Source organism: Patella vulgata, chromosome 1 (genome assembly GCF_932274485.2).
Source record: "Patella vulgata chromosome 1, xgPatVulg1.2, whole genome shotgun sequence".
Classification (NCBI taxonomy): Eukaryota; Metazoa; Mollusca; class Gastropoda; family Patellidae; genus Patella; species Patella vulgata.
Genome location: NC_065879.2, coordinates 720,692 through 792,780, shown reverse-complemented (window position 1 = coordinate 792,780; position 72,089 = coordinate 720,692). Strand labels below are relative to the sequence as shown.

Below are 72,089 nucleotides of genomic sequence, written 5' to 3'. Positions count from 1 at the left end.
CCTACTCCTTGTCACATACAAGCAGGGAATCGAAACCAAACCACTTGACTCATTGACAGACCTTATGATCTAAGTGCACACATTAAGACATTCGGCATCCCAACCACCTCATGTAAACACTAATTTGTTACTGAGTATTATTTATTTAGGAGGGTTGGATGGCCAACAGGGGCCATAATCAATGCTCATCTTCGGACTCCATCAAGATATTCACCTAATAAACACCTACACCAAATGGGGGGTTGAATGGTATTATTATTATTTATTTATTTATTTATTTATTTATTTATTATTTTTATTTATTACAGCTGATGAGAAAGGTCATCTATTTGAGAGAAAGGACGTAGCAAGCCAGAAACCAGTCGTAATAAACAATGGTAAAAAACCTTCTCGTTTATCCCAGATGATTGAAACTATTGGTGACAAGAGAGATAATCCTTTCATGGATTATGCACGATATGATGGAAAGGTGAGTTTATATTCACGTTTATATTTCTGAACAAAACAGACTAGGAACCATGGCGACTAGCGGCGACTAACGTTGGTATGAACCAAACAGACTAGGAAGCATGGTTACACATAATATACCTGTATCATACCTGTGTCAATGATCCCCCATTAACTAGACTTACATATTCCTTCTCAATCAAGGGATCGCAGGGCTAAGTGGGTAAGACACTGGCTCGCTAGCCTGGAGGTCGGGTTTTCGATCCCTGCATTGGCCGAGAAAGTGAATCCCGATTTTCTGGCGTGGTTTCCCCTTGTCAGTGATGCAGGACGAAGGGCCTGACAAGGACAGCTGTCTAGTCGTTCGCATGGGACAAAAAACCGAGGTCCCGTGTACACATAAGCGTGCACGTAAAAGATTCCTTGGCAGTTGGAATTCAATATAAGAGTAGGCCGTAGCGCCGCTGCCCGGGCAAAATTTCTCTCATAGCAAACTGTATGACGTATGCCCGTCTTCATTAGCCCAGATTAGGAGCAGAACAGTAGGACGTTAAACCCCATTTCATTTCATTTCCTTCTCAGTCAGAGGTTGGCCAAATGATTTAATATGTACGCATTAGATCATAAGGTCTGTCGTTGAGTCAAGTGGTTTTGACTCCCTACTTGTACGTGACAAGGAGAGTTGGGTTGTCTGTCCAACCTCGTGGGTTTTCCCCGGGTCCTACGACATCTCTCTTGTCAATTTTCTTTGATTTTCTCCTGCTAAAGACCCCTACATGCAAGTGAATTACTGAAATAAAGTTGAACCAAATAACTGTATGGAAATAAACTAGTTTGTGCCAAGTAGACATTAAACCTCATTTCTCTCATTCTTCGTCATTCCATTACTAAACTGAGGTGGGTGGTTGGATGGCTGAATGGTTAGCGTGTGCGCGCTGTATCATAAAGTCTGTCATTGAGTCAACTGGCGTGGTATCGATTCCCCAGTTGTACGTGACAAGGAATAGGGTCGTCTGCCCAACCTCGTGGGTTTCCTCCCACTGCTAAAGACCCCTAAGTGCAAGCGAATTATTGAAATAAAATTAAACCATATGTTAGTCCCGAAGTTAAGCCCCAAAATAAAAACATGGCAAGTCATAGATGGCATTCAACCATAGACACAGACTAGTCATAGACACATAGAATGACTCAAACTAAATAAAGAAAAACACAGCTATCAACTTACCAGTAGACATCAGTGAATACTCAATTGGGATCACATGGCTTTTCACATTTTCTTAGTGTGCCGTTCAAAATTGCGCGGCACACTGGTTGAGAATCACTGCCATAGGTATTTGATCTTGTACTTTGTTTTTTTCAGTCAAGTGCTGGGGTAGCTACCAAAAGAATAGATATTTATTTAACCATGCTACCACCGAAAGAACGTTCATACCCCATGCCAGTGGTTGTCATAGCAACAGCCAAGGTCTATGATTTGATTGGCTTAATTTGCTGGCAGTACACCAATGAAAACCGTTCACCAAAACTCAAGTAAGAATAACTTTCATTTCTAGTTGAATCGTATCAGAAATGAAAATGAAATGAGGTTTAACGTCCTACTGTTCTGCTCCGACTGGGCTAATGAAGACAGGCATACACCATACAGTGTGCTATGAGGGAAATTTGGTCCGGACAGCGGTACCACGGCATATTCTTATATCGAATTCCAACTGTCAAGGTATTTTTTACGTGCATGCCAATGTGTACACGGGGCCTCGGTTTTTCATCCATTCTGAATGACTAGACAGCTATCCTTGTCAGCGTCTTACCCACTTAGCCACTGTGACCGCCTATCAAAAATGATATATTTAAGTGATAGTTGAAATATGCCATATTAGAGATAGTTTAGGCAAAGAGAGAAAAAATAGAGAGGGAAAGGAACGGGTGAAATGAAATTGGTTTATATATTTTGTAGTTCGTTAACCAGGAGATCTGTGTTTTCATCCTGATGTTGGCCAGGTAGTTTTTATCATAATTTCACCATATCAGCAGTGTAGGATAGAGGACCTTGACCACACTGATCAGTGGTGTAGGATAGAGCACCTTGACCACACTGATCAGTGGTGTAGGATAGAGGACCTTGACCACACTGATCAGTGGTGTAGGATAGAGGACCTTGACCACACTGATCAGTGGTGTAGGATAGAGGACCTTGACCACACTGATCAGTGGTGTAGGATAGAGGACCTTGACCACACTGATCAGCAGTGCAAGAGCCTTGACAAGAAGAGAGAGAAAGAGAAATGGGGATTAACGTCACTCGAAACAAACTAGGTCATTTCGGGACTAACATATGGTTTAATTTTATTTACATAAATTGCGCGTAGGGGTCTTTAGCAGTGGGAGGAAACCGGAGGCCCCGGAGAAAACCCACGAGGTTGGACAGGCGACCCTACTCCTTGTCACGTACAACCGGGGATTCGAAACCACGCAAGTCGACTCAATGACAGACTTTATGATACAGCGCGCGCACACTAACCATTCAGCCAATCAACCCCCCCTAACAAGAAGAGACAATGTCTGGTAGTTAGGAAGTACCAAGTACACATGGACGTAATAGAACATCTGTACCAAATTGACTTCATAGCAGACTGTATGCCCGTCTTCATTAGTCCAGTTCCGTGCAGAATAGTAGGACGTTAAACCCCATTTCATTTCATTTCATTTTCATTTATACTAACCAGGTTAAAGAAGATTGGGGGGGGGGAGGGGGGGATATAGTGTTGGATAAAATCAAGTTCATATTGAATTTAAATACAAGATTTTCACATTCATGGTTTTAAAGTAATGCCTGATATTTTGACCAACATATTTAAATTTATTTGTTTTGTTTTTCCAGTCCCAAGTTTGAGATTTATTCTCTACATATAGCAGAAGATGATGGGGAGGTTGATTCTGATTTCCCGAGTCTGGATAATAGAGAACCAATGTCTAAGTTTGGTTTTAGTAAATTAGCATTGGTTGAGAGATCTCCCGCTAGTATTACACCACGATCTTTAGCTCTAGTTACAATGTACGTAAAAATAGTCCTTCTATATTTCACAGAATTTACGCTTTTTGTAATTCTGGAACAAAATCTAAACAACCATTTGAAGGAAGCAAAGGCCTAATTTTAAAATGTTAAAAAGTCCAAGGAAACTATTACATTCCAAGCGGGTGCTTTTTTATTGGAGATTGGTTTGTAATGAAAAAAATGTTGTATCTGAACATAAAAAAAACTTTAAACATACGTTATGCAAGAGCTAAATCGGCCTATTGCAGGTCTTTCTTTAGGCCTCAAATGTTATATAAACTATTAATTAGACATTTATTAACTTATCCAGACCATAATCAACTCTAGATGGCATCGGATACTCGAGATTTTAACTAGATTAAAACGGTTCGCCATTTATGAATTTAATTTAAAAATGGGAAAGCGAGGCTAAGTCTTGAATATACCAGTGCCTTGGTTACCACAATGCACACATCTTGTCAAAACTACAAACAGTGATAACTTGGCTCAGAATGAAGTAATTTGAATGAAATTTTCAATATTTTCATTTTACATTATCTATTTTTGAGCTATTATAGCAAGAATGGTCAGCTCTATCTAAATCTTGCATAATGTATGTTTAATAGTTTGTGCGTCAGCCGACACAAGTCTATCATTTTGGTCATAATTATTATGAATTTTCTTGTAAGGAAACATTTTCTTTTTTCAGACATATCCCAAATCGTGGTTTTAACAAGTTCCAGGTGGATGACGATAATCTGCCGCTTCGTGAGATGATGGAAAAAGTTTTACGCCGAAGAAAGATTAAATTACGACCTGGTTTAAAATACAACTTAGAAAAACTGAACGATCCGGGTATATCGGTGGATCTCGATGCTACGTTAATGTCTCTCGATACGCTAGAGTTTGTTCTCATCAGGGAAAACAGTAAGTAGATGTAGCTTTAACCCATTGAACATGTGTGGCTTGATTTCCATCCATTCCCACAAGCTTTAATCCTTTGAACATGAATAGCTTGATTGCTGTCCATTCCCACAAGCTTTAACCCTTTGAACACGGGTGGCTTGATTTCCGACCATTCCCACAAACTTTAACCCTTTGAACACGGGTGGCTTGATTTCTGTCCATTCCCACAAACATTAACCCTTTGAACATGAAGTAATGTCGCCTGCCAAACCTATTGGGTTTTCTCTGGGTCCTCCAGTTTCCTCCCATTGACCTCTACGCTCATGAAAATTGTTGAAATAAAGATGTGCCCTAGGTTGGATTTCCACACGTTTCTGCAAGTATAGTCCTAATCCATTCACTTCTCTCCAACAATCTATGTTTTTACGAAGTTTAAGTTTGTAAAAACTTCTCCAAGAGGGGGGTTGGATGGCCGAATGGTTAGCACATGCGTGCTGTATCATACGACCTGTCATTGAGTCAACTGACGTGGTTTTGAATCCCCGGTTGTACGTGACAAGGAGTAGGGTCGCCTGTCCAACCTCGTGGGTTTTCTCCAGGTCCTCCTGTTTCCTCCCACTGCCAAAGACCCCTACGCGCAAGCGAATTATTGAAATAAAATTAAACCATATGTTAGTCCCGAAATGACCTAGTTTGTGTTGAGTGGATGTTAAACTCCATTTCTCTCTCTCTCTCTCTCTCTCTCACTTCTCCAAGATCAATAAATAGAGTGGTCTAGCACACTTGCTTTAGATCATAAGGTCTGTCATTGAGTCAAGTAGCGTGGTTTTGATCCCAACCTTGTATGTAAGAAGGAATAGGGTCGCCTGTGAAGCCTAGTGGGTTTTTTCCCCCGGGTCATCCAGTTTCCTCCTGTTGCTAAAAACCCAAACTGAGAAGCAAGTCATTAAAATAGAATTGTACATTATATTAGTCCGAAAATGACATATTTATGTCTCGGAAGTCAAGAGATCGACAAGAAGAGTCAACTCCCTAAACTATTGCGTTGATTGATTGATTTATTGATTGATTGATTGACAGGTGCCCGAGACGATCAAGATAAATATAAAAACAACATATCATCAGATGTCGCGGAATCATTGACGAGTCATCAATATAAATCATACATGGTTAATCTAGTTCATAAAATACGAACTAATACAGAAGTTTTACTAGGTAAATATACTTCCTTTTATCGTTAATACACTTCCTTATATAGAACACAATAGTTAATATACTTCCTTATATAGAACACAATAGTTAATATACTTCCTTATATAGAACACAATAGTTAATATACTTCCTTATATAGAACACAATAGTTAACATACTTCCTTATATAGAACACAATAGTTAACATACATTCTTATATGATATATACATAGGATGCAATTCCTGTTTATTGCTGAATAAAAGATCCTTTGACAGTTGGAATTCGATATAAGAGTAGGCCATAAACAGGGCTGCCGACAACCAGTATCGCAGCGCAATTTGCGATACATATTTTGTCCATTGCTAATCAAAAATTAAAATCTAACGTTTTTGATTCGCAGTAACTGCGAATCATTAATATGCCTGTCATTTTGGATATTGACACAAAGATTTATCCACATTTCTCAACACTTTCAACGTGTATAAAATATCAAAAAAATGTTATAAACAAAACGGAATTCTCTGTGTGACATTTTCTTCTCGAACTACCCAGATTCAATTCATTATACTATATAATACAGGGACATAACTCTATGAATCGGGACGATTAAACCGGAAATAGGGAATCAAGTAGTACCACTCACGTTGCGAGACATGCCAATTTCGAGTAATTATATCAGTATTCAATTTGAAAAAAAATAAATTCAGTGTATCCCCCACGTATTGTAAATAAAATATAAAAAATAAATACGTGTAAACGTATTGTAAAATGAGAAATCAAAGTAAGAATTCCCGTAAACTATTATTGTTTATATCGCGTGCATCTAGTTAATCGAGATTATTCGTAAAATACCGCGTGCTTCCGATTGAACAAAAATAATAACACACGATAAAAAGCAGACGAAATTGTTTTTTAACGAAGAAAGAAGCCACTGCCAAGAATTTGCTTCAGACATAAGGCCTAACCAAAAGTCTACATTCATTCAGAAATGTTCACAGCTACCTGTAGAAGTTCTAAAATTCTAAAAAATCTTAAGAATGAAATCTAATCATTTGTTATCAATTAAAATTAAAATAATCTTGTTATTTAGGTGTTTTATGTTGAAACTGAAAAACTGCTAATCAATTTTTAAATTTGCTAATCAAATTTGGCAAAATTGGACTTTTTGATTAGCAGTGCTGCTAATCATCTGTGAAAAATTACCGACAGCCCTGGCCATAAAGCCGCTTTGTCCGGGCAAAATTCTCTCATAGCACACTGTATATGCCCGTCTTCATTAGCCCAGTTGGAGCAGAACGGTAGAACGTTAAACACTGTTTTATTTCATTTCTATTTGTTTGGTTTATTACCGTACTGAGTGATGTTTCTACTAGGATTCTCTAGTCTAGATCAAGTCTAAACGTCGCTCAGTAATAAACAGTAGTTGTTGACCTGTATATTTAATAATAATTCTAGATACTAACCTCTAGATTAGGGTAGTCATTGTGATCTCTATATTCAATTACTAAAAGTTATTGAGAAACAAGATATTTTAATAGTTACTAGCAGGATACCCAGCTTTGCTCGGGGGTCATAACTTCGAAACCGGAAGTGGTAGACTAACGCCACCTGGCCTATGTTACTCCCCGGTCCGGGCTACCCCTATACCCAAAATTTCAGACTCGGGGCAGACCTAGTGTAGCTGCCAACCCCGAACAGACAGACAGACAGACAAACAGACAGACAAACGACAGTCACAAATATTAGTATAGAAGATAGTGGTCTTGTAGTGTAAATACTCTCTCTATGGAATTCAAACGGGGAGAATCTGTCGTTGATAGTTTGATTTCTTAATTAATAATAATGATAATAATAATAATAATAATAATAATAATGATTGTCTTATATAGGGCTACATTATGTCCAATGGTTATTTCTAGATGCTGTTTAGCTACATTGTATATTATATAGAAAGTATCTATAGAGTATATTTATAATCACACTACTAGTACAACTTATTAAATAGATTAGTTTTTAAAACAGATTTAAATTCCTACATTAAACAATCAATTTAATTACATTTTAGCCTTAAGGAAATTTTTGTCAGATAATGGTGCTATGGTCGACTTTTATCAATATCAAATTCAAAAGGGTTCTTTTACGAACTTGCCAATGTGTACAAAGGAGCTCAGATTTTCTTCCCCTATAAAAAATATCTTAAAATTTATTTAATTTCACCTGTTTAATGAACATAGTTTTATTTACCGGGTAAAATCTGAAATGCATGTAGTTAATTCTGCCTCTCTAATGTAACAATATTGATACACTGGGCAAACCTCAGCAGATACAAGTGCCCTACATCTAGCCTCGGCTGTATGACAAAGTCCGCCATTGGAACTACTTTCAAGTTCCCGGATTACCAACGGCGTTGCCCATGACGACGCCTTTGAAGAATGTTTTCATACAAATATTTCAAATTCTAAAGCTGTTTTTCTTTCAAGTTTATCCGATTTTTTTCAAACAAGGACCACTTTGCACTAAAAATTCTACCCACGCTTTAAACAAAGCAATTCTAATATGTAAACCGGTGCCGCATCGCAATTGCAAAGACGTAGGTACATATCACTTACCGCCATAAGCCGAGGCTAGATGTAGAGTAATGGAATCTGCCGAGGTTTGCCGAGTGAATATTGATAGAAACCACTGATGGAAGCTAGGTCGTTATTGGTTGAAAAAAACAGAATCGACCAATGATAAAGTAATAGTAACCTGCTATGTTAGTATTAGAGGAAGTATTAATACCAATCTGATTAAAATACTGGGCAATTCGATTGGCTGACCATTAAAATCAATTTGCATATACCCAATTTGCATATTGGTCAGCCAATCGAATTGCAGTATTTCTTAAAATTTCGATTGTATCTTAGTTTAAGTTTTCGTGAATAAGGGCCCAGATCTATGTTTCGTTTCGTTTTTTTATACTTTTGATGGCCTACACTATATGAAGATCTGACCAGTTGTAGTGGAAAGTCGTGTTAGGGGTCATACGAGTGGCTTATGAAACTATGACGTCAGGCACTGTTCCATGCAACTCACACCAAAGACTTGCCATAACAGACCATTACATTGGCTAATTCCTCACATCAACTAGAACACCTGTTATATAACAACTCTTCCAGATCCTACTGTAGTAAAGACAAGTTAAACGATATTTTGGACTATAAAAAACAAAACGAAATAGGATCTGTGTTTTAATTAGATTGTATGAATACTAACCAGGATGTGACTTGTAAGGAGAATGTTTTTAATGATAATACAGGTGAGTTTTTCCCATACCTGTATATTATTTACCTGTTATTTATCACCAGGTGTAAGTGGTGAGAAAGTGGAGATTGATCCTATTAGTAGTAAGGGGTCAACTAGATTATTTCGTCAACGAGCTTTCACATTCGATGCTGATCAAATTGCAGATTGTCATTTACTGGAACAAAAATCAAACGGTGAGTTTAAAAATATAAAAAATTTATGTTTATATCACATAAAACTCAGTTCCTTTTGATATTGATGCATGTTGGACCGTAACATCCTGGATTATGACCCCTTATTGTTCAAAAAATTGCCTTTTTAGCCTGTTCTCTGTCTCAAATGTAAGTCTGCTAATGAAATGAGTATAACATTATAAATGACAGTTAGACATAAATTTCTAAACTAATCTAAATATGATATAGTGAATCAGGCCCATTTTTCTAGAATAAATCAACGCACCCATCGAAAATCGAAGTTCATCAGTCCACATGCAATTATCCAAAAAGCCTTTAGACTTTTCTCGAAGAACAACAAGGCCTTATTGAAGAGAATTACAATAATCCACGCCAGAGACAAACTCGACGATCACCGGCTAACAAGATGTGTGGCAAGAGAATATATCACACGCCGAATGTGGTGAACGATTTGATAGCACCACTTAGCCCAGTCGATGTAGAAAACGGAGACGTTAAACCTTATTTTGTTTCATCTTCTGTGCCATTTTATATTTAATTAGGTTTATATTTTACTTTCAGGTAAATCGGTGTTACGCCTAACTTACATGTTAGATGCCGATTTCAAACATCATGACTTCGAAGCTGAACACAGCGTATCGGCAGAAATCGTACAAAAAATCAATCATATATTAGAACTTCGTCTCAGTTCTGCGCGAAAAGACTTTGTCACTCATCAAGAGAAACGATTATCAATGAGACGTAAGGATTCGTTTAGACACAGCTAGCATTACGAGTTTTCTCATCAAACAATTGTTTTTAAATGTGAATAGATATGTTGTGAAGGTGGTAAATGGAAGTCAAAATCCAGTTTCTTTCAATTTTTATAACTCGACTTTCTTTTTGTTTGAATGATCGATTGATAGGTCGATTGATTGGTCGATCGATTGATAGGGTTGGTGTCACATGGACATTAACTAAAAATTGTTTTTAGTTAGAGATAAGCCAATAATTGATAACGACATCGTTATCTGCTCAACTGAGTATTTACTATTTATACTGTAGCCATTTTAAAAAGGCAAAATGACTGACTGTTTTATATTGATAGTCAATAATTAATGACTGACTGTAGTCAAGTGGCAGACAATATTAAATGAATGACTGTGGTCAAGTGACTGTCATTATTAAATTGGTCAAGCAAGTGACTGTCAATATTAAATGACTGACTGTAGTCAAGTGACTGTCAATATTAAATGACTGACTGTAGTCAAGTGACTGTCAACTATGGTTAAGTGACTGTCAATATTAAACCACAGATTAAACACTCTAAACAATTATTTTCTCTACAATCAAGGTGTGTCTATCTTTTAATTTTTGTTTTGAGTAATAAAAGAAATGATGTCACTACAGAGTATATACAGAGTATATATTGTGAAATATTTTGCATAATGTTTAACTATGCCTGAATAATCTATGAATGATGCATCAATATATTTGTCTGATATGTGAATATTGGTTTTATCTAAGGACATATAATTTAAGTTAGAAAGGTTACATCTGTAAAACAAATCAACACATCAGATTTAAATAAATCAGCACTCGAAAACGTCTACGCAAATTAAAGAGCAATCATAGAAATCAACACTTTAAGTTTAAACGTCTGCGCAAATTAAACAGAGACATCCACGCAAATTAAAGAGGTGATAAAATTTTAGGAAACAATGATGTTGCTAAAGAATAACAAGAATATTTCACTGTTACCTTGGTATCATTTCATTTTGTGTATTTAGCCCCAAGTTCCTTCACATTCATTCAATATCTAATCTTTCTTATTAAATAAATGCGAAAAAAATTAGGGCTAAATATGCAAGATGAATGGGAATAAAGCGTATTTCTCAAGGAATCTAATTTGATAATAACAGATTCGAACAGATTCGGAATTTAATCTGTAAACAAATAATCAGAAATGGTAACGGTTACCAAGGGTTACCAGATATTTGGTTTGTTGTTTTATATAATTAGTTAATTATGATATGTGTACAGTTGATGTTCTGTTGAATTTAGAGGGAGTTGGGTGACCGAATGATTAACGCTTGAGGGCTGTCAGTGAGTTAATGTGGCGTGGTTTTGATTCCCCGCTTGTACGTGACGAGGAGTAGGGTCACCTGTCCAACCTCACAGGTTTTCTCCAGCTCCTCAATTTTCCTCCCATTGCTAAAGACCCCCAAGCGCAAGAGAATAATTGAATTAAAATTGAACATTATATTAGTCCCGAAATGACCTAGTTTGTGTCGATTGTTATTAACTCCCCCACCCTCTCTCTCTCTCTCTCTGTTGAATTTAGTGAATTAGATATGCAATAGCGTTAAATAAAACATCAGTGTAACAAGCCGGATACTGGCTCATGTTTAAATCTGTACAACAGTTTAGGCAATAAACCAATCAAATTTATCTCATATAGCTTAATGGAGCTAAATTGCTAATATTTGGGACCTAGAAATTGACACAAATGGGTCGCAACGCATATAATAATGTAATCTGATTGTATATAAACTGATTTACATTCAGTTGTTTCCGTTTTGACTCTAATTTCAAATCAGTTAGGTCCAGCAAAATACGGCATGAGTCTCGAATAGAAATTTCTAGCGTCTGGTTATTCCAGTCAATTGCGCATGCTCTCCAGATAAGTTATGGCATCGCCGTATGACATGACTCATGAATTGTGGAATATGTCTAGCCTTGCTCTTTCTGGTCACTTGTTACAAATGACAATGAAACGCACTATGGTACACGATATTTATTTTGTCTTAATTATTGGATATCAGAATCCTACTTTTACCCGGTAAGATAAAAACATCAATGTTGATTTGAATTGACAAATAATTCGTGTTTTCAACTTGTAAGACTTTGGATGATATTGAGTTAGAGACTTAGCTACTTTAAGTAAATAATAGTATTAAATTAAATAAGACTAGATTATTATAAGTAAATGATAGGCCAGGTAAATGATAGGTCAGGTAAATGATAGGTCAGGTTCAGGTAAATGATAGGTCAGGTAATTGATACGTCAGGTAAATATCTATCCGGTAAATGATAGGTCAGGTAAATGACAGGTCAGGTAAATAATAGGTCAGGTAAATGATAAGTTAAGTAAATAATAGGTCAGGTAAATAATAGGTCAGGTAAATGATAGGTCAGGTAAATAATAGGTCAGGTAAATAATAGGTCAGGTAAATAGGTCAGGTAAATAATAGGTCAGGTAAATAGGTCAGGTAAATAATAGGTCAGGTAAATGATAGGTCAGGTAAATAAGTTAACTAATTGATAAGTGAAGTAAATGATAAGTTAGGTCAGGTAAACGATAAGTTAACTAAATGATAGTTTAAGTAAGGATATATATAGTAAGGATAGGATGGGTAAGGATATGTTTAGTAAATGATAGTTTAAATACAGATATTCTTAGTAAGGATAGGTTGGGTAAGTATAGAATGGACAAAGATAGGTTCAGCAAATGATAGATTGAGTAAGGATAGGTTGGGTAAGGATTTAAGTAAGGACAGATTAATATGGATAGGCCCAGTTAGAATAGATTCATAATCAGACAATTGTACAACCAATAAATGTCCGACAACTGCCATGGCAACAAGTTAAATGGCTGATGTGCCATGGCAAGAGGTTAAATGTTTTCCAAGCTCATGACATAACTGTGGGAGATCGATGAAGAGAATATTTGATTATATTGCTTCGCTTCCAGCCGAAATCAAACTTCCAATAAATTACTTTAAATAGTCATTTGTTAAAGTTATAAAAGAATTAGTTTCATGACATAATTAATTGTTGTGTTGAAGAAGTCCTGTAAGAGGGAGCCACTGTAGAACGTATCAAATACGACTCAGGGCTAAATCTATTTGTTAAGGCCAGTCCAATTTTTGTCACAGTCGCTGAGATGTAAATAAGGTTAGGGCACGTGATTGTTGGCGAGATTGTAGGTTAGGTTTAAGAATTTGGGGGAGAGGTTAAGTCTCCACATAAGCACTGACCTAGGATGATGAATTTCCTAGCATAGAGGCTAGGTCCAGGGTTAGGGTTAGGATTAGCACTAGCCCTGTTTGCAGCTCGTGACCCCTGACGAAACAATTGAGCTGGCCTTATCATTTAGGACTAACCTACGACCCAGGTTCTAATTTCATCATGGGTGAAGAAATATAATATATATATACATATATTTTTATTATTTCTATGATATATTTGTTATGGTATATTTTGTTATTGTAAAATAATGTTTTATTATAAAAAATAAACAAATTATTATAAACATGTTGATGTATCAGTGTTTTTTTTGTAGAGGGTATGGATGTTAGCGCTTAGGGCACTGCCAGGACATTCTCCCTAGCAGAGTTATCTACCGAAATGAAATGGTAATGAGATGGGGTTTAACCCGTTAAGCGTGACGTTTTTAAAATATTAACTACCCCCTATTGTGTAATTAATTTGACGAAGTGACAAAGAACTACATGTATGTACTATGTTCTAAGAATATACCTCCAAGGCATTATATTATGCCCTACACACAGTGAGTGGCAGTTGTCAAGGACGTTATATAACGACCTACGCACTTAACGGGTTAACGTCCAACTGTTCTGCTACAACTGAGCTAATGAAGACGTGTATACGCCATACAGTGTGCCATGAGGGAAATTTTGCCCGGACAGCGGCATTTAGGCCTACTCATATCGAATTCCAACTGCCAAGGGATCTTTTACGTGCACGCCAATGTGTACACAGGACCTCTGTTTTTTGTCCCATCTGAACGACTAGACGGCTGTCCTTGTCAGGCCCTTCGACAGCCCCTTCGTTCTGTAACTTTGACAAGGTGGAAACCATGTCCGAAAATCCTGATGAACTTTCACAGCCAACACCGGGAGCAAACCGGCAACTGCTGGATATGGAGATGTGCTCGAGACAATGATACAAATCTGTATCACACAGTTATTTCTAAAGCCTTCTTATACCTCTGTATTAGATAACTGACCTTTATAAGTTCAAGTATTTGACATCACATCAAGGCGAGTCCATCATTGGCTCTATATCGCAGGCATTGTTTACATAAGACGTTGTGTTAACCAGTCAAGACAGAATGGTGGTTTTTACTAATTTTCTATACCCAGTTACACTAAATAGGAAATAATATTGTTTTTATCCAGATATACTCCAAACACCTTTTTTTTTCTCTAATACTCCCAAAAAATATGTTTTAGAATCTAATTTGCAGATGAACTCCCCAAAAATTTAATTTGCAGAAGGAAAAAAGTTCATATTGTGAGGTAATTAACCTGGACTGATGTCATCTGTCTTTAATTGTAGTGACCTAGCGAATATTCACTGCTGATCAGTGTGACAATAATACCACAGGTGACACATCCGGGGATTCAACCCAGAAGGAAAACGTAACATCTTACTATATGAACCAGGAACCAACCATGATGTCATAGCGCACCCATCTTGGAATTGTCATGTCACCGTTTTGTGTGAAACGATTCTCTTGTTGTAATGCCTGGGTAAAATTCCTCCCCTCACATGGCATAACTAATAGTGCACTGTGAGACTGGGTTGATGACACTATCAGATCATATTTCAGGTTAGCGTATAAAAATACAGGTATATTCGTCTCTAAATCACTTGGAGTCACGGTGGGTAAGACGCATGGAGGTCGCATGTTCGATCCCTGCATTGGCTGAGAAAGTTTGAGATTTTCTGGTGTGGTTCCCCCTTGTCAGTGGGGCAGGACGAAGGGCCTGACAAAGACAGCTGTCTTGTTGTTCGAATGGGACGGAAAACTGAGGTCCCGTGTAAACATTGGTGTGCACGTAAAAGATCCCTTGGCAGATGGAATTCGATATTAGAGTAGGCCATAGTGCCGTTGCCTGGGCAAAATTTCTCTCATGGCACACTGTATGGCGTATGCCCGTCTTCATTAGCCCAGTATAGGAGCAGAACAGTAGGACGTTAAACCCCCATTTCATCATTATAATGAGCACAGAGTGGGCCTCGGGTTTCACTTCCACTCTCCATGTGTTACCAACTGGCATCATCCTAACAGAGCCTAATAAAGACTTGGTGGGCCCCTCAATCTCATACCCCATTATTTCCATTTATTTTATTTTTTAAAGACAAAACAAAACATGAAATTAATCATTCGGAGTAAGTAATGACTTGGGATAGGTTTTGTATATATAATTGGTAATTATCAATCAACTAATCATTAATCCACAACAATTGGTAAGTATTACTCATTGACACGGTTTGGATTATCAGCGAGTTCATTAAGCAGCCACGTGATTGACACTCAATTTAAAGGTTAATCTAGGCTATATATGATCAGAATTTTAAGATTTTTTTCCGCCAGTTCTCAAAAATAATCGCCAGTACCCCGAAATGTTATCACCAAAATCAAATTTTAATCACCACTTTCATATTTTTATTGCAAATTGCGACTTTGGCGACAGACAACGTGAGCCCTGCCCGCCTTCATTAGCCGTGTTGGAGCAGAAAAGTACTCTTTGTCTAATTCTAACTGCCAAGTGTTATTTTTACCTGTTTTCACAGGTGTACACAGGAACCTGTTTTTACCTGTATTCAAATGTGTACTCAGGAACTTGTTTTTTTTTCATCCATCCGATGGACTAGAACCTGTATCGTGCAACTAACAAGGAGGAAGCATGTTGATGAATCCCGAGGTACATCTCAGCCTACACCAGGATTGAACCAGAGACCTCCGGAATATTGAGCGAGCACCTCATTCACTGAACACTCGTGGGTTTTTATCTATCTGATTAAAACACAGATCTATATTTCATTTCGTTTTTTTATACTTTCAATGACCTACACTACATGAAGATCTGACCGGTTGTAGTGGAAGGTCGCATCAGGTGTCATACAAGCGTCTTTTGGCCCTATGACGTCAGACATTTGATTAACCATTTGACATTTCTAGTAGGATACCCACAGTTCCGTGCATCGCACCCCAAAAACTCGCTGCAACAGACCATATCATTGGCTAAACCCTCACATCAACCAGAACGCAGGTTATATAACAACTCTTTCAGATCCTAGTGTCGTAAAAGACAAGTAAAACGAAATTTTGAACTATAAAAAGCGAAACGAAATAGGATCTGTGTTTTAATCAAATTGGAATTTAATATAACATAAAAGTAAATTTTATTTGTTCTGTGATATCATCCCCTCATTTAACATCTTAGCCCAGTATAGGAGCAGAACAGTAGGACGTTAAACCCCATTTCATTTCATTTTATTTCATATAACATCTTGATATATAATTTGTTTTATTCCACAGAATATTGTTCTCTTTATTAACATACAATTAAAAATAAATAAATTCATATATTTATATTATTTATACATATAACACCATATAATCACACAAATAAATCGACTGGATTCTCGGGCATTCAGGTGGAATTCTGGGAAATTTATTATATAATAAAATAGACTGTAACCCTAGTTTTTGTCGTGCGGGAGCACAGTCTTTTATTTTTAATGTATGTGATGAAATTTCAACAAAAATATATCCAATCTCAGCCATATCTTTTAAACGTGGAAATAAAAATCATATCCATGCCCTGTATTTTTCATGAGTGGGCGCCACTGGGCGGTGACCGAGAACCTATTCATTTTATGAATGATAAATTTACATATTATGCCCTTTACACTATACTACATAATAACTGTTGAATGACGGGGGAGGGGGTAGCTAGTCTACTGGTTAATGTTATATAAATGATGGGGGGGATATAGCAAGTCTACTGGTCTATATTATATAATTGTTTAATGATGGGGAGGGGGGGCGGGGGTATTATATAAGTTTTAAATGACAAATTTTTATCCTTTTACACTATATTGCATAAGTTTAATGAACCTTGGACGGACGGACAGAGCTGATCCCTTCCTATTAATATTAATAAAATCATATGTATATAATAATGGGGTGTTTATTTATGTTGATGTAGTAACAAGAGATTTGTCACAGTCTATCAATAATACTCTATCGCCTATTGCAGGTCTTTCTTTAGGCCTGTAATGTTACCTAAACTATTAATTAGACATTAATTAACTTATCCAGACCATAATCAACTCTCAATGCCATCATTAGCCTGCGATCTTTAGTGGATTTGAATACCTTTTGTGATGGATAATTTAACGTAAGAATGGATAATCAAAACTTTGTTTATTATAGAACTGACGTTAGTAATGACGATCGAGGCTAGCCTAAAATTAATTCATTAATAGTTGGTTTCACAGTGAAGCAATTTGACTGAAATTTTCAGCATTTTTTGTTTTCATTATGTATATTTTAACTATTATAGCAAGAACTGTTAGCTCTTTAAGTAGCGTGGTTTTCAAACCCACACTTGTACATGACAAGGAGTATTCTAGGGTTCCTCTGATTTCTTCCCATTGCTAAAGACCCCTTTTGGGTCTAACATATGGCACAATTTTATTTCAATAATTCGCTTACAGGTAGGGATCTTTAGCAGTGGGGGAGGAAACCGGAGGACCCAGGCAAAACCCAGGTGACCCTACTCCTTGTCACGTACCAGCTGGGAATCGAAACCACTTGACTCATGTTCAAACGGGGAATTAAAACCATGGCGATCACTTAATGACAGACATTGTGATCTAAAGTTCACACGATAAACAATTCAGCCACCAAAATTCATAGGAATCAATAAATGCCAAAAGATCAAATTTATGAGAAGTACAAGTTAATGCTTTAAAAGATATTGCCCGTCTTCATTACCCCAGTCATGACATTAAAAACCCATTTCATTTCATATTGTCCAACCTCGTGGGTTTTCTCCGGGTCCTCCGGTTTCCTCCCACTGCTAAAGACCCCTACGCGCAAGCGAATTATTGAAATAAAATTGAACCATGTGCTAGTCCCGAAATGACCTAGTTTGTGTTGAGTGGACGTTAAACCCCATTTCTCTCTCTCTCTCTCATTTCATATTAAAAGATATTGTACATTGTGAAAATATTCACGGATCTCTGTGTCAACGTAAACCACTACAAAATCTGCTTGAATCGTGAGTTTAACCTTAAAACATTTGTATATGACTAATAGATTCAGAGTTTTATATCATAGTTGTCTTTAATCTACATTGAACATGCCTAATAAAAATCTAAAACTAATTTTTTTTAAAAGGGCTTCACCCACGTAATAATTCTTCTCCTTTAGATTAAAGGGTTTCACCCACGTACAGATCCTTCTCTTTTAGATTAAAGGGGTTCACCCACGTAATGATCCTGCTCCTTTAGATTAAAGGGGTTCATCCACGTAAAGATCTTTCTCCTTTAGATTAAAGGGCTTCACCCACGGAAAGATCTTTAGATTAAAGGGCTTCACCTATGTAAAGATCTTTAGATTAAAGGGCTTTACCCTCGTAAAGATCTTTAGATTAAAGGGCTTCACCCACGTAAAGATCTTTAGATCAAAGGACTTCACCCAAGTAAAGATCTTTAGATTAAAGGGCTTCACCCACGTAAAGATCTTTAGATTTAAGGGCTTCACCTACGTAATGATCTTTAGATTAAAGGGCTTCACCCACGTAAAGATCTTTAGATTAATGGACACACGGATGTATCAATAGATACACTTGGACCACGGAATGATAAGTTGGTACTGCTATATGACAGAACCAGGGTTGATTAACCAACATACATTATAAATATATATTTGATATAGTTGAGTATTGACCTTTCACCTTATAAACTACGACCCTACAAGAATGTTTATATGGGGGTGCTCAACAAGGAATTTGCGACAGTGGCATGCAGAGGGGGTGATGGCCTCCAGTATCTAATTCAACCGGGGAATTAATTCTTTTTTAAATTTGAAACTGTCGCTGTTAAGTTTGTTGTAGAAGCTGCCTTACTTATTTTATTTATTTTATCTGTTTCGGCATATATTTAAAATATTTCTCACATTTCCCAGTACAATGCCCGATACTTGAATCTTGGTGGTATACAGTAAGCTATTAGACTCTATACTTGGTGGTATACAGTAAGCTACTAGTCTCTATACTTGGTGGTATACGGTCAGCTAGACCCTATACTTGAGTCTTGGTGTGGGGGGAGGGGGGCAATAAAATGAAGGAATTGGCCTAGGGCATCACCAATCCTCTACATGCCACTGACCTGGAACATTAAAAAATCGAGTAACACAGAATCAGTGACTGACGTTATCGAATACGTAGAACTTGTTTCAGCTACAGCGATTGGTTGAGATAACACACGCAGAGTTCTCCTGTTCACACAATTGGTCGATAACGACAGAGCGACCTGAATTCCAGAATATTCGATCAATTGAGTACCCCCTATTAATTCTAGTAAGATGGTGGTATTATTTTAGATAATTGTCCTTTTCCTGCGGCTGGTTTTGCTCCGAACCACGACATCTTCCAATCTAATGTCTGCTGGACCAATCTCTGTTCTTCTGTCGAGAAATGTAATAAAACTGAAATGGCTTTCACTAACTGGATCGCCTGAAAAACATCAACGATTGCAAGGTTGAGAAAAAGGGGTTAGGTGATTTTGGGACTAACATATGGTACCATTTGAGTTGAACAATTTGTTTGCCTGTAGGGGTCTTTAGCAGTGGGAGGAAACGGAAGGACACAGGCAAAACCCACAAGGTTGGACAGGTGACCCTACTCCTTGTAATGTACAAGCTGGGAATCGAAACCATGCCATTTGACTCAATGACAAACCTCATGATCAAATGTGCACATGGAACATGTTAATATTCATTCTGGACGATACCATGGTGCTAGATGACAATCTATTGATGTGAAATCAACAACAGAATCTTACTTGGCTATCTGTTATTCAATGACCACCATTTCCATGCACAAACCTTTCACAGATCACTCAAATTTGTTCACTTTTAACCTCAAATTCTCAACCCCTGTAGACATTAATAGACTCACCTCACTTTCTCGACTTAACATAAACTTGAGAACAACATGTTTTAAATATTGTAGATTGACTTCTCGCTCCGGGAACCCTGGGGTTTTATCTTTAACGTAACCTGTGAACGCTCCAACGCGATCAAAATCCTCTTGACTCATTAAAATACCACTAGGAGGCGGCATGTGACTTGGTTGTTGGCATGACGATTTAGAGGCAGACACGGGTGGCATAGGTTTGACTTCTATTTGAGCAGGTTTGTTATTTTTACGGACGGGGAGTGGAGAGTTTCCACGACTACGATCCGAATCATCGTTAGGCAGTGATTGGACCTTTAACTCTCTCTGTAACGTCTGTCGTAAATCTTTTAACGTCTGCTCCTGTTTCTTCAATGCCTGTAAATACAACAAGATTCGCTGATAACCCTGAGACTAACACAATAATAATTAGGTTATTTTAGAACAAGCACAGTAATAATTTTGTGTTATCTTTAGTTTAAAAACACAAACTAGATTATTTTGGGACTAACATCTTAATTCCATCAATCTGTTTGACTGTAGAATAGGGATCTTTATCAGTGGGAAAACCGGGAGAATGCTAAGAAAACCAGAAGGTTAGAAAGTCAATCTGACTTGTTTAATATTAAGTGCTGGAGAAGAGCACTGCGGAGAAGACAAACTACATCACAAGAAATAAACAACAAATAAAGTTAATGGATCTTGTTTCCTGCTGTAACAGTCCCGGGCCTGTAATCATACAGGCTTCACTCAAATTGAAGATGTAACAGAAGTTGAAAGGGTGGTCCTCTATTGAAGGGCGATAGTCTGCAAGTTAACAATAAAGGCGATAATCCAGAAAGAACCTGACCAACTGACAAGATGAAATCCTAATTTCTGTACAATCCATGAAAAATGACCATATCTATAAAGGGGGGGGGGGGCAGGCTGTCTGGGAAGGGCTAAAATCTGTTGACAATTCAAGGATCATGATCTCCGTCACTATCGCACAGTCGTGAACCAACATTCTTCCTAACATCTACAATATTATAGTCAGATTTAAATCTACGCAAACTTACCCTGTTTTTGTCTGTAAGTTGATCTTGAAGGTCAGTTACAACTTTTTCAAGGTCATTAGCTCGCCCAAGGTCAACTGCTGATTGAGATTTGACAGATTCTAAATCTTTCAGCTATAAATACATGTATTTTATCATTAGATTCAGCTATAAATACATGTATTTTATTATTATATTGTGATAATGAAATGTAACTCACTAAGACTGGGATAATGAAATGTAACTCACTGAGACTGGGATAATGAAATGTAACTCACTGAGACTGGGATAATGAAATGTAACTAAGACTGGGATAATGAAATGTAACTAAGACTGGGATAATGAAATGTAACTAAGACTGGGATAATGAAATGTAACTCACTGAGACTGGGATAATGAAATGTAACTCACTGAGACTGGGATAATGAAATGTAATTAAGACTGGGATAATGAAATGTAACTAAGACTGGGACAATGAAATGTAACTCACCAATCCGTTGATCTATGTAAAATGATGATTTTAGATTTTCTCACCTTATTTTCATGTTTATTTATTTGTTGTTGTAATTGTAGATTGTGTTGGTTTAAGTCATCCACCTCAGTTTGTTTATTGTCTAATTCACTGGCCAGTTCGTTCTGTTTCTCCACCGTTAATCGTCTCTGTTTCTCCAGCTGTTGAGATAACTCGGCATTCCGCAACATCAACTCTCCTTTATCTGAAAATACATCTGATATGGTCGGAATGGTCTAAAGAATACCTGACGTAAAACCCGTGATTCTATCACTCGACGACTTGTCAACACAATCTATAGAATACACCTGTTCAATGTCTTTCTTGTCTTTTATAGGGGAGCCATGGTGGCGCGCTAGCCTGGAGGTCGCATGTTCGATCCCTGCATTGGCCGACAGAGTTCATCAGGATTATTCTGGCATGGTTTTCCCTTGTCAGTGGTGCAGAAAGGAGGGGCTGACAAGGACAGCTGTCAAGGATCTGTGTATGCATTGGCATTGAACGTAAAAGATTTGATATAAAAGTAGGCCGTAGTGCTGCTGTCCGGCAAAATTTCCCTCATTGCACACTGTATGGCGTATGCCTATCTTCATTAGCCCAGGTTAGGAGCAGAACAATAGGACATTAAACCCCATTTCATTTCATTTTATTTTATCTTTATAACTGTACTTGGATCTGGCCATTCAAAATGTTGACAAAGACCATTTAAGAGAGATTGAGAAATGAGATTTAACATCCACAAATCAGGTCATTTCGAGACTAACATATGGTTCAATTTTATTTCAATAATTTGCATGTAGGGGTCTTTAGCTGTGGGAGGAAACATGAGGAATCGGGAGAAAACCTATGAGTTTGGCCAGGTGAAGCCCCTACATGGAAACCACATCACTTGACTCAATGCCAGACTTTACGATCTAACTGGCATATGTTAAACCATTCGGACACCCAAGGATTAAGAGAAGTGTATTTACCTTTATCACTGTCTAATAATCGTATCTCTGTTTGTTGTTTGATGTATTCAATGGATTTTATTTCATCTTGTAAACTAATCATCTGTTCCTCTAACACACAACACTGTTTAAAATATAACAAATATATCATATATAAACACACAACACTGTTTAAAATATAAACATAGATATCATATAAACACACAACACTGTTTAAAATATAACATATATAAACACACAACATCCACTTGACACAACCCAGTTCATTTCGGGACTAACATGTGATACAATTTTATTTCCATAACACACATGACACAGAGCTAACCCTATTCCTTTTCACGTATAAATAGAGCTAACCCTATTCCTTGTCACGTACAAATAGAGCCAACCCTATTCCTTGTCACATACAAATGTGTGATCGAAACCATGCCACTTGACAGACCTTATATTCATCCACAAACAGATATCCTAGACTTTTAACGACAATGTCCTGGGAACCAACCCTGGCCTTGACTCTTGACAACAATGTCCTGGGAACCTACCCTGGCTTGGATCTCTCGAAACACTGTCCTGGGGACCAACCCTGACCTGGACTGAGAAGAACGTTTGTGATTTTTCAAGCCTATAAGCCGGAAGCTCAGTGCGGAGGGGTGTCCATCAAATGGGCACAAAACCAGACGCAAAATTTTGCATAGAATATGATACCGAGTGCTTATCAGTCCGCGGTTCACAAAGGTGAATTTAGCAAGTTAACATTTTTATTGAAAGGCTGGTTACTTTCGATCATTTTCAGCATGTTTTCGTGATACAAGAATGGCTGCGCATTCACTTTCAGTGCAAATGACCTCATTTGACCTTTGACCCCAAATATCTCGAAGTTGGGTCTGGTTTTGTGCCCATTTGATGGACACCCCTCCGCATTGAGCATCCAGACTACAAGTGTTGATTTATCAGTGCGGAAAGGGAAGTGTACTGCTCTGTATTTTGTTGTATATTAGACATAGTGTTTTTACCTTTTGTACCAGATCTTGTTCTTTTTTAGTTTTTTCTTCTACAATCTGTTTCACTCGACTCCGTTCATCCGTTAATTCTGATATTTCTTTCTGTAATTTTGTAACGTCTGCTTCTAATGATCGTATATCTTCATCAGCTTTCAGTTGATTGGTTAAATAAATATCCTCCTTTTCTGTGAGTTTGTTCTTAAAAATTTTAAAAATCAATTGAGATTTAGAAGCATACCATGATATATAGACAATAGTGTCTTTATTATTAAAGATGCATTCCCGGGTACAAACTGGGTGATTTGATGATATATTTGGACTAAAAACATATTCAAAATAATTAATTTATCATAATTTTGCTTCAAATCCTTCTCAAAACATTGCAATTGTCAGGTAATACCCTGGCTATAAAAAATTGATTAAAAAAGGTCATGTTTGTGTCACGTGACTTACCTCTCTTGGTACCTAGCAACGCAAGCGCAGTCGGAGGAAAATTCATTGCATACACAAGACGATGTTGTCTTTAGTAGCTGGCTATTTATTACAAATATCGAAGCCATAATTAAATTTTAGGATTATCCACTGCCCGCGTATTTTTCTGTGATTTTTATCTCAAAGTGTTGTGCGTCTAATTCTTCATAAAGTTTATCAACATGTACATCAAGTGCTCAATCTCCGCGTGCAACCTTCGACGTCCCGCATGCAGACTCTCCTAATCGTCGGACTTACATTTTTGTCCTGTATACGCTCCATGAGTGTTTTTCAGGGAATCCAGTATTTTTCTAGTAAGATTGGATATTTCTACTTTCCATATATACACCAAACCTGCCATACTTATATTGGAAATAACCACACGATAAATACTTTTCTGGGAACGTAGCTTTATAGACAACGTTTGTAAGGATAGGTCTTGAAGTTTGTTTAAAAACAAATGAATGGTTCAGCAACAAATTCCACTCTGGGATCCAGAGATTTATTTGTAAGTGGATGTCAAATATAGAAATTGATCTGTAGAAGGCAGATACCTGTACGAAACATATAAATTAATATTATGGAGCTATTTTTAATGCAGTTTGGTTACTCAAAAAGAGCACTTTAAATTCAGCTTAGTTCTAGTAACAATTCTGGCAGATAACGGTAAACCACAAAACGTTGTCAAATCTGACTGAGAGTTTTATCAGATCTGACTGACAGTTTCGTGAAATCTGACTTAGGATTTTGTAAAGTCTGACTTATTATTTTGCATAATCTGACTTAGAATTTTGTAAAATTACCTGACTTATTATTTTGTAAAATCTGACTTAGAATTTTGTAAAATCTGACTTAGAATTTTGTAAAACCTGACTTATTATTTTGTAAAACCTGACATAGAATTTTGTAAAATCTGACTTAGAATTTTGTAAAATCTGACTTAGAATTTTTTAAAATCCGGCTTCTTGGATTTTGTTAAATCTGAATTACTGTTCTTGTTTTTTTTAATTTTTTAATCTGACTTACTGTATGGTAAAATGTGACTTACTATTTTGATAAAAGCTGTTTAAAGATAACTTACAAGTTTGTGGTTTAATTCCGATATTTCTGTTTTACTGGATGTTTCTACTTCCAACGACTGGGATTCTAGTAACGTTATTTTACCTCGAAGATGTGTTTCCATGTCAACCATTTGTAAACGTGATTTATTCAATTCAGCCTCCTTTTCATCTTTCTATGATTATAACACAATATATATGTATATATATATATATATATATATTCAAGATCTATTCAAGAAGTATTTAATCTATTCGACCCCCAAAACTTTATTCAATCGTTATTCTAATGAAACAGAAAAATAAAATCATTCATTGCTTTTTATAATTTGTCAGCAATTTGAACAGTTGTAGCTATATAACATATGCAATGGTATGAGCAGTGGCAGTGATGACATGAGCAGTGGCAGTGATGGCATGAACAGTGGCAGTGATGACATGAGCAGTGGCAGTGATGGCATGAACAGTGTCACTCATATAGCCATGTTTATCATGTCACTCATATAGTCAGGTTTATCATGTCACTCATATAGCCATGTTTATCATGTCACTGAAATAAAAATTAGAGGCGATCAGTGTGAAGGAGTTAACTATGTGCTATAAATTGTTTAGATGATCATTTTTAAATAGACCAATATTCTAATCTGAAACTCTCAGACAAGTTAAATAACAAATTCCAAATAAAGAATTTGGTCAGCATACTGAAAAAATTTTTTCTGAGCCGCAGTGATCGGTTCTACAATCAGGATATGAAATAGGGTTTAAAATCCTACTTTATAGCACCAACAGCCCCGTCCAAATGAAGAGAACCTGTTCCTCGACCAACACTTGGATTGAACTCACATCTTCTTGTTACAGACTGTAGCTGACAGGGTGTGGTGATATATCGTTGTCTAGGAGACAGGGTGTGGTGATATATCGTTGTCTAGGAGACAGGGTGTGGTGATATATTGTTGTCTAGGAGACAGGGTGTGGTGATATATCGTTGTCTAGGAGACAGGGTGTGGTGATATATCGTTGTCTAGGAGACAGGGTGTGGTGATATATCATTGTCTAGGAGACAGGGTGTGGTGATATATCGTTGTCTAGGAGACAGGGTGTGGTGATATATCGTTGTCTAGGAGACAGGGTGTCGTGATATATCGTTGTCTAGGAGACAGGGTGTGGTTACATTCTGGTACTGATTCAATCAGACAAAACTCAAGAAACAAAACATTTTACCTGTTTTTCATAAAGCTGTTCTTTTTGTTGAACAAGTTCATAATTTTCTAGAGCCCTTTTCTCAGCATCTTCTAATTTGCCACGTAAATTTTCCATCTAAAAAAATACAATTATCATAAAAAAGTAAAAATCAGCTCCTTCAAAAATTTGGAACGTTTTTTTACACAAGAATCATTGTGCAAGGGTTTAACTTGCTGATATTAGCCAGGTATGTTTCTCGTTTCAAATGTTATATAAATTATTATTAAGACATTTATTCACATGACTAGCTGGGAGCCACGGTGGATAAGTGGGTAAAATGCTGGCTTGTTAGCCTGGGGGTTGTGGGTTCGCTAACAGTATTGGCTAAGAAAGTTCATCAGGATATAACGGCATGGTTTTCCCTTGTCAGTGGTGCAGGATGGAGGGCCTGACAAGGACAGCTGTCTAATCGTTCGCATGGTATGAACAAAAACAAGGTCCCGTGTACACATTGGTGTGCAGTGTGCACATAAAAAATCCAGCGGCAGTTGGAATTCGATATAAGATTAGGCCTTAGCGCCGCTGTCGGGGCAAAATTTCTCTCATATCACACTGTATGGCGTATGCCGTCTTAATTAGCTCAGTTTAGGAGCAGAACGTTAAACCCCATTTTATTTCAAGTCACATGACAAGCCCATAACCCTCTAGAGCATCAAATGGCAGAGATATTAAGTGGATTAGACAACACCACGATGGAGATTTGATAGTGGGCTGTTACTTGTCAATATTCCAATCAATATATCTTAAACTTATAGTACTGACCTGTTTATGAAAGTTTTCTCTCATGCTGTCAGCCATTTTATCTTTTGATATCATCTCTTCATTATCTTCGATTATTTTAGCATTTAGATGAGAAATCTGAAGATAAAAAAACATCGATCTTTAATTGTTTTAATCAATTTACACATAATCGAGAATTAAAGCACATTATCATCATTTGGGAAAATATCTAATTTTTCCATATTGATTGAAAGTGTTTAGAGAAAGTTTTTGAAAAATCACCAAATAAAGTAATTAGTTTGTGTTATATCAATAGACAGTATTTATATATTCTCCACAATTCTATCCCATCACTATAACCCAGGTATCATTTAATCTTGTGTATCTAGCACTAATTCCTTTCACATTCGTTTAATATCAAATCTTTGTTTAAAAATTTGTAAAAATCGTTTAAAATCACCAAAAATCATCTAATTTATACTTGTGTCTAGTTTAAAGCTGACTGTTTAATTTTGATAATGAGTGTCCAATTTACAAGTATTTAATTTCCTGATCACTGTTCAAAAATTAATCATTATACATCATTAATCAATTGGGTTGTTTATTTTTTTTAACAATGATTGAGAAATTAAACACTTGTAAATTGGACACTCATTATCAAAATTGAATGGTCAGCTTTAAACTGGACACAAGTACAAATTAAACGATTTACGGTGATTTTAAACAGTTTTTACAAATTTTTAAACAAAGATTTGATATTAAACGAATATGAAAGAAATTAGTGCTAGATACACAAGATTAAACGATACCTGGGTTACAGTGAAACTGGACACATGTACAAATAAAATGATTTTTACAAATTTTTAAACGAATGTGAAAGAAATTAATGCTAGATACACAAGATTAAATACTTCCCGGGTTACAGTGTAGGTAGCTGAATTACTAAATGGCGTTGAAGTGTGGATATATTTCTAACCTGTTCTTCTAGATGTGTTATTTTATCACTCCATGTTGATTTTATCTCTGTTAATTGTTGACGAGTTTCACTTAATTTTAATTCTAAACCATCTCTCTATAAAATACAAACCATCTCTCTATAAAATATACTCTTCAAAAAAAGTAGGGGATATTCAGAAACAAAACTGCGGAAATGCACTGCTGTTTTTATTAGAGGTAACCAGTGTATGTTAATAACAGGCCAATTGCCTACACATGAACATAAACAGTTCATATGGGCGGTTTATCTGACTACAAAGAGATACAAGGTCAAAAGTGAAAATGGAAGTTTTTGATTTTTGTCTTAATAATGAGTAATTGCTCCACCAATCCTCAGACATTGAGCAATTAGTCGTGGCATGCTCCTAATCAACTGTCCAATCTCGATTTGGGGCTATCTGACCACTTCTCTTGCAGTGCCACAGCCAATTCTTGCAGTGTCGTCGGTTGACGTTGACGTCGACGAACACGTCTCCTGATCAAATTAAACGTAACACACTAAAGCAAATATACGCTAAACAGTAAATCTTATGCAAGAACTGATGGGAAAGCAAACATGGTTAGATAAACCAGCACGCGGTAGTTTCCATCAACCCTTCCTTGAAGTGTCAAATTTGACAATGAACCCCTCCCACGTATATGGCGCTATTGCGTGTAGCATGTGCAGCTCAAGATTTTAACTAGATTAGAACGGTTTGCCATTTAAAAATTTAATTTAAAAATAGGAAAGTGAGGTGAAGTCTCGAATATACAAGTACCCTGGTTACCACAATGCCCACATCGTGTCAAAAATACAAACAGTGATAACTTGGCTCAGAATGAAGTAATTTGAATGAAATTTTCAGTATTTTCATTTTACATTATCTATTTTTGAGCTATGATAGCAAGAATGTCAGCCAGCTCTTTATCTAAATCTTACATTATGTATGTTTAAGGGAGTTTGATAAATTTAATCTTTATTTAGAAAATATAATACTACTTGTAGCAATCGCGAAAAAAAGCAGACAGTTAATACAGGCCAAAATTCTTCTCTTAAATAAATATTTTAACATATTTATTATAAGATAGTAAATTATAACAGAAAAATAATCCTCTATATTCTATTCCAGGAATACCGAATTATATGTTTTTCCATTATTCAATAAGGGAATATAAGTGGTTGTTATTATTCAATAAGGAATATAACTAGTTGTTATTATTAAATAAGGGAATATAACTAGTTGTTATTATAAAATGAAGAAATATAAGTGGTTGTTATTATAAAATGGAGGAATATAAGTGGTTGTTATTATTCAATATAAGTAGTTTTTATTATTCAATGAGGGAATATAACTGGTTCTTATTATTCAATGAAAGAATATAAATGGCTGTTATTATTCAATGAAGGAATATAACTGGTTGTTATTATTCAATAAGGGAATATAAGTGGTTGTTATTATTCAATGAAGGAATATAAGTGGTTGTTATTATTCAATGAAGGAATATAAGTGGTTGTTATTATTCAATGAAGGAATATAAGTGGTTGTTATTATTCAATGAGGGAATATAACTGGTTGTTATTATTCAATGAGGGAATATCTGGTTGTTATTATCAAATGAGGGAATATAAGTGGTTGTTATTATTCAATGAAGAAATATAAGTGGTTGCTATTATTCAACGAGGGAATATAAGTGGTTGTTATTATTCAATGAGGGAATATAACTGGTTGTTATTATTCAATGAGGGAATATCTGGTTGTTATTATCAAATGAGGGAATATAACTGGATGTTATTATTCAATGAAGGAATATAAGTGGTTGTTATTATTCAATGAAGGAATATAAGTGGTTGTTATTATTTAATAAGTAAATAAACATAATAAAAGAACATACTTCTGTTTCTAAAGCTAGAAGTCTGTCATCACCAGATAAATCTTGAACTTGTAATCGCTGTTCCACCATTTTTATACGATCCTGTAATTCTTTTATATGGTCATCTTTTTCTTCTATCAGTTTACTACTCTACACAAATATACATACAACATTCATAAAAACAATAAAACAATGGAAGGATCACAAGCTGGAGCTAGACATCTGAATAATGATAAATATTTATAAATAATTATACTGATATATCAGAAAGAATCCATGCTTTCTATCTATAGATTATGTTACAGGCTACTACTAGTCTTCAATGACAGTTGATCACATGTGCTCGGACACCACTAATAAAAGGACGAAACGCCACGTCTGGTCCCAGTTCACAAAGCATACTCACGCTTAAGTAAGAATTTACCCAACTTTCAATCACTGTGGATGAGAAATCTCTTTGATCCAGAAACACAAAACTTTGCATATAGTTTCTTATTGATGAATTTGATACATTAAAACAAACAAAAGTTTTATAAAGAGCTATATATTAGTTAAAAGAAGGCAAACAATTTTGAGTAAATTCTTATCTTAATTCGGGGCTGATCTCATGGCCTTTATCAGTATAGCGCTAGTGATGATATGTGTTAGAGGTAGATTGAAATATTAGAAGATATAAAGACTAATACTTGCTGACAGTGTGATTATAGTGATGCTCATAACATATAAAATAGTCACTATAACACAGTCTTAGATCCCAACAATGTTATAGTGAAGCCTTATTGCATTTTTACCTTTTTGATGATTTACCTTTTTTTTAGATGATTTACCTTGTTTAAGACGATTTACCTTATTTTTTAAATGATCGGAATTTCTCTGGTATGTTTTATATTCATTCTCTAATTCTGTTAAATCACCACAAGTTTTAGATAGCTGACTGCTTTTCTACAATAAAATAAATCAATCATGAAATAATAATATTCTATAAATGATATTTACAGCTTGATTGTTATGATCTGGTTTCGGTAAATTTCAGGAAATTCACAAATTGACTTCAATGGCCTAATTCCAAATCTAGAGAGCGAGAGAGTTTAATGTCCACTCAACACAAACTAGGTCATTTAATTCTTTAGCAGTGGGAGGAAACCGGAGGACCCTGAGAAAACACGAGATTCCAAACCTTGAGAATATTTACGACGGTAAAAAAATCCAAACATCAATTGAAGCTCACTATGTTAGTTGAGGAAGTTCCTCTGAAGTTTTCAGCCCTGTTTCAAGGACGGAGGATCTGGTTTAAGGAAAAGGTTCCATGTTTACTATCGGCACCACGTTAATCATCTCCCCGCAAAAAAAGTAGTCCATTGGGCCTCTGCCTGGGAGTATAATAAAAGTAGTCCACTGTGCCACTGCATGGGCAAAGCTTCCCTTATACTTGAGGATGCTTGGGGGCTAATTGGGTTTCATTTGACTGGGGATACTTGGGGGCTAATTGGGTTTCATTTGGCTGGGAATACTTGGGGGGGGGGGGCTAATTGGGTTTCATATGGCTGGGGATACTTGAGGGGCTAATTGGGTTTCATATGGCTGGGGGAAACTTGAGGGCTAATTGGGATTAATTTGGCTGGGGGGAAACTTGAGGCTATTTGGGTTTCATTTGGCTGGGGGGAAACTTGAGGCTATTTGGGTTTCATTTGGCTGGGGGAAACTTGAGGGCTAATTGGGATTAATTTGGCTGGGGGGAAACTTGAGGCTATTTGGGTTTCATTTGGCTGGGGGGAAACTTGAGGCTATTTGGGTTTCTTTTGGCTGGGGATACTTGGGCAGATAAATGGGATTAATTTGGCTGGGGGGAAACTTGAGGCTATTTGGGTTTCATTTGGCTGGGGATACTTGGGGGGATAAATGGGATTAATTTGGCTGGGGAAAACTTGAGGTTAATTGGGCTTCATTTGTTGAGGGGATACTTGTGGGCGGGTGAGTGTGGGGGGGAATTGGGTTTTTTTTTGGGGGGGGGGGGGATACTTGGGTTTCAAAAAAGAATTCATCATACTGAGGTAAGTTCAATATTTAATTCATCCAGTCGTTTTTCGAACACAGATTTTTCATTGGTCAACCCTTTCACCAATCGGCTCAACTCTTCATTCTCTTCTTTCAGACGTAAACTGAAAAATGGCAAATAAATTAACTCAATGTGAGGTAGAACTTCAGATCACTGATTAATAATATAGCAGGCTTCTTCATCTCTTGAACACAAACAGGCTTCTTCAGCTCTTGAACAGAAACAGAAATTTCAAGTCCATCGCATGATATGACTGGTTCCTAGTGTTCAACGGAAGGATGACGCAAGTGGGTGTAAAAAAACTAGGGGTGTTTATAGCTAATGAAAGCAAGAGAGGTGGAATGGGACAGACCATTTCACAATTAAAATATGTGTGTAGGAGCCATCATTTATATAACAGGCTTCATCATGTACAGGTATGATCAGCTTTACTACTCTACCTATTATTCATAATTTGTGGGGGTTGTGGTGGTCAAGCAGCAACGGATTGAATCTTATGGAGCCTGTGGAAGTTGTGGTGGTCAAGCAGCAAGGTATTGATCCTTGTGGACCCTGTGGAGGTTGTGATGGTCAACCAGCAGCAAGGGATTGAATCTTATGGTGCCTGTGGGGGTTGTGGTTGTCCAGCAAAAAGGGACTGAACCTTATGGTGTCTGTGGGCTGTAAGGGAAATTCTGTCTAATTATTCAAATGGGACAAAAATCGCAGGTCCATTCATGTAAACATTGGTGTTCAGTGCACGCGTAAAAGACCCCTAGATGGTTGGTGGAAACGTCGCCATCCAGAAACAAATCTCCTAACTTGCATCGGATAAAATGACCAGACAAAACATTAAATCCCATTTAATTTTGTAATTAAAATCTGCTAAAAATTCGCTCAGAATTCCAACTACTAAATACCCGCCCACAATTGACATCTGCTGAGGGGTTATAGGAGAACATGGAAGGATCGACAGACAAAATAAAACAACTTTTCAAAGATAAAAGCTGAGTTCAGCAACAAAAACTCCAAAGTTTCCTGGTACCAATATATAAATGACCTACCTTTCTTTTTCTATATTAGACTGTTTTTCTCTAAGTACCTCTAAATCATTGGTCATGTCATGAGATTTCTGATTGGCTGCAGTAAGTTGTTCTGTTGAAGAAGCGAGTTCAGTTCGACATTTTGATAATTCTTCCTGAGCCATCAACAACTATAACAACAGAAATATTTGTTTATTTTCAACACAGCTGACTGCAGCTTTATTTATAAAATTTGTTATTAAAATTTGGAGCCAGTGGCCGAGTGGAGGGGCATGGTGACTAAGTGGACAAGACGTTGGCTCACTAGACTGGAGGTCGCGTGTTTGATCCCTACATTGGCTGACAAAATTCAATGGGATTTTCCTGTGTCGTTTTCCCTTGTCAGTGGTGCAGGACGGAAGGCCTGACAAGGACAGCTGTCTAGTCATTTTGATGGGATACATTGGTGTTCCACGTAAAAGATCCCCTGGCAGTTGGAATTCGATATAAGAGTAGGCCGTAGTGCTGCTGCCCAGGCAAAATTTCCCTAATATGTATGGCGAATGCCCATCTTCATTAGCCCAATCGGAGCAGAACAGTAGGACCATAAACCCATTTCATTTCATTTTTTTTTTTGTTATCAAAATTTAAGTTGGCAAGTTAAAGAGGCTATAAAGTGTTGTTGTATAAATGAAGACAAGTAATTTGCCAGGAAAAATACAAAAAATGTCCAACAAACCAAATTTTGAAATAGGAACACTGGTTTAAAACAGAAATAAGATTTACCATTTAAAATCTCTCCCTTTCTCTCTCTACTCACTCACTCTCTCTCAGGGGGGTTGGATGGCCGAATGGTTAACATGTGCACGCTGTATCATGAAGTCTGTCATTGAGTCAACTGGCGTGGTTTCGAATCCCCGGTTGTACATGACAAGGAGTAGGGTCGCCTGTCCAACCTCGTGGGTTTTCTCCGGGTCCTCCGGTTTCCTCCCACTGCTAAAGACCCCTACTCGCAAGCGAATTATTGAAATAAAATTAAACCATATATTAGTCCCAAAATGACCTAGTTTGTGTCGAGTGGACTTAAACCCATTTCTCTCTCTCTTTCTTCCTCACTCACTCTCTGTCTCTCTCTCTCTCACTCATTTTCTTACTCGCTCACTCTCTGTCTCTCTCTCTCACTCATTTTCTTACTCGCTCACTCTCTGTCTCTCTCTCTCACTCATTTTCTCACTCACTCACTCTCTGTCTCTCTCTCTCACTCATTTTCTCACTCACTCACTCTCTGTCTCTCTCTCTCACTCATTTTCTCACTCACTCACTCTCTGTCTCTCTCTCTCACTCATTTTCTCACTCACTCACCCTCTGTCTCTCTCTCTCACTCATTTTCTTACTCGCTCACTCTGTCTCTCTCTCTCACTCATTTTCTTACTCGCTCACTCTGTCTCTCTCTCACTCATTTTCTCACTCGCTCACTCTCTGTCTCTCTCTCTCACTCATTTTCTTACTCGCTCACTCTCTGTCTCTCTCTCTCACTCATTTTCTCACTCACTCACTCTGTCTCTCTCTCTCACTCATTTTCTTACTCGCTCACTCTCTGTCTCTCTCACTCACTTATTTTCTTACTCCTCACTCTCTGGTTTCTCCCACTCCTAAAAGCGAATTATTGACATAAAATTGAACCATGTGTTAGTCCCAAAATGACTGAATTTGTGTGAGTGGAGGTTAAACCTCACTCTCTCTCTAACACACAACTAATACTAGTCCCTCACCATATGTTTAACTTTAGCTATTTCTTGTGTTGTTAAACCTTCAAATTCATCACTTTCTTCTTCTTTCTTAAAATATTTATTTTTAAATTCTTCTGCTTTCTTTAATTCCTCTAATAATTTCTCTTTTTCCTACAATAAAAATAACATCAAATTTATTAAAACACTTAAATTTCTGTTAAATTAAATACTTGTGACTTTGACACTCATTATCAAAATTAATCAGTCAGCTTTAAACTGGACACAAGTACAAATTAGATGATTTTTGGGTGATTTTAAATAAATTTTGGAAATTTTTAAACAAAATCTGATATTTAAAAACGAATGTGAAAGAAATTAGTGCTACATACACAAGATTAAAAGATACCCGGATTTCAGTGCTATGATGGACATTTTGCCCAGCCAACCACGTTACGACCCGATCTTAATTTGAATTCCAACTGACAAGTCAATCTGTACACAGGGCCTCATATTTTGGGGGACCATCCAAGGCCCTCTGTTTGCACCACTGACAGACTACCCTAAATGCACTCCATGTCATGTACAAGCGACTAATTAAAAATACGCCACAGACCTTAGGATTAAACATGCGCATGTTAAACCATTCGCCCCCCCCCCCCTTTAATAATAGAATATATATATAAAAACAAATAAACAAACAAAGGGCTATGTAAAGATGATTGATAATGGAGAATTTTATTTGTGACAAACTAGGTCATTTTAGGACTAACATATAGTGTAATTTTATTTCAATAATTTGCTTGTGCATAGGGGTCTTTAGCAGTGGGATGAAACCGGAGAAAACCCACGAGGTTGGACAGGCGACCATGATAATATAACCTTTAGATGTTTAGTCCACGATTTGGTGAAATAATTTAAAAAACTTAATGTTTATTCAGTCAAATACCACATCAAGTGTTGTCTATTCAACTGTTACCCGTTGCTGCACGGGAGAGTCGATTCCTTAAAGGAGTTCTGTGGAACTGGATGTAGTAGAACTTTGAAACTAGAAGAGGCAGTCACTCCTCTTCTTGAGCAACACTTTTACACCCCAAATCTCAACCTCGATGCAGCAGCCCTAGTGTCGCCACTGACCCTTCAATCAAAAACATATCTATAAATAGATTTTAACCTTTTCTTTCATTAAAAGAGCAGCTTTATGATCTTCTAATAACTTGACACGACTCAGTTGATACTGTTCATTTAATTCCTCGCATTTCTTAGCACTGACTGAAATAAACAAACAGAATATTTACATGAGATACACCGCTTCAACTTCTAAACAATGTGTGGGAAATTTGGCCTGGAAAGCGGCCCTATATCCTACTCCTAAAACGAAATCCAAGGGTTCTTGTATGTACACAGGATCACAGTTTTCCACACCACCTGAACGACTTGACATTGTCCCACTTCCCTGCGTCAATGACAAGAAGGAACCGCGCCGGGAAATCTGGAGTAAATTTCATGGCCAACACCAGGATCGAACATGGGATCTTCAGGTCAGCGAAGTCATGTCTTTCTCATGATGGTGACCATGTCTGGTGAGCCCTGCTATCATGAAGCCACTGCAGTTAGATGGTGACCATGTCTGGTGAACTCTGCTATCATGAAGCCACTGCAGTTAGATGGTGACCATGTCTGGTGAACTCTGCTATCATGAAGCCACTGCAGTTAGATGGTGACCATGTCTGGTGAACTCTGCTATCATGAAGCCACTGCAGTTAGATGGTGACCATGTCTGGTGAACTCGGCTATCATGAAGCCACTGCACTTAGATGGTGACCATGTCTGGTGAACTCTGCTATCATGAAGCCACTGCAGTTAGATGGTGACCATGTCTGGTGAACTCTGCTATCATGAAGCCACTGCAGTTAGATGGTGACCATGTCTGGTGAACTCTGCTATCATGAAGCCACTGCAGTTAGATGGTGACCATGTCTGGTGAGCCCTGCTATCATGAAGCCACTGCAGTTAGATGGGGACCATGTCTGGTGAACTCTGCTATCATGAAGCCACTGCAGTTAGATGGTGACCATGTCTGGTGAACTCTGCTATCATGATATACTGCTTGTATTATAACTGATATACTGAAAGTTTAACCAGAAATAAATAAGAAAGGCCATTCATGGACGATCATCGCCATGACTGTCAATTATCACAGATTGTTTGGTAACGAAGTAGCAGGCGCCAAGAGAGAGAGTTTAACGTCCCCTGACACAAACCAGGTCATTTCGGGACTAACATATGGTTCAATTTTATTTTAATAATAAGCTTGCACATAGGGGTCTTTAGCAGTGGGAGAAAACCGGAAGACCCAGAGAAAACCCATGAGGTTGGACAGACAACCCTACTCAATGACAGACCTTATGATACCTACACACGCTGTAACCATTTGGCCATCCACCCCCCCCCCCCACCCCACCGGCAGATGTAAATCTTTCATTCATAAATATAAAATACAACTAATGTGGATTTAAGATTAACTGAAATAGAAACTAACGATCTTGCTGTTTTTCTAGATGTAATTCAAGTTTTTCTATGGTTTTATTCTTGTCTTTAATTACAGCTGCATATTCTGTAAATAAACAATCAATGATTAGATGAAAATATTACAAATTGTCCATTTTGACTTTTGTTCTAGGAGCAATCAATTTGTGTTCAATCTTTTATTAATAAATTTGAATGGATAAACAGCTTCTATTTGAAAATCTGTTGAATCTTAAGATTGTCGGAGAAATTGGCCTTTTTCAAGGCGTGATGACAGAGACATAATCTGATTGGTTGATTCTGTGTTTATACATTTATAGATTTAACAAAAAGATTGGTTAAACTGACCACTTATTTTTGTTTCTAGTTTACGACATTGTTCCGTTCTTTTCACCAGTAAATCAGACACATCATTTTTACCTCCTGGTGACGCCACCTTCAATACGAAAAATACAACAACAAATCTACTTTAACAGTTTAGAGCCAAACAGAAAATAATATACTCATACTGCATGAGGGAGGGGGTTTCAATATATTACGCCAAGTCTTGCTCGAGACCATTCAATGACTTGAAATATACAGCCAAATGTATTACGCCAAGTCTTGCTCGAGACCATTCAATGACTTGAAATATACAGCCAAATGAAATGAAATTTAACGTCCTACTGCTCTGCTCCGAACTGGGCTAATGAAGACAGGCATACGCCATACAGTGTGCTGTGAGGGAAATTTTGCCTGGACAGCGGCACTACGGCCTACTCTTATATCGAATCCCAACTGTCAAGAGATATTTTACGTGCATGCCAATATATACATGTACACAGGACCTTGGTTTTTCGTCCGAAATATACAGAAACTATCCTGCAAGTATTAAATATAAATAATGTAAGATTGGCACTATGCCAGTACTATTAATTAAAATAAAGGCCCACAAACATCAGAGGAAGATGTCACATCTGTATTTTAAATAAATCTAAAGACATTCATATTTGTAAGGAATGTGTATCAATTTGTACAAATTTCATAAATACATATTTCAGGAAAAGCTTGTCTAGTTATTTCACAATTAACCATGATCTCTTCTCCATGGACTGGACGATAATTTGATCATATATCAGCTAAATTACAGTTCCAGCGAAGGTTCAATTTAAATCTGTTGTGAATGTGTTTAAATCAATTTATTCCGACACTGCACCCAGTTATTTAAAAGAACTCTTTGGTTTCTATCCTCCCTGGCGATCCAACCTCCGTTCTTCAAGTGATCGTAGCATATAGAGGATTCCCAAATATAATAAACGTTCTCGTGAATATACTTTTTCCGTCAGAGAAGCTAAAATGTGGAATGATCTTCTGAAAACTCTTTGAAAGTCCTCTTCCATCCAGAGCTTTAAAGATGGGTTCCCAGAAAAGTATTTATCAGGTGATTATTTCCAATAAAAGTATGGAAATTTTGGTATATATGGAAAGTAGAGATATCCAATCTTACTAGAAAAATACTGGATTCCCTGAAAAACATTCATGGAGCGTATACAGGATAAAAATGTAAGGGTTCCCCTAATCAACAGCCTGACGATTATGAACTTCTGCACGCGTGATGTCAAAGGTCACAAGCGAACATTGAGCGCTTGATGTACAAGTTGATAAACTTTATGAAGAGTTAGACGTACAATACTTTCTGATATAAAAAAGAAGGAAAAAGACGCGGGTTGTGATTAATCCGAGAATTTAATTAGGATTCGATATTTGTAATAAATAGTAAGCGATTAAAGACAACATCAGTCTTATGTATGCAATGAATTCTCCTCTGACTCCCCAAGACGTGACGTAAACATGACCTGGTTTGATTGAATTTTAATAGCAGGGCATTCCTTTCAATTACTATGTTTGAGAAGGATTTGAAGCATAATTATGACTAATCAATTAGTTTGAATATGTTTTTGGTCCATATATACCATTAAATCACCCAGTTTGTACGTGGGAACCCATCTTTAAGATCAACTTAAAAACATATTCATTTCAAAAATGTTTTTGAACTGTTTTGTTGTGAATGCACTTAGAAACCCTTGTGTGTAATGAATTGCTATATAAATTGAACAATAATAATAATGCTTTGGTCGAACAAGGTTGGTCCTACCAATAATGTATATTTATAAAGCCCAAATTTCTAAGTGCGATACATCTTCCACAAATTACACAACAGTATATTCAGTCAAATACATCAGTCATTACATTTCAACATCTCGACTTGAAATTAAAACCAGCAACATTTCGTATTCATATCATAACAAATTATTATGTTTATTGAAACTGTGAATTTTCTATACCTTCCTATGAGGAGAAAGGCATCTCCCTTGACTTACAAATAAATTCTATAGAAAAGGAAATAAATATATTAATATATTTACCATTGAACTGGTTTCTTCATTAGCTGATTCTTGACCCGTATCTGACATTCCTGATTTAAATCAAAAATCTAATTAAAAATATATTTCACACAACAATAACCATGTAAATTAATAAAATATAATAATAGTTGAATTTCAACTGCCAAAGGTTCTTATATACATGCACACCAATGTACAAGATCTTAGTTTTTCATCCTATCCAAACTACCTGTCTAGTCAACACCAGAATCAATCCCCTGACCTTATTCACAGAGTCACGTGGCTCTCTATCAGTGATGGGATTTCAAAATTTTTGTTGTCGGACATTTTTTCCAGAAAATAAAGGGGCATAACTCTTATCGTTATTTAAGCAGGCGTTTTCAAACCACAATTAAAAATCATGTGTCAACAAAATATTCAAATTCATATGTAATAAAACAATAGGTGCACTACGTTATTTTTCATGTTTAAGTCCCGTACGGTATTCAAATTTATGTCAATAATATTCCTACAAAATTATGTGGCATCGTAATACCATAGAATGAATGCTTGCCAACTACTGCCGATCGGTACCTGTTTCAAATCCCTCCAAAATTACCGTATTTTCCGGGTCATAAGTCGATACATTTTTCAGCAGAAGTCTGGCATTCATCTTATACTACATTTCTACTTATATACGGAAGGTAAAAAAATGACATACCGAAATTTATTTGGCAGTAAACGTCAGTCTACCACAACGAGCGAGTGACACCAACTGCTAAATAATCGCATTCGCCTCTATCACGCATTATCGTCTAAAACAATTAACTACTTACATTATTCCAATCGAAAATGGATAAAAACAGCGATGCGAAAGGACATTTTTACAACATGAAATGAAATCGGGTTTAAATTCCTACTATTCTGCTCCAAACTGGGCTAATGAAGATGAGCATAAGCCATACAGTGTGCTATAAGAGAAATTTTGCCCGAGTAGCGGTGTTATGGCCTACTCTTATATCAAATTCTAACTGTCAAGGGATCTTTTACGTGCACACCAATGTGTACATGGGACCTCTTTTTTTATCTCATACAAACGGCTAGACAGCTGTCCTTGTCAGGCACTCCATCCTACATCACTGACAAGGGGAACCACGCCGTAAAATCTGGATGACCTTTCTCGGCCAATGCAGGGATCGAACACCCGACCTCCAGGCTAGCGAGCCAGCGTCTTACCCACATAGCCACCGTGACCTCCCTTACAACATGAAATCAATTGTTGCTGGAAATTATAATAAAATCTTACTTTAGGCCTAATGTAATAGGCCCGTTATAATCTGATTATTATTAAATTATTAATACAAAATTTAATTTTGTTATAAACAAAACACTTTATGAAGATGCTGACCATTTGAGCTGACTTACCTGAGTTTCGTCTTTGGGTGCTGTGACTGGAAGATGGAGATGAAAATGATTTTTCTCCATCACTGACAGTGCCACCTTCATCTTGGATTCTCTTTTTTAACTTTGCAAACATTTTATCTGAAAATAGGGAGAAAACTATGCAGTACTTTAATGTGTGACAAGGTGACCCTATCAGGAATCGAGTCTGTGACCACAGGCATGGATGGAATCCATACACCAATTCTGAGTGAGTTAAAGGGAATTCTCCACAAACCAGTCGGTTGGAAACATATATTTAAATTTGAGATAGTACAGGATAGGACAATCTGGTCATCCCAAGATATATGAGCACACCACATATTTAAATTTCTATATCATAGATATTTTTATATAGAGCGAAGCATGGTGCTTAAGCAAAGCTCTTTTCGGTAACACAGGAGTGTATCTAAAACTGTCACCCACAGATCGTTGATTAAAAATAAATTCAGACCGGAACCGGATACACTGGGCAAAACTGGCAATGCGCATGTCAACTTTCCAAATCTCGCCCAAGCGAGATTACTCATTTTATAGAAATATTTGTATGACACGTTTAATCAATGACGTCACATATTTCTGACGTCAATGAAAATAATTCTCAGAAGTTAAATACAATTTCGATCTAAATTAAAATCAATTCGGAAAAACATGATTAATTAAAATAACTTGTATCACTTTAGAAACTTAATTATGAAGGTTTTATATTTGACAACAATAACATCAGCTTTGCTCTACTCAGGCAATGCCTGTTACATATTATCACTTGAGAAACTTAATTTTTATGAAGGCTTTACGACAACAATCAGACCAGCTTCGCTCTACTCAGGCAATACCTGTTACATATTATTGTAAATACTATCAAAGGGAGCTCAACGGTTTTCTCTCTCAAGACATCCGACACCAAAGAAAAAAGACTTCTTTTTGTTTAACATTACAAAGTGAAACGGGGAATTTTGACACTAATTCCGGAACTGAATCATAACACAAGCCACGAAAGGATATCTTACGTGTTTGCAGTAAAATTTGTTGTAAAAGTTACGACACAAAACCCCATAATATGTTATAAATTAATAATTTTCTCTCAGCCTTGTTGGCAGGAAGTTGAAATGTCGGCCATGACAGCTATCATGATCCATTTCCGCTTCCGGAACAGTATAGAATGACGGATTAGAAATGGATTCGAAACGGGTTCAATGTGTTTTACAAAATTGTTATAGACAAGGTTGTGAAGTCGTGCAAAGTTTGTACACAGAAATGGTTCCACTACTGATGTCTTCTGTCATAATGTGTATATTGTCAATGAGATACTCGGGTGGTATATTATTACTCATAAATTAATGAGTTACTCGGGTGGTAATTAATCTGTTTTAGCATGTGACCCCAGGTCCACTTATAGTAGGGGAGCTAGCTCACCGTTATTCCTAAACTCGCGGACAAAATTGGCACTATGCCTAACGGAAGCACCATCATGGCCGATGATCAGAATGGGAATTCTTAAGTTGCACATCCCCTGGGTTTAGGGGCTGTACGCCCCCGAAATCGCGGAAAAAGTTGATTTAATTCAAATTTTTGCGGACAAAGTTAAAGTAGCGAAGTCTCTAACTGAGTGTCATCCAAAGTCTTCGACATTTAATACACGAATTATTTGTCAATTTAAATCAACAGTGATGTCGTGATCTTACCGGGAAAATATGGGTTTCTGATATCCAATATTTAAGACAAAATAAACATTTTGCCATTGGTACACGAATCGTGAACCATAATGCGTTTCAGCGCCATTTGTAACAACTGACTCGAAGAACGAGACTAGACAAGTCAAACGGTGACGGCATATTCTTATCTGGAGTACATGCGCAATATACTATCGGTGTAGACTGGAATAACCAGACGCTAGAGATTGCAATTGGATCGAGACTTCTGGCGTATTTTGCCAGTTAAAACAGAAACGATTGGATGTAAATCAGTTATGTACATTCATATTATATTATTATATGTGTTGCTACCCATTTGTGTCAATTTCTAGGTCCCAAATATTAGCGATGTAGCTCCTTTAATCTTTGCTACATTTGTTCACGTTGCTAAGGCAAACTTGAAAAGTGCCCTTCAGAACAAAAAATTCCCCGGCTTCTGGCTTCAGAACGCCCCCTAGTGACCCGAGTGCGTAGGTTTATTTCAAAATATGACGGACAACTTTGATTCCTTTTTCAGCTGATAGGGTATGGTTCTAAAGTAAATAAAACACAACTTCAGAACAAATAATACCCTGGGTTCCTACTCCAGAACGGATTCCAAGCTGAACATATCAAAAAATCCCGGTAGAACTAGTAGAAGACTGGTTTGCATGGTGGACAAAATTCCTCTTTCGTGAGAATAGTGCCACTGACCTATTAATATAAAGTGCCCTCCAGAAGAGAATATCATCTGGTTTCTGTACTTCAGAACGCCCCCTAGTGACCCCAATAGACATGTTTATTTCAAATGTTACAAACAACTTTGATTCCTATTTCAGCTGATCGGGTATGGTCCCAAAGTAAATAAAGCATCACTTCAGAACAAAAAATCCCCTGTATATGGGCGACATTATCCCGATAAAAACTGTTTAAAAAAATGGCCAACGCACCCCAAAGACTTTTGCGAACGTTGTTACGCATTCAGAAGTCTAAAACATTGCCCCAAAAACGTGAAAGAACGGGCTTACCAAACATTAGTACGACCGAAACCTGAGTATAGTTCACCAATTTGGAACCCGCAGCAGAAAACACAAGTGAAACAAATAGAACAGATCCAACGTTATGCAGCTAGATTCGTACTTAGCAAGCCATATAATTATCAGAACCCTAGTAGCGTTACACTCATGATACACCAGCTGAACTGGCCATCACTGGAACAACGCAGACAACATTCGGACTAAGTACGTATGTACAAAGTCATGCATAAGCTGGTAGCAGTACCAACATCTATACTACCAGATCCATCAGTTCGACACAACAGAAAGTTCATACCATACCACTGTAAAATTAACGCATATCAACACTCATTCTTCCCACGCGTAATCGCTCATTGGAACCTTTTATCGGACCAAGTTCTACAGTTGAACAGTTGTAATACAGTTGTAATACAACGTTGCTGTGTGGGGGCATTTCAACACTTTATGTGGCTATCTTTGGTCTCAGGATAAACCTTGTCAAAATTCTCAATCAGAGAATTATCTCCCCTACCCCCACCCCAGTAAAGGACCATGATTAATTTTCCTAAGCTACGTTTCTTTAAGACATAAGGCAACCCCCCACCCACCAGTTTAAATGTTTTCCTTACAGGACTTGTTGATTGGTGTATAGTATAGAGAAAAAGTTATTACGGAAAGGGATGAATAAACGTAAATTATTAGAAGAAGCTGAGGCATCAAAACGACCAAAAGGAACCTTGATAGACAAATAATAAACATGAATTTAATTTTATATGTAATGTATGGACATTATGATTAAGTAAGACTGTTTAAAATGTTAAAGTGGTGGTTTAAATTGTGTCATATTAAGACTGGATATTAGAATCAAACAACTTCTAGTAAATTGTGTCATATAGTAGTGAAACAAATAGCTCTGTATGCCTGTGATGTATGGGGGTCGCAAATAGTACATAGCAGAAATGTGAATTTACACAAATGGAACTATGTGGAGCATAATAAAATCACAATAAAAACTTGCAAATCCATTTTACTCCAACCCAAAAAATCATCAAACATAGGATCATTGGCTGAACTAGGTATCTTCCCAATTCCAATTGATATTTACCAACGAATGTTGCTATTTTATAAAAGATTAAATACACCCGACATAAAACGTACAAATCCTTTACTATCCGCCGCATATGTGGAAGATGTAGAAATAGGCAAATCAAATCCCAAATTATCATGGTCAGCAGCAATATCCTCCCTCATGGACCAGTTCAACTTATCTCCCTTGCAACTTTCAAAATCTAACATTCAAACGGCCATAAGGTCCCAATTCAATACTATTTATAAAACCGAATATATTTCTGGCAATTCAAAACTTAGAACTTACGGCACTGTAAAACCTACTATAGACTATCCAGCTAATTATTTGCTTCATGCACACAATAAAAACTTCAAGTCTGCTATGACCGCACTACGATTGAGTTCCCATAAACTAGAAATAGAGAGGGGCCGGTACAAGAACGTCCCCCCTGATATGAGACTATGTGCACTCTGTTCCCTCTCTAAAGCAGAAACCGAATTTCACTTCTTAATTGAATGTCCACACTATCAATCTCTTAGGCTAAATATTCTTTCTGCTACATTCAGTAACAACAATTTGGCCATAACGTTTGAAAATCTATTTGACCCTCCCCCTTCAGTTTCTGTGAGTGTATGCCATTATATATATAAAGCATTTCAACGTAGAAATCAAGCCTCGACCTAATAAGGTATTACAAGGCAAAATTTCACATTTTATTTTTTTATCCTTTTGACATCTATACATTTTTGAAGTAATGTTTCTGATAGATATTTTCACTTTTAACATGAACCTATGTATTTTATGTTTAGTATTCTTATAAATATATATATGTATATTGCTATTTATTTTTTGTCATGTTACTTATGTCATGTATATGAATTGTATGCGGCCTGAAATGGGTGTTATGATACAATAAAATCTTATCTTATCTTATCTTATCTTATAATACTGGATATTCAAACCAAAAAAATTGTAGTAATTTAGAGGCGTGTGGATTTACCAGATTCAAACCGAATACAAACATGGATTGTAAAGGTCTTCCATGATAATGAGGAGTGTGTTGTGTCATCAGCACCAAGCACCGGCTAAATACATATAGATCTTTGACCTATAGCTGTGAGTAGTATATGGTTATAATACATGTACATGTACATACTTTAAAGGGAGATAATTTATAAACAAATTTACAAGTTTTTAAATAAAATCAATTAGCCTTTGACAATGAGCATCATTTGTTTTTGAGGTGGCCTAGATGGGGGACGGGTGATGATGGGGGCGAGCGAGGATTTTTATCTATGCAAGCAGGTGTGATTTGTAGGTTTCAGATGTTTCACCTTCTGGATCTGTGGAGGAAACTATAGTTAGAGTACAGCTCTATATAAACAGTGATGATAAATTCTTTGGTTTCATTCCTTTAAAAAATGTTCTCTCCTCTAATGTGCCCAGCGGTCAGTATTTTTGTTATAATTTTTAAAAATATTGTCAATTAAGTCCACTATTGATATCTGCCTTTACTATTAATATGGCATCCTATTGAGAGGTCAGTCTCGACAATTCCGTCGAATTCTGTAAAGAGTAGCCCGAACCACGCCAAATTTGCTGTTTATCATAGAAATAGCAATTACTGTATTTTAAAATACATTAAAGCGTCGACAGCTCATTGAAACCAATGCCTAATGTAGGTAAATGCCACAGCAGTAATGGGGATGCCTTCTTTAACTCTGTAGAGGATGACTGACCTTTATGTTCACGAACAGTATATAGGTGTACATGTGACGTCACATCATATGTCCTTGATAGCATGTGCTTTGCTTACATGTACATCAGACGTAGTACATGTAACTGGTCCAGGCAAAATCGATGCATTTTACTCATGTCATGTCTTCGCGTACTATTTTATGAACCTATTTACACTAAATAGGAAATATTTATTATCCAGATATACTTCTAAAACTTTTTTTTCTGAATATTTTAAAAATTTGTTTTAGAATTGAATTTGCAGAAGAAGATAAGTTAATATTGTGAGCTACATTTAATTAACCCAATGTTATCCTTTTAATGTTATTGACGACCAAGCTGATCGGTTTGATGAACTTTAACACTGTCAACAATTTGCGTCCCTTTTCGCCAACCATGTCGTCATCACTTCTGTCCGTTCGTCCGTTATTAGTAATAAGTAATTCTCGACTAAACATTTTGATGGATTTCGATGAAATGTAGTAGATATGTTGCGAGGGTGGTGTTTATATAGATGTGCTCAATTAATACAATTGGTTGTCCAGGACAGGGTTACTTTTAAAGGGACGATTTAAGTACGGTAATAGTGAAATGGACAGAAAAAGGGTTTATTATTAACATGAAAGAGCTGTAGGAACATCCCGTTCTACTCCACTATACCCTGGGACATCACAGAGGGATAAATTTGAATAGTTTTGACTTACATGTACTTTTGATACAAATGTATATGAATGAATGTAATTATGCTGCTATTAGTTTGCTGTTATTCGAATTTATTCAAATAAAGCTGCTTGACCCCACAGGGTTGGGGTAGGATGCACCTTCATTGGGCAAGGGGTAGGAGCAGTGAAGACTGAACTAAATGTTCCAGGTTTGAATTTTCCGTATGAGCCGAGAAGGAGCTGGTCTACACTTGTCATGGTCAGATCTTGTCATGGTCAGATCTTGTCATGTCATGGTCAGATCTTGTCATGGTCACATCTTGTCATCTTGTCATGGTCACATCTTAACAGAACACAGTTTATATGGGAAACAATCACTGGTTTATTCTAAAAGCACGACATTTCGACAAGTAGCCTCTTATCATTATCTTATTGTGCTTGATAACGATAAAAGGCTATTTGTCGAAAGTGACAATTGGCACAATTTGCAATTATAAATGAATAAATATAGCTATAATATTAAATTGTTTATTGCACTATATATACCATAATATGTTTCATGCATATAAATACTGTTTTAATAAACTATTAATCAATCTCTAATTCGGTCCCGTAGCCAGCTTGTTGGCCGTGGTGGGGGGGTGAAGTTTTTAGGGGGGGGGGGGGTGCACCCGTGACACAGTCTACAGTAGGTAGGCCTATTTTAGAGTTATGGTCGGCAAATTTTCTTTCGGCGGTGGGGGGGGGGGGGGTAAGACGCTGGCTCGCTAACCTGGAGGTCGCGTGTTCGATCCCTGCATTGGCTGAGAAAGTTCATCGTGATTTTCCGACGTGGTTTTCCCTTGTAAGTGGTCTCGTGTACACATTGGCGTGCACGTATAAGATCCCTTGGCAGTTGGAATTCGATATAAGAGTAGGCTATAGTGCCGCTGCCTGGGCAATTTCCCTCATAACACACAGTATGGCATATCCTCGTCTTCATTAGCCCAGTCAGGAGCAGAACAGTAGGACGTTAAACCCCATTTCATTTCATTTCATTTATGGATTTCAACAACTACTTGGGTGGATTTCAACCACACACGGCCACCCTCAGCTAGCGCTGAGAATGGTCCAGAGCGGATAGGGGCCCACCGAGGATTTGACCCTCCCATTCCTTCCCTGAACCTCCTGAAAATGAAGGACAAGCTCGGGAGAGAAAGGGCTTTGGACTCCCTCCTGGACCTAGACCGAATGATTAGCACTTGCACGCTGTATCATAAGGTCTGTCATTGAGTCAACTGGCGGGGTTTCGAATCCCCGGTTGTACCTGACAAGGAGTAGGGTCGCCTGTCCAACCTTCTGGGTTTTCTCCAGGTCCTCCAGTTTCCTCCCACTGCTAAAAACCCCAATTGAACCATATGTTAGTCCCGAAATGACCTAGTTTGTGTCGAGTGGACAATAAACCCCATTTCTCTCTCTTCTTTTGAGTGGATGCTAAACCCTAGTCTTTGAGAATTCTCCACCAATTTATTACCATGCTACTAACAAACCACAACCCGTATAGAAGTTACAGCGATTAAAGGGCCAATCTCGATTATATTTTGAGAAATAAAACTGATAAATTTGTTTTAAAATCCCTTAGTATCCTCTACCTTAGGGCCGAGCAACTAACTCGATATATGTGATATGTTTGCAAACAACTTAAACCAGCCAGTCTTCATCTGGAAATGAACGACTGAATATTTGCAGCTGAAATTTTGAGACAAGGTAAATACACCAATCCTCTATAATTTGGCGCTTACTGTTCATTCCTACACAGACTTGCATTCAGACACAGGGTCACAGTGGGTAAGATGCTGGCTCGCTAGCCTGGAGGTCGAGTGTTTTCGATCCCTGCATTGGCCGAGAAAGTTCATCCAGCTTTTCCGGCGTGGTCCCGCCTTGTTAGTGATGCAGTACGAAGGATGTGATAAGAACAGCTGTCTTAGTCTTTCGGATGGGATGATCAGCCGAGGTCCCGTGTACACATTGGCGTGCACGTAAAAGATTCCTTGACTGTTGGAATTCGATATAAGAGTAGGCCATGTGCTGTCCGGAAAATTTTCCTCATAGCACACAGCTGTATTTCCGAGACTCTGTTAAAATCGGGATGGTCCCTTTAAAGCCAATGTGGATACTCGATTGAACGTTCAAGAATAAAATTCTCTTAATTCCAAAATTAGTGTCAATCGAGTGAAAAGGAGCATTTCGGAGTACGACGCATGTGGGGACTGCATAATCTCAACTAATCATGCCAGCTGAAACATATTTGTTACTTAAAATACGTCACGATTCTACTCGCACCACCTCAGCTGTCGGGACTGGCAGAACTGTAACAGGACTGAATTCCGTATCACTTGATTGCGATTCTGTCAATTCGGGACGTTCCGGACTGACAATCGAGCACCCCATACTGTAGTGATTTTATTTCAATAATTCGTTTGAGCGTAGGGGTCTTTAGCAATGGGAGGAAACCGGAGGACCCGGAGAAAACCCACGAGATTGGATAGGCGACCCTACATGTAAATAAAGACAATGGGCGGTTAAGCGAGTGGTTCAAAAACCACAGAGTAAGCCGACTCTTTCACTTTCACATAAAATAAATCAACTAAACGATAGCATAACACAATAGTTTTTTTTATATATTAAAGCAGATTCTAAAGTATAAATAACTGTAGTTAGAGACGTGGGGTAGATTTACAGTATTTAACCTGTACAATATAAATAACTATAGTCAGTGAAGTGGGATAGATTTACAGTATCTAAACTTTACAATATAAATAACTATAGTTAGTGAAGTGGATTAGATAAGATTTACATTATTTAAACTTTACAATATAAATACATGTAGTTAGTGAAGAGGGGTAGATTGGATTGATGGCTCATTAAAGTTTGCATTTATGGTGTACCAGATTCTATTGGTCACAATTTCTTTTAATGTTTCCATCTTCCTGAAAATAATTGTGTATTTTAGTGAAATGTTTTCAAATTAATCATGTGTTTATATCCCAAAAATCTCGCGAATAACTTCCCAGAGTATAACGAACATAAATTGGCGACCAATTCACCTAGCGACCTATTCGACGATGAAGCAGGCGACCTGTTCATTGACAACCTATTCAGAATAAAAACCGCAACAGCCCAAACTCATCTATTTTTATCAACCAATAAAATCCAACGTTACATGTATAAAATGAAAGTAGAATATATTATCCTTTCCTATAGCTCAGAATTGAGGTGTAATTTCGGATTATCTTACAAAATTCTTAGCATCTAACAACATATATTCGAAAATGTAATACAATAAACTTTCAAAATATTATTAATAAAAGTTGGCATAGTTATATTAAAGGGGTGCACTCTCATCATAAACGTCCCCAATTTTTCAATATTTTAAAGTGAAAGAACGATAATATTCCGAGTCAAAATTCGGATCATCGTTCAAAATTCTGAGCATCCAGCTCTATATATTCTTAAATTGGCTATGTTCAAGTTGAGAGCGTGCCCCTTTAATATGATTGTGCCAACTTTTACTAATAATATACTGAGCGCCATGGAAAACGCATCACTTAGTTTTTCGTATAACAAAATGATCCTGTAAACATATCTTATTTATTTTGCTTCTTATTGTGAACAATATTCAAATGGGAACACGTCAATAACAACACATTTGTACACTTATGGATGTTTAATCTGTAATCAACGGTACAAAGTCAGAGGGGTCAAAACCAAAAGTACGACACAGATGTCAGTAGCGCGTGTGTCCTCCACGGGCTCTTACGCACGCTGTGCAGCGACGTCGCATGGAATTTACCAATGTTTGAAAGAAGTTCTGGGGCAAACTGTTCCATTCTTGGACAAGAGCAGCGTCTAAAGCAGCAATGGTGTGCATCTGTGGTCTCCGCTACAGACGGCGTCCAATCTCATCCCAGACATGTTCTATCGGTGCCATGTCCGGAGACATGGCTGGCCAGTCCAAGACATTGATGTTGTTAGCAGCAGGTAGTCCATACTAAAACGGGTGGTATGCGGACGTGCATCATCCTGTTGGAAGTGCTGAAGTTGTGGGTGCGCTCGAAACATCGGAACAACAATTGGTTGCAAGACATCATCACGGTAGGCTACAGCATTAACGCGACCCCTGCAAATGTGTAGGGCGGTCCGTGATGAAATGTGAAGCCTCCCCACACCATTACACTTCCCCCACCCCATCGATTCGATTCGAAGACGCAGCAGTCTGCAAGACGTTCCCCAAGACGTCTCCACACACGTTGACGGCCATCAGCGTGATAAAGATGAAAGCGACTCTCATCACTGAAGAGCACACTTTGCCAGTCTACTCTTCTTCATGACTGGCGTCCTTGAGCCCATATCAAACGCCGCTGACGGTGATGATCCCTGAGGATAGCTCCAACATAAGGTCGTCGTGCACGGAGTCCTACTTCTCTTAGAAGACGTCTTACAGTGTTGGCACTTACAGGTCCTTGTCTTCCGACGACTGCTGCACCTGTTCGAGTCGCTGGGCGGAATCTGTCACGCAGATGAGTGACCCGGATGTAGCGGTCTTGAGCCTGGGCTGTAACGCGTTGTGGACCAGGACGTTGACGGTCACGTGTTGATCCAGTGACTCGAACACGTTCCACCAACCTTACAATAATGGACTGATGACAATAATTGAAGTGTCTGGCAATAGCATTCCCATGGTTTCATTCCGTTTATTTTCAGTTAGTGTCGGCCTCTGTAGCTCGATTCCTTCACACGTCCAACAACAAATTACGACAGATTGACGTTTCACAGTTCATGTACTGTACATTAAGTTGAAAACATGCTTTTAAAGGGCTCACACACAATGCTGCACGTGAATATTGGGTTTTTCATGTGCATCTCGTGCAATTTTTTTTTTGTGCACACGGGCCGATATTTTTTGAGTTTGGGAGCATTGTGTGAAACAATAGTTCATAGTATTGCATAATATTATTATACATACAAAACCACCTAGTAATAAAATATTTGGGAAAAAAAAGTGATGCGTTTTCCATGGCGCTCAGTATATTTAGAAAGCTTATTCAATTACCTTTCAGAATATATTTAATTGGATCATCAGAATTTTGTACGATGATCCGAATTTTGACACGGAATATTAACTATAAGGAGCGAGCATTTTGTCTGTCAGATTCCAAAATTCGAAGACAACCTTCATTTAGGTGTAGCGGTGATATATTAAACGTTTGTTTAAAATTGAATACTACATGTTGTGACTTCTAGATGGCCCACTAGCTAAAAAAAAACAGTGATTTTTCGAACAATCAGGGCCATCAACCAGGAAGTTACGTTCCGATATGCGCAATTATCAAAAGGAGCCGAGATCTTTGTGATATAAACATAAATTTAAAGTTTCATCAAAATCGGATCAAAATTATGACTTATATAGGATCCACAACCTTGATATACTATATTTTTACACTATTTGCGTACGAGGAGCGGCCATTTTGTCCGGCAGTTTCGGTCAGATTTTCACGAAATTCGAACTCAACCGTCATTAAAGTATAACGGTCATATATTCTTACAATCAGGATATTCCAGGAATTTACGACCCGGTATGCGCGAATATCGAAAGGAACCAAAATCATTGGGTTATAAACATACATTTCAAGTCTCATCAAAATCGGATGAACATTGAACAATCAGGGGCCATAATCCACGAACCTACGGTGCGCGATACCTGCCAATATCGAAAGGAATCGGATAAAAATTGTGATTTATAGAGTGTCCACAAGCAAATTGTGGGCGGGCGGACGGACAGAGGCGACAACAAATAATAATGTGGACGTATAAAAATACACAAACAATTAAATACCAGCTATATATAGACACATTCTACTCACTTGTTTCTATTTTTATAACTGACGTCATCATATATACAGGCGGGTCTGTTTATATCAGGGGAAGGCCATCTATTTACACCAGGTGAAGGTCATCTTATACACGTAGGTAAATCTATTTACATCAGGTGAAGGTCATCTGATACACAGGTAAATCTATTTACACCAGGAGCAGGTCATCAGATACACAGGTAAATCTATTTACATCAGGTGAAGGTCATTTGATACACAGCTAAGTCTATTTAGATCAGGTGAAGGTCATCTTATTGTGGTAATTGTAGAATAGAGCTACAATGGTAATTGTAGTCTAGATTGTCAAGTGTTAATATCTGTCTATATCAGTAATGGTAATTGTAGCCTGGACTGTAAACTTGTTACCATCAACAAATCTACGAGTAAAATCATCCCAGTCTATAAACTTAGGCCAGCCATATCCATCACTACCAGGTTTAAATGTATATTCTATTTCATCTTCTTTAGATTGACTCTGATCTGTTGGGTGAATCAGTTTTAGTTTATATTTAGTTGAACATGTTTTAACTGTTTTATCAACACCTGGGTATAGATGTAGGTACAAACCTAAAGATGTTTTATCTGTATGATGTTTAACACATATACGCCATGGTAGATATTGTATAGTATGACTATCACCATAAAGAGATGTATCGGTTGGTACATCAGTTAAATTAAACGTGTGTGTAAAAGTTGAACTAGTAACTTCAACGGTTGTATCTATAGTAAAATGGCCGTTGTCTAGAAAACCGTTTACATCATTCTGTAATGTATTCCAGTCTATAAATTCTATACTACCGTATGTATTCTGTAATGTATTCCAGTCTATAATATCTGATGCACCGTGTCCAGTACCGCCAGGTGTATATAATGTATCAGTAGTGGTAAACTGTTTTTCTATAGATTTAGAATCATCTGTACCATGAACTAATTTAAGTTTATAATCAGCTGTGCAGGACGTCAAATTCTTTTCTTGTTCTGTTTTCAGGTCCAGATAAACTCCTAAAGTTGATTGATTATGATGATGTTCAACTCCAGCTCTCCAGTATAAATCCTGTAACATAACCAACTTGTTATCCCTGTAGTTTGTGTCTGTATCAGCTCTCTTCAGATCAAAACATGAAGTAAAACACATTTTACTTATTTCAATTGTTGCTTGTACTATAAAATCATTGTTATTGTCAGTGAAACCACGTGGTTGGCATTTGATATTGTTCCAGTCAGTAAACTCTACCCATCCCCGGCTACTGCCATCTGGTGTAAACGTCTGACTTCCCTGTTTTGATATAGACTTGCTCTCATGTATTCTATTTATCAGTTTAAGTGTATATTTAATTGTACAAGATTTAACATTGGTGTCCTGTACGTTCTTTAGATTCAGATAAATACCCAGTGTTGATTTATCTGTGTCGTGGTAAACACCAACATGCCAGGGTAGATCCTGTACCATATAATAATCTGGACTCCAGTAGGGTTGATCTTCCTTCATATGATCCATATTAAAACAGGTTGTAAAGGTTGGACTGTCCATGGTATGTAGTTCACCAAACAGCCGTGTGAGGGAGTCTGGGTTTATCTTCGTCTGAGGGAAATTGAAATACTTAACAACAGGATTACAGAAACGTATTGGACTGTGATCTTCAGCTAGAGTTTCAATATGTGGTAGAATATTTATAACCTGAATGGTTGACACATCACCAAAAACATCATCAGCACATTTAACACTAGTCTGTAGTCGAGTTTTATCTTTGTTTATTCCCGCTTTAAGATCTTCTACTTTCTTGCTTTCTTCTACCCGGAGAACATCAATCTTATCGTTGATTTTTTTCCCTAGTTTTCTGACTTCACTACAGATGGACTCAACTTTCTTGAGAACATTATCTTTAGAAGTTTTAGCAAACACCTCGATATCTGTTGATTTCTCGTCTAAATATTCTAACTGATTGTTTAAAAGTTTGATTTGATTTTCTATTTCTAGTTTGATGGTTTTTAATGATTGTCTCAATTCAGGATCAACAGTTTTTAGTTCAGCTCGTTTATGATCAGCATGATCAACAGCGATGCAGTCAGAGCAGATAGCTACCGAACAATCACGACAATAAAACTTTAATTCCATTTCTTCATGTTTAGGACAGAAATTCCTACCAGCCCGGTCTTCGATATAGAAGTTATTGGTAAAACCGGCCGCTCCCCCTGTTGGTATATTTATTTCTGTTCTACACATTGAACAATTAATCTTCCCATTATGAGCAGTGAGCGTGATATGATGTTGTAAACATGTTAAACAGAAAGTGTGAAAGCAAGGCATGATTTTAGGGCGGACAAAATCACCGAAACATATACTACATTTGTGTCTAGAGGCCATCTTAAATGTTTTAGATTTTATAATGTTTTACTAAATATTGGAATTACTCAAGCGCTATAAACAGCTCGGTTTAAACCGTCATGGCATTAAGTCACTCCTATTTCCACAAGAAGACAGAATATCCAATTTTACTTCAAACTATATCAATCCACACAATAATTTCAACACGTATGTTAAACCTGGTTGACGCTTTACCTTATATTTCTAAACAATCTAACACACACATATATATATATATATTGATAATCGTTAGTTAGATACTGTTTAGGTTCAGGTCACAGTGTTACATTTACACACATCGTTTAAATTTACAGATTCCATGTGCTGTAAAATTAATGAAACATTATTCTTGCCAAATATTTCGCTTCAATCGGCAAACTAATCACCCAAGATTACGCGCCGGTCCCAAGTAACTGTTTTATATCCTGTCGCCTCGAGAGTTGGCGTCGTTACTAGTAATCATACATTGTATCATAAGATATTTGTTTGTTGTAGTTACTGGTAATCTGAGCTTGTATCACGAGATATGTTAATATTAAAATATGAATGGTTGACGAACAGAATAGAATAAAGATTTTAATAGAATGAATGGTGGGTGGGTACAATACGTCATCGAAATATTCCCCGGGAAAACTAGAGATTAATAGAAACTTAGTAGTAATATGAAAAGAAGGTATTCATTAAAATATTCTCCAGGAAAGCTAGTTAACGTGAACAACACATGTTGACCTAAATGTATTTATTAACATATCTTCCACTAGTGTCTGTCGTGAAATGTGTAAGTGGGCGTGTCTGTCGTCGAGGGGTGTGTGAGGCACACTATGCTATGTTAGAGCACATGAAACCACCCCTCATCCACAAAGCAATATAATAATATATTTTAGTGTACTGCCCTTTGTTAAATTAAGAATTACTAGTTTTCCCTTAATACACTATCTATTTGTATAATTCAACTACCAAACTTTATCATAGGACATATTCTATAAGCATGTTTTTGTAATTTAATGATAACTCCCTTAATACGCTGTCTATTTGTATAATTCAACTAAAAAAATGTATTATACGTATGAAATGTTCTATAAGCATGCATTTATATCTTTACGAAACAAGTCACAGAAAATATATCAATTTGAGTTTCAAAATACAATTTATTGAAGTGAGACAGCATAACGCTAAAAAAAATGTTTATTGATGTTGACTTGTAATTTGGTGGTCATTAGGAGAGGTCATTATTACAAATGTTGAATATAAGAAATGGACTGTAAATTCTGGATGTTGTTTCCCAACTGTAGATAACATCATAAAATTAAAAACTGGACAAAGTCATTAATATATTCTCGGGGAAAACCACCATGACACATGTTATTCTGTATACAGCTATATCATTCACCATAGATATCATATTATTTGTTTGTTCATAGTTTACCATTACACTAAATATGATTTTATACACGTCAACATATTATAAACATATGGTGACCGTGCCCTATGTGTGGCGGCACCTAAACTGTGGAATAGTTTACCATTACACTAAATATGATTTTATACACGTCAACATATTATAAACATAAGACAGCCCGAGAAGTTATGAACGTGTATTAATCACATTTGTAACAGCGAACTGTTTGATCTCTTGAATTGTAGTATTTAAAATACACGAATAACGTTATACAATTGTAACTAATGAATAAAGCAAAAACGTATCTTATTATACGTTTTATTAAATTGGAATAGAAATCAAAAACAGATTAATACCCCGTGTGGTATATTTCATTCAAATATTGTGAAAGGGTTGGTAATAAAAATGAAATTATTATTCTGTCATTAAACATTTCATATATGTCACGTGAAAAGGATAAATGAAAAGCGGGGACACGATGAATAAGTTGCTGGCTCATTGAAATGTAGATCCGGGTGCAATCCCGGTGTTTGACCGAGAACATTCTTGAGGATTTCGTGGCATGTCTTCCCCTTGTCAATTATGCAGGACAGGGGGGGGGGGGTCTAGTCCTTCGTATCAGATGAACAAGTGTATCGTTTAGAAATTAGCTTAATCAACATTTAAGATTCGAAATAAAAGTAGGACATTTCCCTCATTGATACTTATCATCATAAGTCGCCCGAATGGAGCAGAAAAAAAAGACATTAAGCCATTTTTCATTTTAATCCCGAGAATCAAAACAGTTTCTTCAACAAATATATTATCTTGGTTCAAATTTAATGACCGACTAATTGTTTGTGAACAATTCTTAGATGGTGGACTTTGAATTTCTAAAAGATCTATTTCTGTTACCAAAAATAATCTTGCGTTCAATTCACAAAAATTTTCTTTTATCCAGTATTTCGCATTCAAAATGACACCGTTGTTCATTTTGTTGATCGTGACTAATGTTTTCTTAAAGGGACAACAAACCCAAAAGTTGTTAATTTAGAAATGTAAGGGTTTAGCGGCTCGCTAACTCACTGACAATATTAACCTTTGTAAACAAGCGTGCCGCACGTACCAGGAGTAACACTGGGGTGACGCTGGTGCCCTTCTTTTTTAAAGTCCATGGGAAGAAAACGTCCCAACAGTATGGTGACCGTGCCCTATGTGTGGCGGCACCTAAACTGTGGAATAGTTTACCATTATATCTGAGATCTTATACGAAACATCCTCTTTTTAAATTAAACTTGAAAATATATATTTTAGAAAACATTTTTGCTCTTAAAAACTTTTTTGTTCATATGAATTGCCATTTATAATACTGTACAGACTATTGAGTCAAGCAATAAATTGTATTATTAATTCGGAATCGAAAGATACACGACGGCAAGTAAAATGTATAAAACGAGAACAGTTGTATCATCCTGACGACTAAACATAGTATAAGCTTAAGGTATCCCCATACTCCGAAAACCGGGGGTGGGGGCGCATTACCTTATTTAGTCCACCATACACATTTCATAAACAAGTGAGAATTTGATGGCCATTTTGACAATGGAAAGGACAAAACCAGTGTTTTAACCAATACTGTTTTTATATATAAACATATCACTCATTCAATTTGAGTGTATGAGATATGACTTCGCTATAATATGTGGAACCAATTATCAGTATCAGTTAAAGACCATATTACTACACACTACCCTGCTATATATCTATCGTTTTGGCCTGATCGTCTAATGGTTTTACTACTTGGATTCTGTTGTAACTTTAGGACTTCACGTTATTTGCTTACTCATGATATGCAGATCAGATATATACCAGGAACAACAATAGTGTTGTCGAAGCAGGATACATAGTTTTAAACAGACGTCTTCATAATAGTCAGTCTCTCAACCCCACGCCCGCAAAGTCTAACCTGGCTAGGCGTCTGTAAAACGTCATTGGTTCTCGCAAACTCAAATGACATGTGATTTGTTTAGCCCAGGTCTTTTATATCTCCCGATTGCTGCTATTAATTAGGTGGTCAATTACGCTCAATGACGTAAGAAATACCCAAATAAAGAAATTGAAATTGAGAGATTATATGGTACATTTCCACCACATTAACATTTTAAAACATTAACATATTGACATGTTTATGACAACCAAAAGATAACTTTCCCCCTATATGTTATTTTATCTACATGTATATCCGTTGTATATGTTGACAATGTTGGAGCCAATATTTGGATTAAGTCACACACCAAGAAAGGGAAGAGCTGGTTGCATTGACCGCTCATGTAAATAAACACCCTATCCATCCCAGTTCTGATAAAATCAATACCGTGTGGTCTAGGCAATACTGCCAATTACTAAAAGTGTGTAACGATTCTAGATCCCTTTGTCGAACTGAAAGATGGTTGGTTCACGGGGGATCGAACCTCCGACATCCAGGCATGCTACCCAGCGTCATCCATACTTTACCACCAAAGTGCATATTGCTGCGTATGAATAATTGTTTGCAATAATTATTTAATAATCTAGATAGATAGATACTTATTACATAAAACACCCTTTTCGGACTGTATGATGAATAAAGAAAGGGGGAAAGCACAAAATATAAACACAAGTTACATACTGAGAATACATGACAGAAAGCCTATATATATATTATGTACTAATACAGCGGTGTATTCGGACTGTAAGTAAGAATACATGACAGAAAGCCTATCTAATATATTATGTACTAATACAGCGGTGTATTCGGACTGTAAGTAAGAAGACATGACAGAAAGCCTATCTAATATATTATGTACTAATACAGCGGTGTATTCGGACTGTAAGTAAGAATACATGACAGAAAGCCTATCTAATATATTATGTACTAATACAGCGGTTTATTCGGACTGTAAGTAAGAATACATGACAGAAAGCCTATACATATATTATGTACTAATACAGCGGTGTATTCGGACTGTAAGTAAGAATACATGACAGAAAGCCTATACATATATTATGTACTAATACAGCGGTGTATTCGGACTGTAAGTAAGAATACATGACAGAAAGCCTATACATATATTATGTACTAATACAGCGGTGTATTCGGACTGTAAGTAAGAATACATGACAGAAAGCCTATCTAATATATTATGTACTAATACAGCGGTGTATTCGGACTGTAAGTAAGGATACATGACAGAAAGCCTATCTAATATATTATGTATTAATAAAGTGGTCTATTCGGACTGTAAGTAATTGATTTAAGCTGACAGAATAACAATTAAATCAACTTTTAAATCTATAGTGTGTAGCCAACGCAACGCTGTATCGGTCTGATTTACTAATTGACGATAAATGATTCCGATCAGGCTGTCTAATACCAGTTTTATTGTCAAACACTTTTAACACACTAGGAAGTTTCACTTTATTCAGGGTATCTTTTAAAGACTCGAATTCCCTTTGAATATCGGCTGTACTGTTTGTGTTTATAATTGGACCGGTGGCACTTGATTCGCACGCGTGCGCATCCCGGCTTATTCTTTCCCTGTACCGGTCGGCTTCGTCATTAAATTCGTCCTACCTGGAATGCTCACATTTTAAAGTTGATATTTTTTGATCGATCGAGGCTTGACTCGTCACTATCTTACTTAGCTGACTAAAAATTCTGTCTAATTTTATCGACAAATTAGTGTGGTATGACATGTCATCAAAACAGCTTCCGTAGGATTTGTACGCTGTCCAAAACTGCCCGAATTCAAATTTTCCGACTTATTGACCCTTTTGGGGGGGGGGGCATTTTTGAAATCGGGACCCCTCTGACCGAGGCCATGGCTATCTCTGCCAATAACGGTTTGATTTTCATGACTTGAAGTTCATTCTGGAATTTTTTCATCATGCCAACCCCACATTATGATACACTTAAAGCGAATGAAAGTAGTTTTCATTACCAATTTCTGCTGTCAAATTCGCAACATGGTAAAATGTTTCATGCAGACACGTTTCGCCAGAAGTCGCCAGAAAAGAAATAAATACAACGCAGTCCACTACATCAGTTATTCATCATCCTCGTTCCCCTGCACATCCCTGATCACATTCGTTCCTATCGAAACCCTTGCAGAGAGAAATATAAGGCAGACCATTTTTTGGCGGCAAATACACCGCCCCGTGCAGCCGTTTTACAACAACATTCTGTGAGTTCAGTTACAACACGAGGGACAGGCATCAGAACAACACGATTATTTCATTGGAAATACCGAAAGGTGTCGGCCAAACTCTAAAGCAACTGCGTCTCCTTCCTTGGGCCCCTTAAATGTATGTCTACCTGTGGAATAACATGTACATTATTTGTATCTGTTAAATTTGTGCGGTTTTTATATTAGATTAATATTATTATTTACTCAAAAGACACCAGGAAGTTTTGTAGAGCGATATCTCGTCTCATATGTCACTGATGAAACATATGCCCGAAACACATGTTACGCTAGACACCTTTTATTTAAATTACGCTGATTTTAAGTTACACTGATTTTAAATGTTTTATCTAGTCAATTTAAAGAAATTTCTATTTTCGAAAAATTGATGATACAATTAATGATCGATGACCGAATCCCGAATGGCTCCAGACCAAAAAATCATGTAATTTCAGGCATTTATTTTGCCGGCTTGAAGGCAAAAAGGTTTTATCTCCCAAATTACTGATATAGTATAGATATTTTTGTTATTCAAATTAATTGTTTTAAATTTAATATGGCAGTTAGAAGTATCTCTCATCTTTATTATTATCCTACAACGTGACCACAGTTCAGTAGGCCACATTATTTTACATAATATAGTATACGTATATCACTTATGTTACACAATTTATTAAAAAATACCTATGAAATGTTAAGGTCAATCTTTGTACATTTATCTATAATCCCCTTGACATGATTAACTTCGTTCCAAGTAAACTTCTGAATTGATGATAAGGTTTGCTTTATATACGACAGAAGACATTAGGCCACATTATTTTACATAATATAGTATACGTATATCACTTATGTTACACAATTTATTAAATAATACCTATGAAATGTTAAGGTCAATCTTTGTACATCTATCTATAATGCCCTTAACATGATTAATTTTGTTCCAAGTAAACTTCTGAATTGATGATAAGGTTTGCTTTATATACGATAGAAGACATACGGTCAGTATTCTTACTGCACCAGTCTTCAATAAACGTTTAAACCTTCATCAGAGTATATAATTTATTTGGAACTTTATATTATTTTTAGGTGAGTTAATATTTCGTATTAGTAATGATTTGTATGTTATATTATTCCTTTGTTATTTTAATAATAAAAGGTTACTATCTTTATATTACCTATAGTATGTGAAATGTTATATTGAGAATTACATCACGTGATATATCCAATTCCATACATAGTTATGCACATACGTTTAATATCAAACGTCGCATACAATTTATATTTATATTATAACATTAAATATATTTCGAATTGTAATTATGATGTCTAATGTATTCTGAACCGTATTATAATAACTTCTCTTATCTTTTATTATTTATGCATATTGTTTAAATATTTTGTGTTCATTATATATGATTCTTACTGCACCAGTCTTCAATAAACGTTTAAACCTTCATCAGAGTATATAATTTATTTGGAACTTTATATTATTTTTAGACCCCCCAGAATATCCAGAATATACTGTGAGAACGTGAAAGATCCGCTAACTACTGAGCTACACCCCAAATTACCTTAAGTAAATTAACTAATTATTTAGCAAACGGAGCACGTTCTCAGTTGGTGGACGATGTCAAGATCATGAATGGTACCTCTACTAAAAGTACAAGAAAAACCTCATCTGACACCAACAATCTTTCCCTACGAGTTACGAAGCAGCAAAGGTGCCATAACAATAAACGAGATTGACGAGATTCCAGAGGACGAAACAGAGCACAGTGAAATCATTTTAAACAATACAAACAACATGGCTGAGGCTGACGCTCAACAACAGGTGACGCATGTCAGTCGTAAACTTGAATTTTCCGAAAAATTCACCGGAAAAAATGGACAAAATTTTGAGGTCTGGCTCAAGCGATTTCGTGCATATTGCCAAATGAAAAATCTGTGTATTAAAGAACAGCTCTTCGCACTAGTAAATTTACTAGAGGACAAGGCAAAACTACATTTCGACACACTTGACACTATAAACCTCAGAATGCCTCGTTCGGCATTTCTGTCCAAACAAGGCAAAAGTGTATTAAAATTTTTGCCTCGATTTTGCCTCGTTTGTCTGGATTCCAAAACGTGGTTTTTTTAAATTGGCCTGTTTTTGGAACGAGGTATTTTGTTCAGAGCGAGGCTGGGTAAAATTGCCTCGTTTACTAAACGGGGTATTTGCTATCAACAAATAGAGATATACAAATAATGTTCGGACCATCACGTGACTAATTGCAGATCTACAAAATAGATTATTTATTTGGGACATTATATTGTTTATAGTTATGGCTTACTATACTGGAGTTATATCCTGTATAATAAATGCTTCCCAAGCGAAACAAAACATAACAATGTCACGTGACAATATTACATATGGCGGATAAAAGCGTTCTTTGATTACATGCTTTTTGGTTTAATTATTAAATAATACGACAATCTGTATTTATGGGAAAAAAAGAATGAATTTCCTGAAATCCAAAAATAGATGACTGAAATATTACATATGGCGGATAAAAGCGTTCTTTGATTACATGCATTTTGGTTTAATTATTAAAAAATGCAGCCATCTGTATTTATGGGAAAAAGAGAATGAATTTCCTCAAATCCAAAAATAGATGACTGGAATATTTATTGAATGGAAAGTATTTTTTTTTATAAACAAAGGTCTTCGGATTTGCAGTGTTCTAGCTTGGGCGGATTTGTGATTTGAATCCATGTCACGGGGACAGTAAACAATTTGATTACGGTACACTATTGTAAACTTTTATAGGGTATAGGCCCTATTAATATTAGCTTCTGGTCACATCTGTATTATGATACTGCTAGTTACAATAAAATCATGCATTATAGCTATTTTTATTTATTTATTCTTGGTGCTTCAAATTCAGTTTGGTTCTTAGGGTGCATCAACATATTTACAAATATGTTTTAAAGCTTTAGGTCATTTTATTATATCTTTCTACCATAAATAATAGCCCGAATTTAAGTATACCAAAAGTTAAAGAAATATAATATACAGGAGGCCATAATTCTATAGAATACACATGAGGTCATACAGAAGGCCATAGTTCTATGGAATACACGGGAGGCCATAGTTCTATGGAATACACGGGAGGCCATAGTTCTATGAAATACACAGGAGGCCATACAGACGGCCATAGTTCTATGGAATATAATTAATGCTTCTGGCTGATTGACTTTTTGACCTGGCTTATCTATGATAAAATATACCCCCCACACCCAATCATTTGAACAGGGCATGCGTATATAAACTGATGTGGAAAGATCCATAACCTCTGAGATTTGCCACAAGAACTCGAGACTGCTGCACGTATACATTCAGCGGTGTTTGAGTTTACATCTATATCCAATAATTCCACGATATACCAATTATTAATATCTAACTTCTATATCCAATAACTCCACGATATACCATATATTAATATCTAACTTCTATATCCAATAACTCCACGATATACCATATATTAATATCTAACTTCTATATCCAATAACTCCTCGATATACCAATTATTAATATCTAACTTCTATATCCAATAACTCCACGATATACCAATTATTAATATCTAACTTAGTGCACGATGAAATATCAATTTCTAAATTCAATACATTCTTAATCAAATTGAAAACATAAACCAAAACAAAAAATTTCCAATAATATCTATCTAATATATATAATATCTACCGTGTATGTAATATCTAGCAGGTATTGCTAATATATCTAATATCTACATTGTATGTAATATTGTTAAATAATAAACCTGAGACTTGGAACTCAACAATCCATTTGGTCAAAGAATCCAGGAGATAAGAAGAGGGGTCCGTTCCTTCCTGGCGGAAGAGAAATTTGTCGTCGACACGACTCCCCAGCCTGCTATATACGGAATGAAACCAAATGTCATCTTTGTTTTAGTGTAAACCACGGTTCGTCCCGTCATTATTCGGTTACTCGAGGGGAATGGGCAAACTCAAACGAAACCAGGGATTTAGCATCGGGGATTGACGCTGGAGACGGTAAAATGACACCACAGTTGAATTTATTAGCCTGGGAATCGTTACTGTCTCCAAATGACCCAGATAGGGACTACATATTGCATGGCGTCCAACATGGTTTTAAAATCACAGACACACCTAATAACTTGTCAATAACCACACATCTTCTGTGATAAATCATACTGATGTTAAGAGACAAATATTGGATGTGAATCCCCATGGTAACTATGTATTATCTGTTTTTAAACCACATGTAGTCTCCGCTTTGGGGGCTGTTAAAAATCGAACGGGAAGGTGCGTCCCATTCACGACGCCAGCCTACCAGTTGATATTTCCTTAAATAGCCTTGTCAATGACAAAACCTGCTCTTATATGACCCTCAATACTGCCTGTAAATTGATTAAAGAAAACAACTTTTTGGCAAAAATTGACTTATCATGTGTCTTACTATATGCCTAAAGAAGTGTCCAGATTCACCCATCGGATTCTTTGTTGACTGGTTTGAGGTGGAAATTATCTGGAGACACTCGCCTTTCGGTTCTTCAAAAAGCCCCCAAATTTTTCAAACGCTGAACAGCGCTGTTTGTCGTATCTTAAGTGAGCGTTTTGGTGTGACTGTAATTGCCTATTTGGACAACATGGGTATAGTGGAACATTGCGCTACTGTAAACTATTGAAATTCTGGGCTGTCTTGACTTTAGTGTTAATTATTACAAAGTAGAAGGACCTAGTCAGAAATTGATCTTTCTTGGTGTCTCCATTGATACTATTCATCTTACCCGTACCATGTGCGCTTTTAAGACCTAGCTCACCTAATTTCCAGGACAGAAACGAGCATCTAAAAAGCAACTAGAGTAGCTTACAGGGAGTCGAGTGGTACAAGGTGGGCGAACTTTTCTTAGGCACCTGATAGATTCTAACATCTCTTAACAATAACTGCTCCCCTTAGGACAACGTAATTCAAATACAGTAATGAGTTTAATAAATACCGATTTAATTTTTCTTTTTTGTATAATTAATATTTTACTTCAATTGGATGAAAACTGATCAGTGAACAGACATAGACTGTAATCACCCTAGATAAGAGACCTCATCTCTCAACCCTCCATCAGTATATCTCAACGTTTTTAGCTACGTCCTCGTGGCTAGTATCACACCTCTTTTCATACAAAGAATATTAGGCTGGTAGGAGAACTTTGGATTTTCGTGAGCTTGGGAAAAATCTGAAACAAATGATTCTTGCTTTTATGAAAGGTCTATTTGGGTACAACTTCGTGGAAAAAATCCACCAAAATCGGCGCTCGGCAAAAAAAAAAGTTACAGGCGTTCCGGTTTTCGTACTCCATCTTTGTGGAAGTTTTACAAATTTTTCGTCACTTTTTTCGGTATGCTGAGAACTTGTGCCCCCCCCCCCTTCAATCTGTATCATTACATCCCACCATAGGCTGACCAGATATTAAACCCACATAATTGACTCTTCCCCGGCTTGTCTCGAGAGTTGGGAGCTGCGGTGGATCAGTAAACGTAAAAGAGCCCTTGGCAACTGGAATTGGAAATAAGGGTAGACGGTAGCACCACGTTCCCCCGTGACGCTGCATGACGCATGCACGTCTTCATTAGTCCAGACGTTAAACCACATTTCCATATTGAGATTGGCGGTTCGCCTACTCCACGACTAATTTTGAGTGTCGGGTGACCAACCTATACGAAAGCTGGTCAAAAGGCAACAACAAACAATGCTATTATCCCTTTAGTTGAGGCTCATGAATTTTGATAACTTTATAAACTATAGGCTAATAGTGAATCATCAAAATACGTCTTAACAACATTCTATAAGTCAATCCACGAACATACCCAATTTCAATATTTGCGTGTTGACCTTTAACATCACACATCCTGTACGCTTTGTGTCTTACAGTCAATACATGTCATGAAGAACTCTTTAGACATAATTTCTTTTATAATACTTTACTCGTTTCTATTGAGTTGTTTAGCAGAAGTAACCCATGACAACAATATGTTGAGACGACTACGTAACAGAATAGGACGATTCAATGTTATTAAAATGACACAATGATAATTTTAATTTTATTACCAACCCTTTCACAATATTTGAATGAAATATCTCACACGGGGTGTTAATCTGTTTTCAGTTTCTATTCCAATTCAATAAAACATTTAATACATGTCTTGGCTTGATTCATTATTTACAATTTATTACGTTAATCGTGTATTTTATATAATACAGTTCAAGAGATCAAAACTTTTCCAAATTTATACATTCAACATTACACGTAGACCTAAATGTATTTTTCAAATACGTGTATAAACATTTATATGAAATATATTATAAACAGATATGCTATGACCAGAGTTGCCATTACCTTTGTTATTCGACTGGAAAACTCCTGTCATTCACTCTGTCGTTCGACTGATCCATCATTCACGTTGTCATTTCCGAGTCTGAAATTTGGGACCGGGGAGTAACATAGGCCAGGTGGCGTTAGTCTACCACTTCCGGTTTCGGAGTTATGACCCCCGAGCGAAGCCGGGCATTCTTCTAGTATATAAATAAATATATAAATAAATCATCTTCATGGTCATCATCATCGTCATCATCACTATTTAACACCAATCATCGTCGCCTGACAATTACCTTATCTATTCAAAGCGCTTGTTTAGTTTTAAATACTTGTGAACTTTACTAAAACTCACTTTGTTGAACGGGTTACTTTCGTTGGTATAGGAACGCTTTTGTATTTATGGATTTAAATGGGAGGGTATTTAATGTTGAGATACCCCTGAGACGAATAATTTGGGCAGTGCAGAAAATACTGGTCGCTGTCTTCTTGAGTATGACCACAACTGCATGTCGGGTTATGTGAAATATGCATTAAAAATCTATGGAAGTTTAGAGCACTTTTACAATTACGAAGTCTGGAATGTATAATCTGAAATTTACGTTCTCCATAGTAACATCTTACTGACATCAATAAATACAAAAATATGACTAAGTCGAAAGTCGACAAGACGGTATACAAGCCAAAATGCAAGTCGAAAATAAGAAATTAGGAAAAATACGAGGGGCGCTATTATCGCAGTGTATTATTTCTTAATTTCCTATTTTCGAGTCGATTTTGGCCTCACATTTTGTAGTAACTGCTACTTTTCGACTTTCGTGTTTTGGAGGGCGAAAAGTAGAAATTAAGAATGGTAGGCTTCTATAGTTAGACGTTTGTATATATGACTGTATACTTGACACATGTACGACCTGAATGGCTGAATGGCCGGTAACCAAATATGTTATTGTGAGTGTTAAACGACATCGTAATTATTTTATATTTTGCAAAAAAAAACAAACAACAAAAAACAAAACAAAAAAACACAAGCCGTGATTGCCATTACTACAATACGGATTACTAAATATACTTTGTGTTCAATTTTATATTTTAATACTGAATACAGGGCCGGACTATAAATGAACAAGGCGGATCCTTTTGGCTTATATTGAGCAATTAGTGCAACGTGTTACAGTTGAAAGTTCCAAAGCATTTTCACATTCCATGTCCGATAAATTTAATCATCATGCAACTACTGATTGGTGGGTCGTCGAAACATTTAGATGCATACATCACAACACCGTGGTTAAGACAACTTGCAATTCAACTAGTTTTATTGTTGTACACATAATGAAAGAAACTGCGTTATTTCACAGCTGAATTGTATGGTAAGAACCGTAGAACCACCTTGTAGGGAATAACTTTTAAACTTTAACACCCTATACACACTCTGTCAGCGGCATCTTTGACCCACACTCACTTAACCTTAATCCAAACTTTAAATCTTTCAACGGTTTAACAAGAAGGTGCTAAATATTTCCATTTAAATAAATACAAAAAGCAATTCGAAAAATAAACTATAAGTAACGGAACCATCTCAGTGAATAAAGCTATTAATATGCCGTTAACCCGTGAGGCAAACCGAATGGTGTTTTATAGTAAATTAGACGAATAAAACATATAACGTTGCCATCTCGACCCTGATGCCCATGAACACAAATTACGAGTTTAAGACAAACCAGTGGCGGAATGGAATTGATTAATGAAATAAAATATTTATTATGTATGGACACTAAGTTTTCTGGTTAGACTTTAGCCTAAAAAAACATGCGCGCTGATTACAATTTTGGCAGTCATATATGAATGGCTCAAAAACTGGTTATATTTCTTTAACTTTTGGTATACTTAAATTCGGGCTATTATATATGGTAGAAAGATATAATAAAATGACCTAAAGCTTTAAAACATATTTTTAAATATGTTGATGTACCCTAAATTGAATTTGAAGCACCAATGATAAATAAATAAAAATAGCTATAATGCATGATTTTACGTTTTGCTGCATTGGAAAAAACATATCAGTAACGCTTTTTCAACAAGCAATTATAGAGCGTCAAATCACAATGTTATTGTACTGTTTTAAACTGTAATTGTATTCATTCATGTAAAACATTACAATTTTATAATAAAATGTATGAAACACCGAGTTCGAGATTCAAATCACAAATCCGCCCAGTCATCTAGTTTTGGATTTGGGGAAATTCATTCTCCTTTTCCCATAAATACAGATTGCTGTATTATTTAATAATCAAACCAAACAGCATGTATTATGTAATCAAAGAACGCTTGTATCCGCCATATGTAATATTGTCACGTGACATTGTTATGTTTTGTTTCGCTTGGGAAGCATTTATTATACACAATAGAACTCCAGTGTAGTAAGCCATAACTATGAACAATATCATGTCCCAAATAAATAATCTAATTTGTAGATCTGCAATTGGTCACATGATGGTCCGAACATTATTTGTATGGCTCTATTTGTTGACAGCAAATACCGCTAATAATTATCTTGGATAAAATACCTCGTTTAATAAACGATGCAATTTTACCCAGCCTTGCTCTGAACAAAATACCTCGTTCCAAAAACAGGGAAATTTAAAAAACCACGTCTTGGAACTCCAGACAAACGAGGCATTTTTTTACCTCGATACAACGTGGCAAAATTGGGGCAAAAATTTTGACACGTTTTTGCCTCGTTTGGACAAAAATGCCGAACGAGGCATTCTGAGGTTTATAGTGTGATGTCGACTTTAATGCCGATTCGGTCGAACCATATTTACTCTCACTTACCGAGAGATTTACAGGGCCAAAAGTGTTTGATACATCACTTCTTGATGTTAAACAGGGACAAAATGAATCCGTGGACGACTATATTGATAGAATTCAGACAAATATTGTGGGACATAACATAAAAGAAAATATTCTAATTTCTTACGTATTAAAAGGACTTAATCCCGCTATTCAACCGTGGGTACGGAATAAAGATCCAAAAACTCTATTGAATTTACGGATGTGTGCAAAAACCACCGAACAACAAATGTGTTTGACGCCAAGTGTCCGAATGGTTGACACACAGGATTTACAGAATATGCTGGTAGCGGCCCTAAAACAGCATAATAACAGCAACGAGAAACAAAACGGGGCTGCTTCTTCAACTATGCCCTCACCAGTGCTTCCCCGGAACCAGGAATATGCAGAACAGTGGTTCAGCGAAACAAACGCATATGGACCAAACAATGAACCCCTTCGTTATCAAGAAAGAATACCCAACAACTACCAACACTTACACAGTGCATCTACTAATTTTCAACGAAACTCATCTAATCACTATCACCGTGGCGCAGATTACAGGCATCAACCCAGTAGTGTGTTCAAACAATCCGGCGCTTCACACAACCAATACAATAAAGGATTCCAATATAATAATGGTGGATACAATCAACGTCAATATTCTTATACTGGTGGACGTCAACAACCCAACCAACTACAGCAAAGACAACAGGCATCCGGTCTATATGGATCTTGTTATGGCTGCGGTAAGATAGAAATATGTTTTCCTAAAAATTCTTGTCCTTACTTTAATTTTACTTGTCAAAATTGTCACCGCAAAGGTCACCATACAAAATTATGCATTTCTAATCAAAATCACCAATTCTCTCGACAATGAGATATTGCGCCTGATTCTTTTCATACAAAGGTCAGGCATACTCGTAATTCTAATAACATTGTACAATTAATTGCTCCCATTGAAAAGAATACAATTTTAGTAGGTATTCGTGGCACTAAAACTAAATCTCTTTTGGACACGGGAGCTATGATATCATGTATTACCTTTAAATTTCTTGAAAAGTGTGGTTTTTCAAAGGCTGACTTACTTGCTAAAGAATTCTTAAATATCGTCGGTGTAGGAGGTGAGACTCATCCTGTTCCTGGTACAATTAATCTTCCAGTTAGAATAAGTAATGTTGTATTTGAGCATAAATTTCACGTATTCCAACATTTACATCAGGCCGTAATATTAGGATTAGATTTTATTGAAAAAAATGGAGGTAACTTAGATTTTTCAACTAAACGGGTCTTTTTCAAAGATGGCTTGGTACAGGTGTCCCTTATAGATTATAATTGTGGGTTTGCAAGATCCAAGAAGGCGTGTAGAATATTACCTAATTATGAGTGCGACATTCCAATTAGTTTATCACGTGTCAATAGTAATGGTGTTTATCTTATAGAGCCTATTTTACGCAAAGCCTGTGACGTAGTGGGATCTAAATGTATAGTAAAATTAAAAGATAGGAAATCTCGTATGTTGGTAATTAATACATCTGATAAGGAAATATTTCTACCTAAGAGCTACTTACTTGGTACGGCATGCGCCATTGAGCAAAATTTTATTTACACATTATCAGATAATCCCAAAACAAACAAACAAGTAGTTAACATGTGTGCACCGGCTACTGATACCCATAATACATCTGATATTTCGTTTAACTTAACCGAATCCGACCTTTTACCCGAGGAAAAGGAAAAGTTACAAATATTTCTTCAGAATAATAGAGATATATTTGCTAAAGATTATACAGAATTAGGCAAGACTCATCTTCATCACCACCGTATTGAA

At 36.7% G+C, this 72,089-nt stretch overlaps 3 protein-coding genes across 4 annotated transcripts in view; 1 reads left to right on the top strand and 2 right to left on the bottom strand.

Annotated features, from left to right (window-relative positions):
- LOC126808542 (target of rapamycin complex 2 subunit MAPKAP1) overlaps positions 1-13,349 on the top strand; it is a 20,185-nt gene extending 6,836 nt beyond the window's left edge. The window contains exons 6-13 of one of the 2 annotated variants that reach the window (XR_008785894.1): positions 309-469; positions 1,808-1,977; positions 3,326-3,499; positions 4,188-4,405; positions 5,465-5,599; positions 8,924-9,055; positions 9,617-12,248; positions 12,294-13,349. Coding sequence is in view for 1 of the 2 variants with exons in the window: in XM_050533378.2 (XP_050389335.1) it covers positions 309-469; positions 1,808-1,977; positions 3,326-3,499; positions 4,188-4,405; positions 5,465-5,599; positions 8,924-9,055; positions 9,617-9,822 (1,196 nt within the window). In the remaining variant the exon portion in view is untranslated. Of the gene's footprint in view, positions 1-308; positions 470-1,807; positions 1,978-3,325; positions 3,500-4,187; positions 4,406-5,464; positions 5,600-8,923; positions 9,056-9,616 lie in introns of both variants that reach the window. The other variant, XM_050533378.2, reaches the window with a different exon arrangement.
- Positions 13,350-16,053: 2,704 nt separating this feature from the next.
- LOC126808524 (golgin subfamily A member 1) lies at positions 16,054-42,113 on the bottom strand. Its single transcript, XM_050533341.2, has 21 exons — positions 41,998-42,113; positions 40,973-41,089; positions 39,590-39,639; positions 37,533-37,620; positions 37,198-37,272; positions 35,830-35,927; positions 34,701-34,829; positions 32,971-33,119; positions 31,919-32,030; positions 30,718-30,813; positions 29,893-30,021; positions 28,001-28,096; positions 27,067-27,162; positions 26,284-26,379; positions 25,086-25,238; positions 23,546-23,731; positions 22,554-22,656; positions 21,606-21,787; positions 21,096-21,206; positions 20,041-20,415; positions 16,054-19,596 (listed from the first exon to the last, which is right to left on the bottom strand). The coding sequence occupies exons 2-21, from the start codon at positions 41,082-41,084 to the stop codon at positions 19,438-19,440; spliced, it is 2,595 nt and encodes an 864-aa protein (XP_050389298.1). The 5' UTR covers positions 41,085-41,089; positions 41,998-42,113; the 3' UTR covers positions 16,054-19,437.
- A 7,665-nt stretch (positions 42,114-49,778) lies between these two features.
- LOC126808528 (uncharacterized) lies at positions 49,779-55,917 on the bottom strand. The gene is made up of 2 exons (XM_050533347.1): positions 53,048-55,917; positions 49,779-50,113 (listed from the first exon to the last, which is right to left on the bottom strand). Exon 1 carries the CDS (start codon positions 55,419-55,421, stop codon positions 53,367-53,369), a length of 2,055 nt encoding a protein of 684 aa, XP_050389304.1. The 5' UTR covers positions 55,422-55,917; the 3' UTR covers positions 49,779-50,113; positions 53,048-53,366.
- Positions 55,918-72,089: the final 16,172 nt, after the last annotated feature.

Coding starts and splice junctions, on each gene's coding strand:
- LOC126808528 (XM_050533347.1), bottom strand. CDS start 55,421: ATGGCCTCTAGACACAAATGTAGTATATGTTTCGGTGATTTTGTCCGC.
- LOC126808524 (XM_050533341.2), bottom strand. CDS start 41,084: ATGTTTGCAAAGTTAAAAAAGAGAATCCAAGATGAAGGTGGCACTGTC. Junction 39,640..40,972: donor CACCCAAAGACGAAACTCAG/GTAAGTCAGCTC, acceptor GATTTAAATCAG/GAATGTCAGATACGGGTCAA. Junction 32,031..32,970: donor TCTAATATAGAAAAAGAAAG/GTAGGTCATTTA, acceptor GCCATTTTTCAG/TTTACGTCTGAAAGAAGAGA.